Source organism: Diospyros lotus, chromosome 2 (assembly GCF_014633365.1).
Source record: "Diospyros lotus cultivar Yz01 chromosome 2, ASM1463336v1, whole genome shotgun sequence".
NCBI classification, from domain to species: domain Eukaryota; kingdom Viridiplantae; phylum Streptophyta; class Magnoliopsida; order Ericales; family Ebenaceae; genus Diospyros; species Diospyros lotus.
Genome location: NC_068339.1, coordinates 36,831,113 through 36,903,201, shown reverse-complemented (window position 1 = coordinate 36,903,201; position 72,089 = coordinate 36,831,113). Strand labels below are relative to the sequence as shown.

General features: G+C 35.1%; 2 protein-coding genes and 1 pseudogene across 2 annotated transcripts; 1 reads left to right on the top strand and 2 right to left on the bottom strand.

Moving 5' to 3' along the window:
• Positions 1-12,118: 12,118 nt before the first annotated feature.
• LOC127794797 (bidirectional sugar transporter SWEET5) lies at positions 12,119-31,717 on the top strand. Its single transcript, XM_052326048.1, has 6 exons — positions 12,119-12,161; positions 15,817-15,853; positions 30,627-30,843; positions 30,941-31,102; positions 31,248-31,367; positions 31,502-31,717. The coding sequence occupies exons 1-6, from the start codon at positions 12,119-12,121 to the stop codon at positions 31,715-31,717; spliced, it is 795 nt and encodes a 264-aa protein (XP_052182008.1).
• Positions 31,718-34,341: 2,624 nt separating this feature from the next.
• On the bottom strand, positions 34,342-40,743 carry LOC127795432 (serine/threonine-protein kinase STY13-like). The gene is made up of 6 exons (XM_052327094.1): positions 40,278-40,743; positions 39,219-39,340; positions 35,862-36,058; positions 35,563-35,737; positions 35,128-35,262; positions 34,342-34,952 (listed from the first exon to the last, which is right to left on the bottom strand). The coding sequence occupies exons 1-6, from the start codon at positions 40,588-40,590 to the stop codon at positions 34,746-34,748; spliced, it is 1,149 nt and encodes a 382-aa protein (XP_052183054.1). The 5' UTR covers positions 40,591-40,743; the 3' UTR covers positions 34,342-34,745.
• Positions 40,744-60,528: 19,785 nt separating this feature from the next.
• Positions 60,529-71,154, bottom strand: LOC127794796 (uncharacterized; annotated as a pseudogene).
• Positions 71,155-72,089: the final 935 nt, after the last annotated feature.

Here is a 72,089-nt window from a genome sequence, read left to right as displayed (position 1 = left end):
TTCAAAATTTTTGAACCACGCTGCTTTTCCCGTAGCGATCTTGCTTTACTTTCAGTCACTCCCTCTGACTAATTCGGTTGTCACTCCCTCTGACTAATTCGGTCATCCAAAGCTATGTTAGTGTACCCTATAGTCTTATTTTTTTCAAAATTCCATTTATGCCCTTTATCAAATATCATTTTTTATCTTCAAATTATTCTCGGGTATTACAGGTGGTGTTTCATTGAATCTCTTCCACACCTCAGAGTCTCTCGAGTGCCTCATCAAGCTATCTTTGTTACTATCCACAGAATGCCACCTCATATGTTCAGCAATTTTAGAAGACATAAATAACCTTTGCAAATGTGGTTTAAGTGAAAAGTATAGTAAAACTTTGGCAGGTTTCTTTTTTCTTTCCTTGCCCCCACCAGACATGTTCGTTAAGTAACCTTTCCTACTTTGTTTCCATCTTGACGTGTTACATACTTTGCATGTCTCCCTACTTTCATCTTCTCCCCAATACAGCATACAGTCATTTGGACATGCATGTATCTGACTGTAATTAAAACCAAGCTTAGTAATTAATTTCTTCGCCTCATAAAAAGAATCAGGAATCTCTGCATGTTCGAAGGCATCTTTTAACAATTCTAAAATCATAGACATTGTTTTGTTACTCAAACCATATAAGCACTTGATGTGATATAGTTTTACCAGGAATGATAACTTCGAGTACTTTGTACATCCTTCATACAATGCTTGATTTCCATCCCTAATTAGATCATAAAATGGCTTAGTTTCCTCATTAGGTCCTTAATTCAATTCTGGCATCCTTTCTTCACCTTCATGTACTGGTTGATGCGATGTGCAGGCTTCTACATTCACATGGTCCCTAGATATCCCAAAAGCATTGTTGATCATATTGTGTATTGAATCATGATTGTATAAGGGATTTTGTATCGAATGTGTGTTATTAGAAGTTTCCCATATAGTCGATTCCCCGTGCCAAAACCAAATAGTGTAAGTGGTTGGAAACCCTCTACAAATCAAATGATCATACACCACTGCTCTGGTCTCCCAATTTCTAAAAACACAATCAGGACAAGGACATTTGATTTTGCCTTCAACAGACCGATAGGCAAAGGCAAATTCCAAAAATCCCTGCACCCCTTCCTAAAATTCATGTGTATTTCGTGGCTTTGTAATCCAAGACTTATCCATGCAGCTAAAACAGAGCTTGTAGCTTGTATTCTGCTTCATTAATCTACACCTCAATATGAAAACATTACATCCATATTAGTTTTAAGTACGTACTTCATACATAAGAGGCATTTAAAAACTACCACAATTTTCCAATAGAGACCCTAATTACTGTCACTCTATAATACGCTCGACTTTTGTCTCTTGAAATACGCTTGTTAAGATTCATAATTTGTAGGATATCCGTAAGCTTATATATCATAACAAAATTTATAAAATTGACCACGACTGTTGGATATATCTCTCTTCACATCCTTTCCTCACCAAACACTACAGACAGTCCATAAGCTTAATCTATCTCCCCTGATGCATCTTAATTTCTTTCCATCCATTTCATACAAAAGCTAAATATAGCATAAAGGCATCGGCGACTACTTCTTGATCAGCAAAAGCGAGTTATTCTTTTAATTGAGACATAAAATAGGTTAAATGAAATCAAAATATTTAGCATATTTGACACTTGTTTGTTTCCTAATCTAGCCTTCCATGTCTTGTGTTTTATCATCGAGTGGAGCAGATAATACTTAGGACCTCAGGTCAGTGAGGAATCTACTTCTTGCATGATGCCCAAGTAGGATAGTTAAGAAAGCACGGGAAGCAGCTGATCTGTGTCTATTATGAAGCTTTTGAAAGGTTGCGGGTTATTGGAGGAGTGGGGAGCTCTATCATAGTAAGTGACAGTCTTCTTGTTTTTCTGGCCCCGAAGGCTAGATACGAGTCTGTTGATTCTTTCATGGAGTTTGGAGGAATTGCATACATCAGTAGTTGTGTATAAGTTCAATGGATTTACCTATCCCAGCAGATGTTCAGAGATTTTTTGTATTCTGGTTTGCTTCTTTTAGCGTCTATACTCCATGCTTACACAGGGTTTCCCCCTCTCGCACTTGTTGTTTTAACATAATTTATTTATTGAATATATACTGGTCTGGCTAGCTGCTTCAAAAGCAACATGAAAAATTATCTAAAATAAATAAATAAAACAAAAGTAAACAATTTACTGACTCCAACTGTATATGTATAACAGTAAAGTTCCATGAATACTTTGTACTCCTACATCTCTATGCACAAAAACAACCTATCAGCATGTTAATTAAGTTGCCACCAAAAGCATGTCCAACCATAAGCTATTCTGTAACCAACTCTTACCCCAAGCGTTCTTCTGTATAAATTTCATGAGCATGTTGGTTGATCTAATTAACACTATCCAGCAAAATCAAGTTCTCCACTGACAGATAATGCACCAATAAATTTCAGAAATATTCTCCATACATTGGAAGCAAATGAAGATAGAAATAGGTAACTACTGGACCTTTTTTCATCATGTACTACTGTTTGCCTTGAAGGTTTCAGGGTTCAGTACAGATTGAATTCGATGTTATAATGGTTAATATCCAATTATTTAACGAAAAGAATTGCCAAATAAAGAATGGTTTGGAAATCTGATTTAAGTTATCAAATAACTGAAATAAGAAGCACCAACCACAGCTTCAATTTCTGATGTCAGGTAAGCGTCAGTACTTCAATGCAAAATTGCAGTGCTAGTTATAGATAGCTGTTGTTTCATTTCAGTTAATTTACCTGAGGCAAAGGCGGCGGCAGCGATGACAACTGAAGGCAAAGGCAACGACGAAGACCAGAGGCGGAGGTGGCGATGACAACCGGACGCATACACAGCAACGAAGACCGGAGGTGAAAGCCAAGGTAGATGGGTTGACGGAGAGAGAGAGAGAGAGAGTAAAAGGGGGGTATGACTTAGGATTTTCAGAAAGGAAGGGGGGATTTGTGAAATCTCTCAGGAATTTGGGGATTTGAGTGGGGGGAATTTTTTTATTTTTTTATTTTATTTAAAATATTTATTTGTAAAATAAAAATAAAATTATTTATGAAAATAATATTATTAATTATTTTATTGAAATTTACTAAAATAACTTATGATTATGATAATTAATAAAATAATAATTTAAAATAATAATCTAAAATGTGGTATTAAAATAATTTAGATTATTACATCAAATTACTATTTATTTAAAAATATATTTATATTATAAATCTAATAATTATAATAAATTAGTTTGATATATTGAATTATTTATTATTAGTTTCTCATCTCAAATAATTAATTTTTTCTATAAATAAGAATTACATTAAACAAATATCGCAAAGCATTTATAGATTACCAAAGTAGACCTCGAGTCTCACAAATAAATAATGAAATAAAATTTGTAAACAATGAAAGTAAAACTAAACACCGGAAAAAGAATAAATTTCAAAAACTAACGATATACGACTGTTATACAAAAAGATCAAGTGATGATTAACAAAAAAAACAAAGAGCCCGACACACAAAGACGAGTATTGAGAGAGTTTAGAAATGATTTTGATATACATGTGTAAAAAAGAAGGAGACATTTCATGAATTTATTTTAAAAATAATTTTTTCTAATAAAAATTGCATGTTGGAGTTAAGTTTTAACACATCATTATTATATGCTAAATTTACACTATTATTGTCAAGATATAATAATAAATTTTTTTATGCGAGAAAATACTTCGATTGAGATGCAAGAGAGTGTCTCTTGACGTCTCCGAGATGCTTGCAAGAGAAAAACAAGTTTAGATTGTGAACATATATTAATTTAATTGAATCACAGTTTTGTGTTTGAAATGAAATTATAGTTTCAGTAAGATTGTAAACATATATTAATTTAGTGAAAAGTTTCCCTATTTATAGAGAGAAAGAAACTGACAAAATAACCCTTACACTCCTTTTTATATATGTTATGGGTATTTCTTGTACTACTCTTTATAAGTTGGACTTGACCCAATGAGCTGACCCAATCGTCTCAAGCCCAGTAGACTCGAGCCGAGCTCGTCAGAGTAAGCTCATATATTGCTAAAACCCGAATTCAAATCGCTGAACCAAATGAGCTCCCAACGAGCTCTCAGTGATACTTCCAACAAACTCCCAGCGATGTTTCCAGCTAATCAAAGGTAGGGACCCACCTACTTTATCCGAAACAAATCAGATCCCCAGTAATACGGAGTCCAATCTCAATTTCATGGAATTGATAAGGACATTTTGTCCCCGTGATGTCATTTTACCACTTTTGATTTTATGTAGTTGTAAACACCCATCACTATAAATAGGAGTCAAAAACACAATTGTAAAATAGGACAATCATAATGGCATACTGTTACTCTGCTAGAATCATCAGAGGACAGTTGTGGAGTAGGTATCATTCTGAATGAATCACGTAAAAACTTCTCGTGTACGTTCTATTTCGTTCCTCCTCCTTGCATTTCGGGCTTATGTCCTTATTGTAGGCCTACAAATTACAGTTGGCTAATTCTAAACGTCGACAATAAATAATACAATCTCTCGATATTTTTCAAATGGACAATATATAGTACAATCTCTCGATACTTTTCAAATGTAGTATTTGTTTACATTTTGTACATATGTATTTAATATTATATAACATTTGTAGTGTGTGTTTATTATCAATAATTGTACACATTTAAATGTACTATTTGTTTACATTTTGTAATTTAAGTAAGAAATCACAGATACGTGTATACCTATACATATATAACATTTATGGATAAATCACCCCAAAAAACACTTAAAATAAATTTATTAAAAAGTAGAGTTAAACATATTTTTTTAAATTTTTTTATATATTTTTAATATAAATATTAGATTATTTTCTAAAATTTTGTGATTGTTCTTCAAAATTGTTGATAAATTTTATTTTTTAATTATAAAAAAATTAATATTAACTATTTTTTTAATTATTATATTATTTCTTAAATTAATAGTTTTAGCGACAGTTTTAGGAAACTATCACTAAATTTAATTATTAATTTTTAAATGAGTAATTTTAGCAGCGGTTTAAGACCGTCGCAAAATGATAATTTAAATTAATTTTTAAATTATTCAAAATTTAGCAACAGTTTATGGAAACCGTTGCTAAATTAAATTTTTAATTTTTAAATTATTGATTTTAGCAGTGGTTCTTGACAGCCGCAAAATGATTTTTTTTTAATTATTCAAAATTTAGCGGCTATTATAAGAAACAGCCACTATTTTAGTTTTTAATTTTTAAATTAAGCATTTTAGCGGTGATTTCTGACCGCCGCAAAAACGGTAATTTAAATTAATTTTATAAATTTTACGACGGTTTCTAGAAAACCGCCACAAAAATGTTTTTAAAATTATTTAATTTTAAAATTTTGCAGCAATTTTTGTTAACCGTTGCAAAATGAGAAAAAAACTGCTGCAAAATTCTGTGTTTTGCGGCGATTTACATAACTACTGTAAAAAAATCGCTGCTAAATACCCATTTTTTTGTAGTGCCTAGATGCTAGATTTACATTACATGGAGTGTATGTGAATGGCACTGTTGATTCTTGATATTAATATAAGGTTATATTTTTATTCATATTTCTCTCTCTCATCTTATGAATGAGTCTCTAGACTTCTTGTTAGACTTCCTACTCTTAAATTGTTGAGACTGTGTGACTTAGACTTATAGTCCAAGATTTTTTAAAGGTATTCCCAGTCCTTAAACTGTAACGGCCCGCCTCCCGAATTTCCCACTAATATAAAGGATCCGTGAGATGGTCATTAATAAAAAGAGATATAAAAACAACTTAAACCAAACCGCCATTAACATATCACATAAGCTCTCATCTAAAAATAACATCAGGTAATAATACCACATTTTCTTTTTACATTAAACATATACACTTCAACAGGACAAAACATACATCCACTGAAAGTAATACATCAAGTCATAATCACAAAATACATATATACTCTCAAGGATCATGAGCCTATGTAGCCCTAGTACTTCAACACAAAAGTCCCCAAGACCTTTTCTTTAGGTGAGCTCTGTACACATCTATAGACACCAGATCAGGCCCTACTAGACTTGCCCTCAGCCTTATCTTTACCTTTACCTGGAATGATACAAAGCAACAGAATGATCCACAAGACTTAGCAAGTATATAACAAAGCAATGTAAGTAATAAAAATTAGAGACATAAATAACAAGAATAGAGTAGAATCAACTCCCCATAACAATTTCATAACCCACTGACCCTAGCCTTTCAAGTCATGCCTCCCCACAACATATCAAAATGTATTCACGCATACATGCCCATTAATAATAATAATAACACAAAATGACAATAATATCACGCAACACAGCCACCCACACATGGTCATATGCCCCAACCATTTTATGAAAATACTCATACTTAATCGTACATTATTCTCATCATCATGTTCATTAGTACTTATCACACACTTATGATTTCTCTTATAACAACAATATTATAATATCATCATAAGGACCAACATCCTACCATGCATCGGAATCACACTAAGTGAGCATCATGATTCGAAGCTCCACATGCACTAGATTACACTAGGCAAACATCGCTCCACATGCACTAGATTACACTAGGAAAGCATCAAATGCCAACACCTCACACACACCAACTATCTCGGGTGAGTATCACCTGTATTAGGTTTCGCTAGGCAAGCATCATGACCAATACCTCACACGCACCAACTGTCCCGGGCGAGTATCACCTGCACTAGGTTTCGCTAGGCAAGCATCATGACCAATACCTCACACGCACTAGATCACGCTAGGCAAGCATCATGAGTATGTTCCATGTATCCTTCCAAAACATTATTCTATACCATCTCGGGCAAGTACCACATGCACTAAATCACGCTAGGCAAGCATCATGAGTATATTCCATGTATCATTCCAAAACATTATTCTACACCATTACATGCTAATACTTCACCAAACTCATACATATAGGTCATTTCCAACACATTAATTATCATCATAACATATCACAAATATCACATATAAGGCCCATACATTACCAATTTCTACACACATTGCAATGGCACAATCGCACATGCTTGATATATACATGTATACCACTTCCATGGCAACCAATCAAGACACGATGCCCATAATTAAACACTTTAGTAATTAAGACGATTTTGAATTACTTAAACAACTTCCCCCATAAACATTTCTCAACTTTAACAAAGTTATAAATTAACTCTTCATCAAGCATTCACACATAAGTCATTCCGAGCACATTTAATACAATCAAGCCATACCATAATTCGTGCACGCATATATAAGCAATTCTAACTTAACATTCATGAACGCATCTAATTCTCCAATGCCAACCAAGTAACATCATGCACAAGAACAACACTCATGCAAGTAACACCAGAATCTTGCTTTTTCTCTACTCTAACAAAGAAAGAATCATTCCCAAGGAAAATGAAGGGAGGAACAAGCCCTATTTGGCAAGTGAATGCAAGATGCATAAAAAATGCTTAATAAAAATCTTCCAACCATTCAAGGAATTACAATGGAAGTATCATCACTTAGCCTATCAATGGCTCTCATCATACTCCAATCAACCCCCTAAGAAGGTTATTTATTCCTCGAAAACCAAAGGAAGGCATACTACCCAAAACAAAAAATTCTAGAATTTAATAAAGGATTGGTAGGGCTATTACGGGCTCAAAACACAACCAAATGATCCAAGATATATGCCAAAACAAATCCTAACAAGTCTGGTTTATGGATCAAAAAACGAATTTAAATTTGGATATCACCACATAAAGTTATGTTCCAAAAACTGAAGCATTGTTGGATTAAGACATAAATCCTTGATTTCAAATAGGTATTTCACAAGAAATTTACAGGCTCAATACTTGTTCAATTAGTCCTAATTTTATATAAAAATGAAGGTTATCGAGTCTAGTTTATAACGCAAAAATAGGATCTCAAATCGGATACAACTATTGAAAGTTATACCCAAAAGAATATGGCATACGCAAGCTGCCAAGCAAAATAGGAAGGAAACTGTCAACAAATGCAACCAATCTATCGACAATTGCTACAATCTGTCGATAGATGCCATTTGTTGACTAACAGCAAGGAAAAAGCCCTAAAACTCACCCCAAACTCTTGCACAAACTCTTCCCTAACAATAAAACACCACTTCTTTTCAATTTATGAGGTAAAACAAGCCCTATTTTGAGACTTAAGGGGAACTAGAAAGATTAAACCAAGGATGGAAGAGGTTTACAAAAATTTCTACATAGGACCCTCAAACACCAAGTCTTTGCAAAACATGAATGTTTTTGGCTCTAACCTTCACAACAACAAGAACCAAGAATGTAGAAGAGTAAAAAAACAGTAGAACTTGCCTTAAAAACTCTTCTTAATGATTTACTTGAGATTATATGCTTTCTAAAATCCTTTTACTTCTCACACTCTATAAGAGAAGCTTGCGAAAGAGATAAAAGAGAAGAAGAAGAAGAAGAAGAAGAAAAAGAAAAAGATGAGGAAATCTTTAGTTTTACCACCCCTTTAGAGCACAAACAAATCAGGGAAGAAGATGGAGAAGAGAACCCTAACCTTTCTTACCTTCTCTCCCAATCGGCCACCCTTTCTCTCTTGCCTTTGCCTTCCACTTCCTTCTTCTCATACAATTAAGCCTCCACTTATATATATACACATACACACATGGCATAATTACTTAAATGCCCCCCATGACATATCACTTAAATGGAAATTGCTTACATTTCAAGGGCACTTTAGACATTAACTAAACTCCGTAAATCCCAAATAACACTTCATGGCACACCTTAACTTATTTTACAGTATGGTACACAAAGCCTTGTTGAGAGAAAAATAAAGCTCAAGCACAATTGAGAAGATGAATAAATTTTGCAAGCTCACTTCACTTCATTCCCATCCATTTGTCTATTCAAGATCTTCCTTGATTTATATTTATAGGTGTCCATAGAGCTTCAATTGAAAACTAGCTTTTTATAGCCGTTGGAATTTGAAAAACTAGTCGTTATTTGTTTATTTGAGAATTAATCAAGCTACTAATAACTTAAATTAGTCGACTAATTAAAGACATTAGTTGACAGATGGAATGAGTTAGTCGACAGATCAAGGCAAAACTTCAAAAAACTATCATTCCGTTAGTCGACAAATGAAAAATTAATAGTCGACTAACTTAGACATTAGATTTATAACATTAAAACATACATTCACGGTCAGGCGACAGATAGAAATTAAAACATACATTCACGGTCAGGCGACAGATAGAAATAATTAGATGACTAATTAGTTAAGAAACACATATCATGCATGCTATTAGAAGCCTGATTAAGAAGAATCAATTGGCTAACACCTTTACAATCTTTAAAAACTCTTTTGCCTTAAACTTCAAACTCATTTAAAAATATTTTGAACTTTTAATATAAATACAAAAACATGAGATACTTGTCATTTTTGCCTTGAGATATGATTTTCAATATCACTTTATTTAATCTCTCGTCGATCCTTATTTGAAATTGAAAGATGTCCATTTGAGAGATATACACTTGACTTAAAACTTAAAATTTATTTCATTTTTATTCTTTTAAGCTCTTTGAAAATATTTTTGAACACTATTTTAAATCAAATAAAAATACAATATTCTAAATGTCATCAAAAAATTTATCACAAGATTTTTAACATTAGATTGTAAGATAAAATTTATTTTCATTTAATATTTTTTAACATAATATTCCAAATGCCATTAAGAAATTTATAACAAGATATTTTTTCATTGGATTTAATTTTCATTCAACAATTTTGATCAAATAACATTTCAAATGTCATCAAGAAATTCATAGCACGATTTTGACATTCAATTGAACGATAAAATTAATTTTTATTTTTGGTACTTAATAAATCATATAAAAATAATTTAGAGCATGAAGTCAATAAACATCAATATAATTAATTTTCATCATCAAAACTATATCAAAAGTAAAGACATCAATCTATCAAGAACATACATGGTCTTTTGCTTTTGAAAATGTTTTACTTCATTTATCCAATGGTTCAAAATTAATTTGTAAACATCATTTAGGAGATTCTTTTAAATCTTTATACTTATTTTTGCAAATCTTAATGTATAAGAATAAAGAAAATTATAATTCATTTGATTTTCATTTTCATTTTAACAAAGCACTTAAAATTGATTTTTATTTTCAAATCATATACTTTGATTTAGAGTATACAATCATTTGATATTTTTCATCATCAAAACTAAACACAAGAGTAAAATATCAATAGGCAAGGCCTATAAACACTCTTGAGATCGTTTAAAAACTACTCTTATCCTAGAGTTAGAAATTTTCCAAGTGTTGGTTAGCTTATAAATGTTTTTTCCAATAACAAGTACTACTATAATCTATAAACATTCTTACTAAGGGCATTTATAAAGGCCCATAATCTTACTCTACATTTAGCCTTTTTCTAGGACAAATTCCACATGTCACCCTAAGGTTTCATAAAAAGACACCAACCACCCATGTGTTTTCAAAAATAATAGACCCTTTGTCAATAAAAAATTCAACAAATAGATTATTTTAACCTTTCTCTCGCTCTCTTATTCCTCCCTTTTAACTCCCAATTCCTCTCCTTTTCTCGGCTCCCTCCGATTGCATTTTCCCTCCCTTTCCTCCTGTTGGCAACTAATTCCATCTAGCAAGAATGCATCAAGGTTTAAACTGAACCTAGTGATGGGTTCTTATATTGAAACCTACCTAACGACTAGTTTCATCACTAAAACAAATAAATTGACACTAGTGCATGGGTTCTAGTGATGAACCCATAGATCAATTTCTTTGATGGAACCCAGAATATGTTGACAAAAAGAAAGAGAAAAGAACTGAGAAAAATAAAAATTAGCTGGTCACTAATTGACAATAACAAATGGGGAGAGAGAGGGAGAGAGAGACCAAACGAACTCACGACAACAATAGTTGTGGCACCCTTTCTGTCTTTTTCTATCTCTTTCTCTCTCATTGAACCATAAGGTTTTCAGCAAAACCCCATCAGTTGTGATTTAGTGGGTTTCTACTGAAACCCCATTGCCACTAATGGTGTTTTTGACAAAATCGTATCACAACTAATTTGCAAGATAGAATTAAAAAGAAGGAAATTGAAAAGGAGGATGAGGGAGCTTGCCAAAAACTTAGGTGCAAGAAGGTAAGATCCTTTCTCGCTGGAAGCGAGAGACAGAATAATGAAGGTATTATTGGTATTTTAAAATTTTAACAACATTAAAGTAATGAGAGGATGAAGTTTTGCATGACAAAGAAAGTCAAGGGAGGTAGGGGTTATTTTCGAAAACAGATACATGATCTATATGTTTTTGTCAAACCTCAAAGGTATCGTATTTTTGGAATTTACCATTTTTTGAAGTGTAGGTTGGTTTGCTTATAACACTCTTGCCAAGAATATTTATTCCTTACCCCCTCTCTGCGTGATATTTTGTGTGGCAGCTCCAATAATATTAATTCAAGGCAATACATTTCTAGAAAGTTTTTATTTTAAAAATAAAATTATTTAAAAAAAACTTGTTAAGCTACTAAACATTTTAATTTCTTGAGTCAAACCTCAATTTAGTTATTAGTCAAAGACTGGTCGAGAAACAAGGTAACATATTCATCCAACAAAACTTAGAAGAGAATTCGTGTTTGTAGGTGGTCACTAGGAAGAAGGAAATGGGAGATCAATTCAAGTATCAGCCATTTACGCTCAACCAAGCTTTCGCTAAATGTTGGCTATTCTCCAAATATAGACATAATTCATTTGCTATCCACTTAATTTTGTAGTAACCTAGCTTTTCATGAAGATTGGATATACAAAATTCTCTTTTTCAGAGAAGAAACCTCTTCACTTACTTACTTGCCATTTGTTCTTCACAGATTTCTTCAATCCACTACTACTTTTCTGTCAGCGATTTCTTCTTCCCAAAGATGGTGGATACAGATGCAACAAGAATGATAATGGGAATTGTCGGTAAGTCCTACAAGAACTAATCAATTTTCATTTCTATTTTGTATTATGTGTTCGTGCATGTTTTGATGATTCCCCAGATTTATAGCATATGTATGCTAATTGGTTGTTGTGGTTTACCAGCTCACTTATCTTCCTTTATCATCATCTATCTATACAAATATATATATATATATAGGTAGATAGATAGATAAATGAAATATTTTGTTTAATATATTAAGATGTAAATGGTCTCCTTTACTCAAGTGTTTTTTTGCTGGGAAATAACCAAGAGAACAACCAATAGCTCACAAGGTTGACCCCATCAAAGGGGAATGTAGCGAGACAAGCTCCAGCCCCAACACTTTAGGAAGTACTAGCATGAAACAAAAATAATTAACCACTATAATAAATAAAAAGAAAACGAAAAACAATCAAGAGACAAGGTAAACATGCATGAAACAAAAAGAAAACCAACAAGCTCAAGCCTCCCTCCCAACTTAGAACAAAAGATATATAAAAAGATGTTGAAAATCCAAAAGCTAATGCACAACCAATAGCAAAATAGTTGGGATTAGTTAAGAAATAACATCATGAACCCGCATCCAAGCTTCCAAACGACATTGCATGCTACCACTTTAGCTAAGATGATTGTGTACCAAGAAACCACATTTTTCATCCAAGATCCCATGAACATATATATAGCATCAGAGGGCACTCATATCAAATCAAGAGGATCAAGGAGAAGATCGACTTTAAGAAAATCAATAAGCGAACAGGGACTAACGTACTGATCTAAATATAGAGGGTTGCGCTGATGTGGTGTTAAATGAACAAAATAAATGGGGGGGGGGGGGGGAAGAGAGAGAGAGAAGGGGGATAGGATTTGACAGACTTGGATTTAGGTTCGAAACATTATAAAGGTGGGGAAAGAGAGGGATGGAGGATACAAGTTGATTATGGAATAAGGAAGTTACGGGAAGGATGGGGAAATGGTTTAATGAAGGCTAATGAGGCTACCGCTAGCAGGAAGGAAATACCTAGAATCAATCCAAGCAAAGACAAAAGAAATCTATATCACTAAAAAATCCTAGTGAGAAAAGAACATGCCCATATCCTTTATTGAAAGGGGTTTTTTTTTTGTCTAATACATCATATTAGCCCGCAAAAGTAGCGAACGTGTTAAGAAGACCTCAGGTCAATATCTAGAGACATCTATACTATAGGAAAAAGTAAACCAACCTAATAAGAAAAACATACGAAGCTAAACAAAAGAGCCACTAGAGCCCAACAAAACACCACCAGCTCAACCTACAACACCAACATTAAACAAATAAAGAGAAGCCTATAAACAAAAAATAAAATAGAGACCTCAAACCATCCACACACATAAAAAGAACACCCCAAGCTAGACAACAACCGAGTATGTTGTCCTATCCATTCTTGTCATTGTTTATCACTCTATCAACAGGTAGATCAAAGGTGGAGAAAGAGGATAAGACTTTTTCCCTAGATCCCATGGATGATAAACCAAGGGGTTTCCATAAACGAACTAAGCTAGGTCAATAGCAAACTAGAAATTTATGGCCTTGGCCTTCAAGCCACCATTGATGGATAAGTTACCAACTTACCTTAAAAAATCAAAAATGAGAGTTCGAAGAAGAGCCATGAAAGCTAACTCGATTCGGTACAGTGACTTGGAGACTAGAGCTTAAGAAAAGGAAGTTTGGGGACTATGAAGAAAGAGGGCCCAAAAACGACAGAGGAGATGATGGACCGAAAGGTGTCGTCAACCAAATGATGAAGAGGAAAGGATGGAGAAGCCAAGACAATATGGATATAATGGTGTTTAATGGTTGGTTTAGGCAATTTGAAAAGTGTTTTTCAAAAACCAAATCACCATTAACGGTTTTTCTATATCTTCCAAACCATAACCGAACCAACATGCATGTGAAACCACCTAAATCATAACTTAGTGGTTTGGACAGTTTAAGCAATTTTAACTATAACATTTAGCAATAACTAACCAGAAACAGAGAAAACATAGCAACAACATTTTTTATTATTGTTCTTAAAATAAAAACTTAAAAAAAAAAAAACTTAAGGGTTGTCTAGTAAGCTAACCAACCCAAGTTATTAATTAGCATATTTGAGAGGGAGGTAAAAAAACGTTGGTGGCGTATTGATTCTTTCAAAGGCTTTACTCTGAATCATTAAAGCAAAAATTGTGAATTTGTCACTTTATGTGACCATCAATTAAAATTCATAGTTGTATGACTAAATGAAAAAGTTAGACAATAAAAAACTTAATTTAGGTAGACGGTTTAGTGAAACCCAAAACTCTAACCAAACCATTTTAGGTAGTTCTTAAAATTGTCAAATCATAATCAACCACTTCCTTTGTGAGATTTCAATATAGTAGTTTGAGTCAATTTGGTACGATCACTTTAAACAGGTTGGTTTTTCTTGGTCACTCCTAAATGTAAGGAAATGGTTTAAAAACATAGAAGGATCGAAAGGTGTCTATATTGAAGGCCAATCAAAGGCCAACATATTGGTAAAAGACCAATAGAAGGCCAACGATGGCAAAGGGTTTACCAAAGGCCAACACCAATGAGAACCCTTCCCCCAAGAAATCCCAAATAGAGAAACTTTGTCGGACAATCCCCTTACACAGATCCTTTCACTCAAGTTAAAGAGTTACATATTCAAGCATAATTGAAAATAAAAATAAACACCAAGCAAAAGAAGAAAAATACAAATAAACAATACATCCTTCAATCACTCACCAACACAAATCTTCCTTTCTTCTTGTCGTTGTCTTAGCTAGGGAACATGCAAAATGATTTGCCTCTCAAAAGATCTGTTTAAACCTCACAACTGCTAACTTGAGAGTCCTTGATTGATCTGACATCAAGTATCCCATAATCTCCATGATTTTGATGTTTTTTTCTATATTTAACACCTAACTTGATTGTTGCATTACTAGTTTCTTACTCAATCGTAAATGGTACATATTTTCGGAATTCAAAGGACGCAAAGAGTTATAAGGCCTTGTTTTGTTTAATAAAATTTTTAAAACCAAACAAGCGCATTACCAAAAAAAAAAAATGCTGTAACGGCTGCAAACCTAGAGCCATCAAATTCAAAATTAATTGATTGATTGTCAACTAAATTATGACTTTAATTGATTGTCAAATAGAGAAAATCTTCTATATCTAATTTACATTGACTGAGATACAGAAAATCATTAATGTTGTAACCTCAGAATTTGAATTTTAGAATTAGATCAAACACACCTATACTGTGCAAAATATAAAGAGGAAAGGCCAAACTAAAACAACCTTTGAATGAGAGCTTGACCTTCTTCTATTTTCACCTAAGATTTACAATCATTAATCAATAGTTATCAGTATAGTTGTACAACCATGCTAAAATATAACAATTTAATTATAACTGTATTTTTGTATCAACTAATCAATATTATTAGTTAAGAGATAATTTCTTATTAATTAATTAGTTCTATATATCAGACCCGACAATGAGCTTAATTTTCTTTTTGTTTTTTTCCTCAAGGTATTGACAGATTCACGTGTACGTTTTCTTTCTCAATTGTAATATTTTCAGTCTTTGTATTCTCATTTGAAGCTTTCCAACTTCTGCTCATTTGTCTCTGCAGGAAATGTCATCTCTTTCTTCCTCTTTATCTCTCCTCTGTACGTAAGATCTCTCTATCATATTTGAAAAAAGTGATATCTCTTGACATCTTTATACAAATATATATATATATAATTAAATAATTTTGGTGCATGATTACTTCAACAATTGATATTTTCTTTCTCAATACATGATTTTTTGTTAAGTAATGTGCAAGTAATCCAAAGAGTTATTATGTTGAAGAAGACCAATAGTCTAGTAAACCAAGAGTCAAATTTATTGTATTCATTCAACTCCTATGTACTCAAACAATTATATATACTAAGAGGACGTTTGTTAATCAAGATATGAGATGGAAAAGCCAAGATATGAGATGCATTCTAGATTTCTATCCTTTCCAACATATTTCTTAAACTTATCTGACTATTTTTAGGAAAACCATCTTTTGACCTCTTATTTTGATTCTTCAATATATGCATATCTCTCATCCCCTTCAAGATAAGCATATCTTAGTCCCTGCATATAAGAAAAAAATGACGATTGTGTCCTCTAATGCATTCCAAAGAATTTAACAAGCAGTTTGATAAAAATCTTAAAATGTATCCCAACTTTGTCTTAACCATTCTATATCTTGGTCCGAAAACCATTATGAACTTATCTTGATACTTCCTTATCTTACTCATTTTAACAAACGCTATCTAAATAAGAAGAACGTTTAACTAGTGCTCCACAAATCCTCTGCCTCCTAATCTTTTCCAACAAAATTGTTATCAGAGTGGAGAGAAAAAAAATAATAGAGCAAAGAAAAAATTAGTGAAGACAGGGTGACATAGGAAACAATAAGAACGTATCAGAGGTACCTACTACGATTCAAATAGAACAAACAATAGTCCAAGAAGGAGATCGAATAAGACAAACTGACAAGCATATCGGAAGTCGTGGCCAACCGTCAAATCAATTCACTCGCCGTCGAAAACAAAACCCTTGTTATTGAAGTACGAGGAAGATGAATGGACAAAGGAGGAGAACAGAATCAGGTGTTAGAAGCTTAATCGGCATCATCACTAGCTAATTGTGGAAGCTAAACAATCACCAGAAGCAGTTCGGACATGGAAACTGAATTGATTTTTGTTTGCCATCGTCGACAGTGGAAAGCTCGATGTCAATTGCTACCATCATCTTTAAGGAAAAAGAAAAAAAAAGAGAGGGAAAAGAAGGAAGAAGAGAAGTTGTCGCAGAAGCTATTCTAGAATAACACAAATAAAATAAGAAAATGTAAGGAAGGTGGCAATGCAACCCATGTGTTAAAGGAAAAGAAAAAATGAAGAAATAAAGAAGAAAAGAAGAAGAACAATGAAGTAGTACTAGAGGCTAGAATGGTAAAAATTAATTTGAAGTCTCGCAGTATTATTTTAGGTCTCTTCAAGCAATGATAATCTTTCAATTCCTCTATTCACCAGAGAATATTATGAACATTAGTGTGTCAAGATGAAAATAATTTTCAGATGACAACACTTGTGGGAATACGCAGAAAATGGCTATGTCAAATAAGAATCAATAACCAATCTCATCAATCAAAAACAAAAAGAGTCTCAAGGAGCATTGAAGAAAAGATGCTAAAGCACTCTCCTATAATTAACAAGGAGTGAATCCGGACATTTTCTCAAGAATCATGGGAGCCACTCATGCAAATGAAGCTTGGGAAATTCTATAAAAGGAATTCCAAGGAAATGTCAAGGTAAAAAAATGTTACCCTTCAAAATCTTAGAAGAGAACTTGAGAATTTGAAGATGAATAAATCTGAAAGTGTGCAAGATTATTGTACCAAGGTTACAAGAATTTTAAATGAAAGTAAAACTGTTGGTGAAGTAATTGATGATAGCAAAATTGTTGAGAAAATACTTCTAAGTGTACTTCCAAAATTTGATAGCATGGTATTTATTGAAACGAAAGATATCTCCTCATTGAGTGTTCCAAAGTTGATGGGATCTTTGAAAGCTCATGAGAAAAGGTTGGCAAAGCATGCTAAAAAATATGCTGAAAGTGCTTTTCAGTCCAAACTTAATTTTAGTTCCAAATCCAACTAATGAGGAGATTCTTAGAAAGGTGGTAGATATGGTCGTGGCAATGGAAGAGGCAATTTTCAAACTAAGGCTGAAAATTCTCAACACTGCAACATCTGTGGTAAGAACAGCCATGTTGAGAAGGAATATTGGTATAAAGACCAACCAAAGTGCTACAAATGCAATAGATTTATCTACATTAAGAAAGATTAAAGATTTAAGAGTACACAGCAAGCACAATTTTTGAAGAAAAGTAAGGTGAAGGGAACTTATTCTATGTTTGTCATAGTGCCACTAAAATTAAGAATGATGTGTGGTAGCAACCACATGACAAGTAACAAATATATTTTTGTCAACATGGATACATTCGTGCACACTGAAGTAAGGATGGGTAATGGAGTCACGGTGGAAGCAAGAGGAAAATGGACAATTACAGTCTAAACAAAGAAAGGGAAAAGAATGATACATGATGCCCTATATGTCCTTGATCTAAACCAAAGTTTGCTTAGCCTTGGGAAACTTCTTGAACATCACTATGCACTTAACTTTGATGATCTTCATTGTTGCATTTATGATAAAAAGGATGGAAGACAGCTGGTTTCTAGGGTCTAAATGTTGAGGAATCGGAGTTTTCCAATTTCCTTCAACTATTCAAAAGATCATGCTTTGAAGGAACAAGTCAATGAAGATTCATAGCTATGGCATAAAAGGCTTGGTCACTCAGACTTTCATAGCCTCAAATTACTTCAACAGAAGGGGATGGCTTATGGATTCCCAAGAATTGAAGAAGATCATGAAGTTTGTGAAGGATGTGCTCTTAGAAAGCAACATCGATGACCATTTCCACAAGGATCCGCATGGAGAGATAAGGAGATTATGGAGCTTGTCCATACCGTTGCTTTTGGACCTATTAAGACAACATCTTGTGGAGGTAACTAAAAAAAGATGCCAACATTTGGTGGCTCATTCAAGGGTTTCAGTCGTTTTTCAAAACTTTTTAAAAGTAATGATATATGACAGAAAAAATGAAAACAAGATCACCTTTCAAGACTCGATATGTAACAACTATATGCAACTAAAACGAAAATCATCCATAAGGGGTAAGAAAAGTTTACCTCACTGGATGAACAAAGGAATGCCAGTTGTGTTGAAACTCCTCAAATATGTGGGTCTCATCCTCACTACAAGCTCCCAAAATAGTCTCACGAACAGTTCCAAACTTGCATCCTTGGATGACTAGTCCACCATCACTAACACGAGGGACCAAGTTAGTCCACGCTCCAAGCGACGTTAGAACCCTACGGAAGCTTTTGTGCCAATCAAGCTTCTACGTAGGTGATGAAATGTTGTGGTTAGATTCTTGAATGGAAAAACCAATGGTATCACTGTTGGGTGCAAGATGTAAGAAAACAACATGCAAAAGGGAAGAAGAAGAAGAAATGAAGCTTTTCAAGGGAAAAGGAAGAAGAAGACAGCTAAGAGATGAGAAAGAGCAAAAGAGTAGCCTCATTCTATTTATCTTCTTTCTTTCTTCTTATATATATCAAAACTCTTTCCAGCAACCTCTTCTTGTAATCAATCAAAACTGACTCTGTGAGAGAGAAAATGGGGGAGGGAGAGAGATGAGTTGCATGCAAAAATAAAGAATGATTCTCACATGCCTTTTGTATCTTGTCCTTCCCTTTTTCGTCATCCATCTGAAGGTTGCAGCGCAACATTAATTGCTTTATTACAGAAAACGACAAAAGAATGTTTGCAAGTTTAAATCTCATTAAAAACAGTTGACAGTTATGGGAAACGGTTGACTATTTTAGAGTGAATCATCAAGAAATGGTTGACTGTTTCATAAAAAAGTTAATCGTGTCAAAATGATTTGGCAAAGAATGGTCAACCATTTCAGACACAGGTTGATAGTTTTAATTCTCTTGTCCCAACTTATACTTAATTGCATCTAGGTCAGTCATTAACTCTTAATTGCATCTAGGTCAGTCATTAACTCTTAATAGAACTAAGACCTCCTGTCAACTCTTAACGACATGCACGTTAACTCTTAACATTACTCCTATTAATTAAATTAATTCCGTTAACTCTTAATAGCATCCTTCATCATTAACCCTTAATGATAATCAAGAATTCATTTATAGCAATCCATCACTAATCCAATGTCATGCTCAAATTTGCGTGTGACCTTCTAGATTCACAACTGAGTAGCAATCGAGATACGTCAACAACCTTGACGTCGACCAAACGATTTAACCTACAATAAAGATCTCTCTATTTCCTCAATGCATCCTGAAAGGTCCTAAGTGACAACTAGTATTATATCAAAACAATCCTATCAGTAATGAACTCATAACTTCAAAGTGAGCCTATTAGGGCATTCGATTTTCGCATACTATAATCCTTCCATTGAATAACTTCCCAATCAAGTAAGAGTTATGGACTAATCAAATTCACAAGACTCAATAGCTATGCCAAGATCCAGCATGGTGTGATAGAGATGAAACACTAGAACTCCTTCCAACATTAAAAACTCATTTTCGATCACATGCACCCTAGTCGGGAGTTTAAACATTCACAAACCATAATTAATCTCATAAAATGTTCACCTCACATCGAAGGCTAATGAATCCTATTGGCAATCACCTACCTCCATACACTACTATACAAAGAGTATTCTTCCCTCATATTTAGATAATTCCGCACAACGACAAATCTATGACACCAACGTATAAGACAACTATATTGCCTTTGATCTAAGGACCAATAACATAATCAAAGCCTATAACAGATCATTAATCCTCTTAACCATGTGATATGTTACTTGTGTCACATTCATTAGATATTCAACTAACATCTACCCATATGAATTATGGCATTTAACTCACCATCCTTTATCATTAGCATCTCATACTAATCAAAGGTAGTAACCTATGTGTTAGTTTGTAATCGATTAATTATATTCCCCTTCTAAGAAATCTAAAGACTAGGAATATCTTCTAGAAATCTCAAACTAAAATACCTTTGTTACACATTCTTAACAACTTACGAATAAGACCTTTATTAGCAAATTTAGGGAATCGTTCACATATAAAATGAAGAAATATGAATGAAGATATGACCATAAAATATGTGAGTATATTTTATTAAATTTACAAGATTTTCATCATTAGTCTCAATTTACATATGCTAGAAGTCATCTAAATCTAGCATTAGGGCACTAACTCTAATAATAACAAGCATTTTATCCTCTTCATTAATGACTTTACAAGAATGACTTGCATTTATTTCATTAAAGCAATGTCACAAGTGTTCTCGGTTTTCAAAAAGTTTGAAAGTTTGGTTGAAAAACAAAGTGGTCATTACATAAAGATCTTGAGGAGTGATAGAGGCAAGGAATATACTTCAAATGTATTCTAAGAATTTTGTGTAGAGGAAGATGTGGAAAGACAATTGACTGTTGGCTATACTCCATAACAAAATAAAATGTCCGAAATGAAGAATCAAACAATGATGGAGATGGCAAATTCTATGCCACATAACAAAGGCTTACCCAAAGACTTTTGAACTGAAGCTTATATAGTTGTGTATTTGATCAATAGAAGTCCCACAAAGGCCATGTGGAATCAAACTCCAATTGAAGCATGGAGTGGAAATAACCCATTGGTGAAACACTTGAAAGGTTTTGGAAGCATTTTCTACTCTCAAATTCCAAAAGAGAAGAGGTATAAGCTTGATGAAATAAGTGAAAAGTGCATTTTTATTGGTTACAATTCAAAGTTTAAAGGCTATAAATTGTTTAGCTTAAAGACTAACAAGATTATTATTAGCCGTGATGTTTTAATTTATGAAAATGCCTCTTGGAATTGTAATGACGGCAAGATTGAAAAAGATACTATTTTGCAAGATGAAGTAGAAGAAAATGCAACCAATGGTAATGAAAATGAAGAAGATCCTAGTCCACTAAGAAGTCAAATATCATCTCCAAGTCCAAGTTCTTCATCCTCAGCTCCAAGAAAAATACAGAGCTTAAGTGATGTTTATGCAAGGTATAATTACTTATGTGTCCTTGACTTAGAAAATTTTGAAAAAGCTTATGGAGAAAAAGATTGGAGAAAGACTGAAAGAAGAAACCAAATCCATTGAGAAGGACAACATGTTACGGAAGATTACTAATTCAAAAACAGAAAAGAGGTTAGAGCAATATATAATCAAACCAAATAGATATCGAACATATCAGCCAAGAACATGATAGAGCAAGAGAAACTCCCTATAAATAACTTGTCAAGGCTCAGATCTGGGTCAGTCCAGATTATACCACCCAGGTAACACCAAAATAGGGACACCAAGCCTCACGGAAGCTCACAAGGGACAAGCCACACAAGACCCCCAAATTGGAACCCTAAACCCTCTCGGCCAGAACACCAATCTTCTCCCAAAACCACACAAGTAACGTTCACCACAAGATCCACCAAGGAACAAGAACGATCACAGAGATATGAGATGAAGAACAGTACCCCGAGAACTTACCTCAAGCGGATCTGTCGCGCCAAGTAAATAGAGGCTACTCACCGACCGACCATGGGATTCCCAAAGGAAAGGAAGATCACTCCAAGATGATGAGATCTGACCGAAGAAGGAAAGAACCAGCTTACGGATCTCAGCCATCGAAGGAAAGGATCAGGAGAGCAAAGAGAGGAAGAGAGAGAGAGAGAGAGAGAGAGAGAGGCCGTCAAATGAGGGCAAAGAAGGCAGAAAAGGTGCCTTTTATATGGTGGTGCTAGGGCACGGTTGCAAAGGGCCATTTGGCTTGGGCTTGGGCTTGACTTGGGCTTCCTTAAGCCTTGAGCAAATGGGCTCAGCCCATTTCTCCTCCAAAGGCCTAATTAAGGGCTTATGGCCGGACTTTTAATGGGCTGCCAATGGGTGGTATTTTAGACGGTACTTCAATCCCGGGCCGAAGCCTATGAAGATAAACCCGAATATTTCGTCATAGCCTTGGGCCTCTTTGGAAAACAAAAAACAACAAATCTCCACCTGATTCCCAAAGAGGCCAGCAAACACAAACAGAAATATGTACAGCAAGATGCAACATAATGCAGATGATGCATAAGCAACTATCAAGTAATTTTTCCAATGTTAAGTAAATCTAGGCAGCTTTTAAATTTAGCCACAGGCAAAATTTTAGTTCCCATATCAACAGGATTATATTCAGAAAGCACTTTTTCCAATCTAATAATGTTTTGAGATACGATATCACGAATAAAATGCAGTCTCACATCTATATGTTTGGTGCGTTCATGAAAAACAGGATTTTTACATAAATGAATTGCAGATTGACTATCAGAGAAAATAGTCACATTTTCATTAAGAACACATAGTTCATTTAGCAATCCCTTAAACCACAGAGCTTCCTTAATAGCCTCTGTAGCAGCAATGTATTCAGACTCGGTGGTGGAGAGGGCAACAATATGTTGAAGCTGAGACTTCCAACTAATGCATGATTCACACAAAGTAAATACATAGGATGATGTGGACTTCCTATTATCTCTATCACCAGCATAGTCTGAATCAGTAAACCCTTTTAATATCACATTATTAGACTTATGCTTATATATTAATCCTACATTATAGGTGCCTCTTAAATACTTTAATAACCATTTCACTGCTTCCCAATGATAGGGACCTGGGTTTGTCATAAATCTGCTCAGAGTACTAACTGCATAGGCTAGGTCTGGCCTAGTACATACCATGAGATACATGACAGAACCTATAGCATTTGAGTAAGGGATTCTATTCATATATTCTTTTTCTTCCTCATTATCAGGAGATTTATCTTTAGATAATATGAAATGGTTTCCTAAAGGCAAAGATACTGATTTACTATCATGCATACCAAATCTTTTTAAAATTTTTAACACATATGCTGTTTGATGCAAAAATAACATAGAATTTGACCTATCTCTTTCAATTTCCATACCTAGGATTTTCTTAGCCATTCCTAGGTCTTTCATGTCAAATTCTCCACCTAATGCAGATTTTATGCTATTTATCTTTTTGACATCAGGACCAATAAGAAGCATATCATCAACATAAAGTAAAAGAAACACACAGTCATCATTATTTTTGTGCTGAAAATACAAGCAATGATCAAACTCACTTCTTTTAAAACCAATTGTTTTAACAAAGGAGTCAAAACGTTTATACCACTGTCTTGGGGACTGTTTTAAACCATATAAGGATTTTTTTAAGAAACACACAAAATCAGGCTTTCTTTTGTCTTCGAAACCTTTGGGTTGATACATAAAGATTTTTTCTTCTAAATCACCATGCAAGAAAGCAGTCTTTACATCTAGTTGTTCAAGTTCCCAGTCAAAATATGCAACTAATGCAAGCATGACACGAATGGTAGTGTACTTAACAACTAGTGAAAAAATCTCATTATAATCTACCCCTTCCTTTTGTGTAAATCCCTTAGCTACTAACCTAGCCTTAAACCTTATTGGTTCTCTAGCAGTTGTACCCTCCTTAACCCTATAAATCCACTTGCAACCTACAATGGACTTATCCTTAGGTCTAGGGACTAATTCCCAAGTTTGGTTTTTGTTGAGGGAAATCATCTCCTCTTTCATTGCTTCTATCCATTCTTTTGAGTATTTACTTCTTATGGCTTCCTCATATGTGTTAGGCTCATTTTCAGCTAGGTCTTAATAGCTTGCATAGGCTAATTCAAAATCTGAGGCTAATCTTTGAGGTAACCTATGAGACCTTCTTTCCCTATCCCTAGCTAGTTGGTAATCAAAAACTGATGGCTGATCATTTTGAAAATCTTCTACTGTTTCTCTCTCCTCATTTACTTCAGGCTGATTTTGACTTTCTACTTCACTAGAGGTTGAAGAAGTGTTCTCCACCTGATCTGGATTCATAGGGGCTTGGGTGCTTGAGTTTTTCAACTCTTCTTGAGGACTCTTGTCCTCATTAATTTTGTCACCACAAGGCTTTGTACAAGGCATTTCTGATTCATTAAATGTGACATCTTTACTTATAATGATTCTTATTCCCTTTTGGTTTCTATCCCATAGCCTATACCCTTTGACTCCCTCAGGATATCCTAAGAAAACACATTTCTTAGCTCTCGGCTCTAATTTTCCCTCATTTTGATGAGTGGAGGCTGCACAACCAAAGGTTCTAAGAATTGAGTAGTTAGCACATTTTACATGCCATTTTTCATAAGGAGTATCACCATTTAATGCAGTTGAAGGAGTAAGATTAACTAGGTAACATGCAGTCATAACTGCTTCTCCCCATAATGACTTAGGTATATTAGAACTAATCATCATACACCTAACCTTATCTAAGAGGGTCCTATTCATCCTCTCAACTACTCCATTCTGTTGAGGAGTGTAAGGGACTGTTCTATACCTAGTAATTCCATACTCCTTGCATAGGTTATCAAAATCAGAATTGCAAAATTCTAAGCCATTATCAGTCCTAAGGTATTTTATTTTCTTGTCAGTTTGATTTTCTATTTGAGTTTTCCAGTTTTTAAAACTTTTAAAAGTTTCTGATTTATCTTTTAAGAGAACAATCCAAACTCGCCTAGAGTAATCATCAATCATAGACAAAAAATACCTATTGCCACCTGATGTGGGTTTTGATGCTGCCCCCAAAGATCTGAATGAATGTATTCTAAGGCTCTAGAGGCTCTATGAACATTAGAGGAGAAAGATAGCCTATGATGTTTTCCTAGGACACAATGATCACAGAAAGGGATATCAGACACAAAGTCCTTACCAAAAACACCTTTATCACTTAGCAACTTAAGCCCTTTAACACTCACATGTGCTAACCTGTTGTGCCACTTGATAGTGACATCAGGATTGATTGATGCTATATGGGATCCTAGATTATTAATTACCTCAGCATTTAATACATAGATCCCATTTCTCCTTACCCCTTTACATACTACCATTGATCCTTTAAACATTTTTAACACCCCATTTTCAATTTTTCCAGTAAGACCACTCTTTTCTAATTCTCCAACTGAAATTAAATTTCTAGCCATTTCAGGTATATATCTAACATCTTTTAAATTTAAGACATAGCCATTGTCTAACTTAACAGAGATGTTTCCTATCCCAATGATTTTATATGCTAAGTTACTACATACTATGGCATGCCCACCTTCAGATTCATGCAAGTTTTCAAACCAATGTTTTTGTGATGTAACATGAAATGATGCTCCTGAATCTAAGATCCATTCATGCATGTATGATTTTGCAGCAACATTAATTTCAGTGGAATCAGAATCTAAGAGCATGTAGACTTCACTAGGATCATATGAGGTTACTACATTAGCTTCTTCTTGATCCTTACCCTTTTCTTTATTTTTATTTTTCTCTGCATAGCAATCTTTAATAAAGTGCCCAATCTTACCACACCCATAGAACTTTTTCCCCTTACCTCGGTTTTTGGATTTGGACCTACTTCTACCCTTTTTCTTACTACCTCCCTCTTGATTTTTAAATTGGGACCTACCTCTCATCATATGGACCTCACCATGCCTTTTCTCATGTTTAAGTTCCATTTCTTTACTTCTTAAAGAATCTATAACAATTTCAGGTGTTAAGGTATCCCTACCATACTTAATGGCATTTTTTACCTCTTTGTAGATATCTGGAATTGCATTTAATAAGATCACAGCCTTATATTCTTCAGATACTGTTTCACCACAATTAGTGATATCTTGAACTAATTTGTTGAAGACATCTAAATTGTCATCTAGATCCTTAGAGGGGTCAATCTTAAAACTGAAAAAAAAAATTCTAACAAATAGAGTTTATTTGGTGTAGACTTCTTTACATATAATTTTTCCAATTTTTCCCATAGCTCTTTAGTTGTGTTAAGTTTTCCTACCTTTCTTAACACTGAATCAGAGAGGTGTAAGATTATTGAAGTGTATGCCAATTCATCAACTTCTAGTATTTGTTCTTCTTTAGTACCTTCAAGGTATTTACCATCTATGGCCTTAGATACCTTTTGTTGTACTAAGATCCCCTTCATTTTTTGTTACCAAATAGAAAAGTCCCCCTTCCCATTGAAAACCCCTAGTTCAAAGTGTGTAGTCATACTCACTAAGTATATGAGTTTCAGACAGAATATGCAGCCTAATTAAATTTAATACAAACACACAGTTTTAAAATTAATTCAGGCAGCAAATTCTCAAGAGGTTAATAAAACAGAACTGATCAGGACTAAACAGAGTAGTGAAGACTGATAAAGTAATCAGTATTATAGATTTGCACACAGCCAAGAATAACTGATATCACACACAGTAAATTATCAGAATGCACTAGGAATGTATCGGCAAAAAAAAAAAAAAAAAAATTGAGAACAGTAACAGCAGAACAAATAACTAAAGCTGATACAAAAATTTACCGAGCTAGATCTCAAGAGAGAGATCTAGAATGGAATCGGGTCGGATCTCTTGAGCCTGCCAACCTTCACGCGCCAAAGTCTGTCACTACACGCGCCGTTACCAGTCGGAGTGTAGACTGGCACGCGTCGGTCAGGGCGAAGCTACTCGGACTGATGATCACGGATCTGGGGTTGGTTTACCTCGAATCATTCACTGCACAAAGCAATAGGAGTTAACCGATTCGGGTTTCAAGTAAACCCTAGAACCACTTACCGTGAAAAAATCGATCGAAGAAACCAGAGGGCTTTTTCGATTAGGGTTTGATTTTGCACAACCCGGGAGCCACACAAGGCTCTGATACCATTTGTTACGGAAGATTACTAATTCAAAAACAGAAAAGAGGTTAGAGCAATATATAATCAAACCAAATAGATATCGAACATATCAGCCAAGAACATGATAGAGCAAGAGAAACTCCCTGTAAATAACTTGTCAAGGCTCAGATCTGGGTCAGTCCAGATTATACCACCCAGGTAACACCAAAATAGGGACATCAAGCCTCACGGAAGCTCACAAGGGACAAGCCACACAAGACCCCCAAATCGGAACCCTAAACCCTCTCGGCCAGAACACCAATCTTCTCCCAAAACCACACAGGTAACGTTCACCACAAGATCCACCAAGGTACAAGAACGATCACAGAGATATGAGATGAAGAACAGTACCCCGAGAACTTACCTCAAGCGGATCTGTCGCGCCAAGTAAATAGAGGCTACTCACCGACCGACCATGGGCTTCCCAAAGGAAAGGAAGATTACTCCAAGAGGATGAGATCTGACCGAAGAAAGAAAGAACCAGCTTACGGATCTCAGCCATCGAAGGAAAGGATCGGGAGAGCAAAGAGAGGAAGAGAGAGAGAGAGAGAAAGGCCGTCAAATGAGGGCAAAGAAGGCAAAAAAGATGCCTTTTATATGGTGGTGCTAGGGCACGGTTGCAAAGGGCCATTTGGCTTGGGCTTGGGCTCGACTTGGGCTTCCTTAAGCCTTGAGCAAATGGGCTCAGCCCATTTCTCCTCCAAAGGCCTAATTAAGGGCTTATGGCCCGACTTTTAATGGGCTGCCAATGGGTGGTATTTTAGACGGTACTTCAATCCCGGGCCGAAGCCTATGAAGATAAACCCGAATATTTCGTCATAGCCTTGGGCCTCTTTGGGAAACAAAAAACAACACAACACTTGGAGCCTTGTTGACAAACCGTAAAACAAGGAGATCATTGGAGTGAAATGGGTTTATAAAGTCAAACTGAATCTAGATGGTTCAATCCAAAGAAAGAAAGCAAGATTAGTAGCCAAAGCTTAATCACAACAACCTAGAATTGACTACAATGAAATATTTGCACTGATTGCAAGACTTGACACTGTTTGAGCTCTTATTACCATGGTAGCCCAAAAAGGTTGGAATCTTTACCAACTGGATATCAAATCTATTTTTTTGAATGGTGAATTAAAGGAAAAGGTGTGTGTTCAACAACCTCATGGTTTTGTCAAAGAATGAGAAGAAAATAAGGTGTATAAGTTGAGAAAAGCATTTTACAAACTCAAGCAAGCTCCAAGGGCATGATATATCCAAATCGATTCTTATTTCATGGAGCAAGGATTCAAGAAGAGCAAAAGTGAGCCAACCTTATAAGTGAAGACTCAAGGTAAATCAAACACTCTTGTTGTTGCCTTATATGCAAATGATTTACTTTATACTGATAATAATGAGAAAATAATTGTTGATGTTAAGAAAAACATGATGAAAAGATATGAGATGAATGATATGGAACTACTATATTTTCTTGGCAAGGAAATTTATCAATGAGATGATGGAGTTTTTATTTGCCAAAATAAGTATGCTAAAAATATTTTGGCCAAGTTTGGGATGATTGATTGCAAACCAAGGACTACACCACTTGCTGTGAATGAAAACCTTGTTAAGATGGAGAAAAGAAGGTCAATGCTATTTTATATCAAACTCTAGTTGGAAACTTATTATATCTCACAGCTACTAGGCTGGATATTATGTATGCTTCAAGTTTATTATCCAAGTTTATGGACATATCTGAGCCAATTGCATTTGGGGACAACCAAGAAAGTCTTGAGATACATCAAAGGTACACTAAACTTTGGGATCAAATTCAAAGGAATTGATGCACGGTTGCTTGGATATTGTGATAGTGATTGGGGAGGATGCCATGATGGTATGAAGAGCATCTACAGATATTGTTTTTCACTTAGTTCTAGAGCATTTTCTTAGTCATCAAAGAATGAACAAAGCATGGCATAATCATCAGCTAAAGATGAATATATGGCAACTAGCTTGGCAACTTCCCAAGTAATTTAACTTAGAAGAATTCTTGAAGACATTGGCGAAAAGCAAAAGGAAGCTACAGTAATGTTTTGCAATAATAAATCAGCCATTGATATTGCCAAGATTCTAGTTTATCATAGTAGAACTAGCCACATTGTTATAAAGCACAATTTCATTCAAGATGCAATTGAAGATGGAGAAATAGAGCTAAAATTCTTTGAATTCTCAAGATCAAGTAATGGATATTTTCACAAAGGCATTTCCAAGAGACAAGTTCAACTATTTTCAAGAATAGCATATTAAAAAGGAGTATGTTAAGTAATGTGCAAGTAATCCAAAGAGTTATGTTGAAGAAGAGCAAGAGTCTAGTAAACAAGAGTCAAATTTAATATATCCATTTAACTCCTATGTACTCGAACGATTATAGATACTAAGGTAGTGTTTGTTAAAATATTCAAAATAAAATTGTATCAAAATAACGTTGAAATTCTTTTCGAACCAAGATATGGAATAGTCAAAATAAGACTAAGAAGCATTTACGATTTTTATCATATTATTTGTTATTATTTTATTTTATTTTATTTTTTGAATGCATTGGGAAGATATGGGTCATTTTTCCTTATTTGTAAGATCCAAAATAAATTTATCTAGAAGAAAATAAAGACAAATTAATTTATCTAAACAATCTCAGATAAGAAGACACTTGATTTCTTTTTCAATAATTATTAGATAAATTTAACAAATACAATAGAAAACACTTTTATTTGAAATGTTTTCTATATCCTATTTTTTTCAACCCATGTCTTGATTAACAAGAACTACAAGAACATTTGACTAGTGCTCCACAAATACTCCTCCTCCTAATCTTCTCCAACATTTTTAATAACCTATGAAACGAGTATTTGTTACATTATGCATATTTTGTAATTATATATATATAGGTAAGATTATATGATTCGGACTTAGTAAAAGAAAATAATAAATATTTGCATGCATGCAGGCCGACGATTTGGAAAATATTCAAATCAAAGTCGGTGCAAGAGTTCCGACCTGATCCCTACGTTGCAACGACGCTCAACTGCGCAATGTGGGTATTCTACGGCCTCCCTTTCATCCACCCTGACAACCTTCTCGTCCTCACCATCAACGGCGCCGGCCTCATAATCGAACTCATATACGTCTTCGTCTTCCTCAGCTTCTCCGCTTGGCCACTCCGAGTATGAGGTTTCTCTATCTAATGAGATTTCTGCATGTACGTCTAAATATTGTTTTAATTACTGAGTTCTAACACAATATATTAGGAGAATTAATCAGCGGAAGATAATCATAGCTCTGGTGATCGAAGCCATCTTCTTCGTCGGATTAGCCTGCATTACGCTGACGATTCTGCACACAACCAAGACAAGATCAAAGCTCGTCGGGGGGTTCGGTGTCTTCTTCAACATTATTATGTACATTTCGCCATTGACTGTCATGGTAAGTATATATATGCTTTTAATATTCTTATATAATTCAAATATATATTCATGTAATCTGGCTCTTTTAGGGGGTTGGGTTGTCGTTTTCTTCTTCTTCTTCTTCAATTTATTCTGTTTTTTTTTTTTTTTTCCCTAATATGCAGCGCATGGTGATCAAGAGGAAGAGTGTGAAATACATGCCATTTTACTTGGCGGTGGCTAACTTTGCGAATGGTTCCATCTGGTTGGCTTATGCACTCCTCAAGATCGATCTCTTTCTCGCAGTAAGACTTTTTTTCCTTTGTTTTTGATTATATTACTTTAATATATATATATGTACATAATTTGTGTATGGTTACTCCTCTTCAAGATTTACCTACTAACCTTAATTTTTTTTGTTATTATTTATTTGTGGAAGGTTCCCAATGGTTTGGGAACACTATCTGGCTTGATACAGCTGATACTATATGTAATCTACTACAAAACAACCAAATGGGAGGAGGAGGAAGAAGAGGATGATGGTAATAATAATAATAATAACAATGAGAAGCCATCGGAGGAGTCTCCAGACGACGTTCAAGTTCAACAAACTCCTCCAAGCACAGTACCTCCAGCTGAGATCAAACAACCCTAATTCTATGATCCATTTTCATGAGTTTCTTCTGCCAGCTATAAGTTCTGCTTTCTGTATATATGTAATATCAGGATCCTTGTTGTTTCTTAAACTCTTGCAGTTCTTTTTTGCTTAGATAATAACCCATTTAGCCGTTTCTATTGCACAAGACTAGCTAGTTTGTAGGGGTTAGGAAGGGTCATTTTTTATTGTAATCTTATTCTTATTTGTAAAAATAAAAAATTACTTTTAATTTTAACTCAAATTAGTAATTTCCTAATCTCAAATGAGAAACTTTATTTTGTTATAAAAATTCGTGTAACATGTGAAATCATTACCACATCATGCAAAATCAATTTTGATTTTTTGTTTGCTAGGTAAACATTAGGAAGGCAACCATACCAAAAGCATTACAGAAACCTAATCTTAAGGGGTTGAAACCTAAGGATCGAACAAAAGAAGAAAAAGAACTAACATAAGCAATGACAACCCGAATTCATTGAGAAAACAAAGGAGAAAATATCTAATATCAAAATTAACCTAGGATACTCTGTAAAAAAGAAAAAAGAACGAAAGGAATTCGATCTACGATGAAAAAAATGATAACTTCTAGAGCGACTTTGCCCCCCCCTTCATGAAAACAAAGCTCTGCACGTGAAAAACAAACCAACATGCAGCAACCTTCCACTCCAATCACCAATCCCATTGACAGCCTAAGGAACTTTGCCAGATGCCGATGAAGGGGAGTTGTATATAGCTAGCTCTAACGTGTACTAAAAATAATAACTTGAGAAGGTCGATGTACTGTCTAGGAGAGCCTAGTACTATAACCAATGTAGCTGGGTTAAGAGATTTTAAAACCACATAAATATGGGACAGGACCTGTGAGGAGGATTATAACTGTTAGTTTAATTATGCCCCTAATTGGTGATGTTGAGTTTGAGCTCCTAAGATTGAATGTACGAAGTGTTGTCTGGGTTTCAGCTTGAGATTTGAATCCCTAGATCCCATGTCGGTGTTGCCAAAAAGAGACTATTCGTGTGAACCATGAGCAACAGTAACTTGTGGTGCTCATTGTGGAGGCATAGTTGTGAGTCAATGGTCTCCAAGGGTTTAGCGGCAAGGCCAAATGCATCCAATTAGAGTGGGTTAAGATGTAGCCATGGGGGGTTGAAGGAAGGGGGTGTACAGTGGTGAGGGATCTAACCAAGATACTAGCTTCGGCGCTAGTAAGGGGACAACATTTTGATTTGCCTACCTCACCATAGATATCAAGGGTGAGAAGCTAATTAACATTAATACCTACAATGATTTGGGAAAAGCTTTGAGCAGATGAATCACCTAAATCCAATTGGAGGAACCAGTCTAAGAGGATGATGGTGAGGAACCCGATTTGGTTTGGAAAGGGCAAAGGTGAGGGTCTGGTTTTAAAACGTCTATTTGCAAGGACGATGAGAAATCAAGTGATTGGGGAAGGTTTACAAAGGGTTTGGGGTTTTGAATGGCAATGGTGGTAACTGTGAGGCTAGTGGTGGGTGCAAGATTGGTGGTCGCTAAGAGAGCTACTTGGAAATTGGCAATGGTGAGGAAGGGTATTGGGAACTCTTATAATTGTAACTTCCAATTCAAATTAATTTGAGATTGAAACTTTTAATTTGATCATAATTGAAATTTTGAATTTGATTATGATTGAGATATTAAATTCGATTGTGACTGAAATTTATCTCAATTGAAAATTTATCTTTTTGATATATCTTCTGATCAAGATATAATTTATTGTATGCATCTACATATAAATGTCATGATGACGTTGGGTGGGACTCGCATCAAAAAGTATCCTAAGAGAAAAAAGCTGTTGTGTTTCTAAAATTTGAGCAAAAATGTAAGGGTTGATAATAATTTGTCTAAATAAAAAACACAAAATATATATATGTCACAATACCCTCAAAATAAAGAGCAAATACACATATCAACTCTTAGGACATAAGTCGAGCGATTAGATTAATAATATATTGATGTCAATCCAATGAATTATGAGTTCGATACTCGCTTTACGTAAAAGTCAAAAGCCCGACCCATAATTTACCTCCCCTAACGTAATCAATAACACGAACGCTGAAATTCACGCAAGAATGATCCTCCCAACTACACATATCATGTTTCATCTACATAACCTAAATGCAGTCCATTGACTAAATTTAATGCTTAGTGCAATCTAATATCCTCGACAGCTATATCTTAATTTAAAATCATTGACAAGGCACTCATGATATTAATTAACTTTTTAAAATTTCATCAATAATATAAATTAATGTAAAAAAATAATATAACAAAATTTCACGCGACTGTCTTTAATACAACTCTCTAACAAGAGAAAAAAAAGTCACCATTTTCATGTAAAAAAATTTATGAAATATGATAAATAATGATAATTGATACTAATGTATTCATATAGTTGATACTAAAAGACCAACTTGTGCATAAAAACACAAGTGACCTGCTAGAACTATTGTATAATCTGTAATAAAAATATGACGCCATCATCAGGCTTACACACGAAAAACATCATAAAACACTTTGAAAAAGATTCATGCATTACTGGTTCCTTGATTCAGAATATAAAGAATGTAACAAGTACATATATGTTGCAGTACGAAAGGGTCCCATGACCCAAAGGTATATCATATATATGTAGAGAGAGAGCACATACCTAGTTTCATATGTAAACTCTAGTCATCTGAATTTGATGCTAGTTTATCAAGAGAGACATCTTACAGAAGAGGTGTAGAGCCAGCAAGCTAGTCAATGGAATACACATATTTGGAAGCTCAACATAAGAAAATAAGCCAAGAAGATTAGCAAAAGAAAAGCTTTAATTTATAGCCATTCAACAAGGAGAGATGTTGCAGAGCTCCTCCTATATCCAGCCCCATCAACAGCTCTGGAATCCCAATTGATTTTTTCCTCAAAAGGTACAAATATGGATCTTTAGGACATGGAAGTGTGATTTGTGGTTGCTTAATTATAAGGTCAAGGTCCAATTGTATGTTTAAGGTCCTCGGTACTTGCGGAAGCAGAGACAACCTTGAGGATGATCGACAGGAATCATGCCTCCACCTTTTGATGTGTCGATGGCCTCTAGCATGGAGACTACCTCGTCCATCTCCGGCCTCTTATCGGGGTTGGCATCCCAGCATCGTTTCATTACATTTGCCAGAGAACTTGGACAACATCTTGGTATCTCTGGTCTCAGATTCTGCGCAGAATCATGAATATCATCAAGCCGAATTACAAGTAAGATGTACCATGTTTACACATGAAAAAATATGTGACGAGGTTTCACTTTCTTTCTTTTTTTTTTCTATTATTTTGGTCGGCGAAGAAGGGGCCATGGGATGGAGTTGATAATTGGTTATTTAAGGAAGTCATACCTGACGGACCACAGCAGAAGTCACTTCAGAGAAACTAAGGTCTGGATATGGCATGTCGCAGCAATAGATCTCCCACAAACAGATGCCAAAACTGTAGACATCACATCTTCTATTATAGGGGTTGCCATTTAGGACCTGTACAATTCACCCAGTTGACAAGTCAGTGGACAACTTCAAAACTGCCGCTCATGACTACTAGAAAAAAAAAATGTCGATATGAACTAGACCATATTGATTGTGCACCAAAGCAGGAATTAAACTTCAAACTAGTAAATCCATGTTCTGATATGCATGCGTCATACCCTGACGAGAACATTTTTTCAACAGTTTCTCCATAAAATAAAAGGCAATAGTAAGTGCTGCTGCAAGAGCTAAAAGCTTAAAAAGGGTATTGTTTTTGAGTATGAATTCCTACTCAAAAAGAGCAGGCTCTACCTCAGGAGCCATGTAACCAAGAGTCCCGGTCTCTCCAGTCATATCGTTAGGATTTGAAGCCTCAACACGAGCAACTCCAAAATCAGCAATTTTTACTGTGCGTGTCTTGTCTAATAGCATGTTCTCAGTCTTTACATCTCTGTGAACAATCTTTTGAGAGTGGAGGTAACTCAACCTACAATATTTTAAGACTCGTTCTCTTAGCACTAAACTGCAGAAGCTAATCTTCAGACTGCAGACAATAAAGGGATAGATAGCATCAGCCAATAATAATAAATGCAGAATATATATGCCGTTACCCTCTAGCAAGATCGAGTGCCATCTGGACAACTACTTTGAAAGCCAGTTTCCTTCTCCTATTCTTTATAAGGTAAGATTTCAAGGCACCGCCAGGAAGATATTCCACAACAACACAACAAACATTACTTGGCATGCCCATTTGACCATTTTCTGTTTGTATGTTCAGCCCTGAAGAGCCCATTGTTGCCCCAATAAACTGCAAATGGGGTTAGGCAAGAATAGTTAGGACTTCTATCTGTAACCACCTAAAAAATGGCAATAACATACAGCACGTTTCTAGAAAATAACAACCTATAAACTGGATGAAGGTTTTGTGGTAGCCATTTGACTTAAAAAGGTCAACAATCAATATTCTTTTAAGAAATGTAAAGCAACATATTTCAATTTCTTAACAGTATAAATCTATAACATAAATCAAATGTATCCTTCCGGCAAAATGAACTTTGAATTTTCAATGTGGTAGCAATCGTATTAAAAAACAAATAAACAACAACAAAACCACAGGAATGCACTGGTCATGGGAAATCAGGAAATCAGTCGAAGAGAAGTAACAAACATAAATCAGAAATAACCGGGATAGCAAAGAACAAATTATCCCTTCTAAATGAGAATACAACAGAGTATCAAATACAAGGGAAACCTGTGGTGAAAAGGAGGATTAGGCTACATAAGTTCCACTCTCCGACAAATGGTCAGACCGTAAAAATGAAGATGCCGCTGAATCGTGAGAATCCAGTGAATTTCAATGGTCAGAAAGATGACAGGAAACTGAAAGCATACTGCTATGAGGCAAACAGAATTAATTGAGGAGATGGTAAGAAACCAGGTTGAAGTGAACACTCAGGTTAAAATGTACAGACTAAAAAAGAGTTGAAGATTCTTTTTTTCTTTCCCCTAAATAAAAGGAATATGGAGAAGTGACACGGGTTGCCTATGTGATGTAACCTAAGCAACTCTTATCCCTAAAAGGCCCAAATCAAGTGAGATCTGGATTAGAACCATAACTGTGCATTTAAACCATATCAAGAGATACATGTGGACCAGGTGGCCTCAAAAACTATAGATAGGGAACTACTACCACAAGGGGGTTTGCCTCCTTGACTTGTGTGAAGGCAGTGGCTACAGTCACACCTGCAATTCCCGTGTGAGGACAGTGTTAAAGAACAGTGTTAAAGAACGAACTAGGGTCACTTGTTCCACTGGGCTACCACCTTCAGAGGTAAAAATAGAAGATTTTTCCTTTAAAATATGAGTCCTATTTTTTTCTTTTGACATGAGCATAAAGTCAAAGTTTCACAGTAGTCAGGTTACTTAAAAGAAAAGGAAAAGACAGAAAATAAATGTCCTGCATAAAAACACCCAGTGGAAGTCTCTAATATTTTCTTCACAGATGTGATAGCTTAACCTCAGCAACTTTCAAATGAATACGAGGAACATGACGTCAACTGAAACTGAATGTAACCACAGTATTTGGAATAACCTGTCATGTTATGAACTGATTGTTTAGCAGTTTATGCATACCAGATTATTTAGTATGTCAATCAATGCAAATGCTGTTCACTTAGCAAGTTTGAAATCAAGGTTCAATTTGAAATACTGGATGCAATTTCCCTTTGGCACCTAAAAAGAAAACTCAATGTTAAAAAAACAACTTCAGGTTTCATATGCTATCAAGTCACTTGATATCCAATGTTCACTTGATCAAACTCATCAATTTGAATCGTCAAAAGCATCCTCCCGAATGGCAAAGAACATTCATGAGCAGCCAAAAACAGTAGCAAGGCAGTGAAAGTTCACTTTAGCTAATGAGAGGGATACAGGGATACAAACTCTTGAATATACATCGACTTAGGATCCTAAAGATTTGACCTTAGAAAATACCAGCCACTGAACACCAGCAATGGTGCCGATTACCATATTCTAATGGTTAACAGCAGCACTTAAGCAACATAAGAGCTACATGATTTTTATGTTCTTGCTAGGGCTAATTAGGGAAAACAACAACAATCATAAACTTGCAGAATGTACAACCTGTAGTAAGAAGAACTAAAATGATGGAAGTAAAACATATCAACCAGGAGAAAGCTTTCACATTATGAGACAAACTAATAGAAGTCCATTTTATAAACATCCAGGACCAATATATTCCATTTTATACCCCTTCCCTGTAAGGTAAGCTCCAATATATTCCGTTCTAGGAATTACTGTGTTTGGAAGGAGCTAATAGCTTACATGGAAACCCACACCGGAAAGAATAGAACAAAAGAACACCTTTATAAATGTAACTCCTGGCCATTGCTTCATACCTATACTTGGGTGTGGACATAGGTGCATGTTCTAGCTAGTATGAAACATAGAGCACTTTGATGGAAAACTTAGAACTTGCAAGGAGCAAGGAGAGACCGAAACAATATCATTTACTACTAGGATGATTGTGATAGAGAAGGTCACAATATTCCTGATTGTGTTCCAACTGCTGATTCACTTACGATTAAAATATTAATTGACTGTTGGAAATATTAAAGTTTAGTCTGATCACTTAATGGCATCTAAATACAGTTAGTGACCATTACAGCAATCATCATATTTAAAAATTTTGAATTAGAAGAATCTGTTAATTCTAGTGACTGTTCTAGCCATCACATAGCTAGTCCAAAAAGCCACAGGTCTCAGTAAATAAAGCCATATGATGGGATGTCCGCTAAGATTTCACAACATATGATTTTTTCAAATACTCATGTCTCAGTGACAGTCACATTGAATATTTCTCTTTTAAATGAGCAAGGAGAACTGCAGGAAATGTAACAATTTTCCTCCAACTGCTCTGCTTCTCACCCTTTTCTTGTGATCTCATTTTTACATGATTTCTCTCCTCAAGCCATCTTGAACAAGTTCTATTATTCAACAAAAACAGGACAATAATTTTGTATTCAAAATAATTCAATCAGAAAGGAGTTCTAGATGATTTTGCTTTGTATGAAACAAAATAAATCATCATAATATGGCTCCTTTCAATCCTGGAATAAATTTTTGTGCAGCACCAACATTTTTGCTAAATTAAATCAGGACAAAATATTGTCATGGGAAACAACTCTGTAACGCACCTTGAGCAGTCTGCCACATATTTTTGAATTCTAGGTATGAAGCATTGACACCTCCCAAAGAAAAAATTAAAAAAAAAATAACAATAGAAAAGATACCTAGTGTTAAGTGGTTACTCCATTAGAGTGTGACCCCATCTGAAGCTCAGAAATATAGAAACAATGAACAGTATAGATAACCAACAATGCAAATCCTTATATCCGCAAGTTTTCAAAATAACATAGAAGAGACGGGGTCTAAGATTAGAAAGTTACCTTTGTTACGTTGGGATGATCAAGCTTATGCCACACCACAACTTCCTGTATAAAAGCTGCTCTCAGTGATGCGATTTCAGCTTCGGATCGGTGACCCTCTTCACCCCAGTCCAGAAGTTTCACTGAAAAAAGGATAAAAAGAAATAGAATAACGTCTGCATTAGTAAACCCCTTCCCTTGTAAAATAAAGCACTTCATTAGAAAACCATACAAACTTGTATAAGATAAATAGTAAACAGAGAGATCAAAAGAGATTCAAAAAAGTAACAAGGTTAAAATAATATTGCAAAAGGAACAGATCAAAAAATAAAAAAGGCTTAAAAAGTTAACTTTGTTTGGTTATGAAGCAAAAGCGTCAATTATGATGATGAGGCTTAAAATAAACACAAAAACAACAACCAGAAGTGGTGATCCAAATTTCAAGCTTGTAGTTCATATTAATTAATGTCTTTCTTCCTTACTTTATTGCTACTAGTTCTGGACAATGGGATCACATGAAAGTTCACCAACACAGCATCCACACAAGTAATTGCAGTCACATGGTAATTCAATCCAACCCCTTCCTTGAGTCACGGGTTCCATAAGAATGCAATTAAATGAGGATTCAGCCACTTCCCCTTTGAATATCAAATTGAATGGAAACTAAACAAGAACCCCCAACACCCAAAAAAGAAAAGCATTAAAAAAAAAAAAACCCCAAAAAAATGAACATTAACAACAAGAACCAGAAGAAGAAGAACTGAAACAATTAGATACATCTACACCTCAACAAATTTGGTGAAGAAGTTTCCTGATTCAAAATTTAATGCCCATTATGTTAAACAGCCTTATTTTGTGCAAACAGAGTCATAATAATGCCCAAATTGCGGAAGTAAAAAGAGAATGGACCATTACACCATTTCCCTGCAAGATCGTGTGTACTCAAATGGGTTGTAATCAAACCGAGTTTAAATCATATAACAGAAAAAGAAAATTAAACCAAAAAAATAGAAATTAAAATAATTAAAAATCTTAGAAGAAAGATCAAAAAACTAGAGGGGGAAATTTAAAGAGAGTGACCGGCAACATCTTGGCCGTCGTAGATGCCGCGGTGGACGGTGCCGAAGGTGCCGCGGGCAATGACCCCCTTGATTAGGAGCTTAGAGGGGTCGATCTCCCAGTCGGGGCGCTGCCTCGGGCTGCCGCTGGTGGTGGTGGCAGGTGGGTCGGAATCTTGGCGGCGGTGGTGGACAGTCTTGGGCGGCTGCGGGGACGGCGGCTGCTTGTTCTTCTCCATGGTCCAGACCCGGTTAAGGTGCCGCTCCAGCTGCTCGTCGAGGCTCTTGAGGTCAATCTGATCTGCCCGCACAAAACCATCACTGCTCTTCTCCATCACTACTATCTGAATTCTCTCTGAGTCTGATCTGGGCACTTGAGTTTGGTTTGTTCTTCTTCTGAGTGCTTATTCTACTCTTCCTGTTGAACAATCTAAGCTCTGTGTGTGTGTGGAGTTGGAGGGGGTATGTGGTGTTGGTATGGTATGTGTATTATGTACAAGCATGGGCATGTGGGCACATGGACTTGCCTGTGACATAACGTGAGTTTCTGACCCACTTTGCTTTCCTCTCCTTACCTCCTCCTCTCTTCTTTTTTTTTTTTTTTTTTTTTTTTCTTTTCATAATTCTTTTTTGTCACTAAAAACTTTTAAGAGTATCGTTAGTCCCATAGCATCTTTTGTCTGCTGTCAAAGATTGTGGATCCATAGCACATCTCCTCTCTCTACACCATCATTTATTTTTTTTAAAAAAATAAAAATTTTATATTAGAAAGAAATTAATAAGCGTTTATAATTTAAAATTAGGACATATTTTAAACTTCACAACAAAAATAAAAAAGTAAAAAAATATATAAACTATTAATATATATGTACAATCCATCTAACATTAAGAATATATATATATATATATATACACAAATGTTGAAGAGATCTCCATTGCCGAATTCATCCAACATAAAACTTCCTCAAGGGTTATCTAGACTTTTGATGTCTGCTAAATAAATCTTACCATGAAGGTCTTTGTTGTTGTCAAAATACAACAATTGAGATTTATTGTGTAGGAATGCTACAGTTGCAACAAAACGAGACAAACAACTAACAGATATCTGCTCATGAAAATATGTAGTAGATGACTCCGATATTCGATTTCCTAATAGAAGTCTCGAATAAGCCCTCAAACACTTCTCTAGTAGAAGATTAATCTTTCCAAGAGTATTTTCCTATGTGTTAGGGCATAATTGTGGTCACAAGAACAAATTAGAGGCACACGGGGGTTCCTTACCCCCCACGTATGCCCTCCGATACTTAAATTAGTATGTGAAAAAAAATAGTTATCTAAAGGAAGTCTCAAAAGATTTTGCTGGGTGCACAATAAATAAAAGATGCAATTAATGAATACAAAAAATGTACATTTTCCAATGAGAAATGAGCTAATCATAGTATTTTTATTAGATGTCGGGACTAAACACACACACAGCAAGCATGAGGACTATGGTCTTTAGTCTAATTCGGACAGACTTAAGAGAAATTCCCCCCATAAGACTAAGTGGTCTAAGGTGTCCTTCGAGAGAATGTGAGCCTTACGGCGAGTTGTTGAAGCAGGTTCTTAGCCTTTAAGTAACCTACTTGAGAAAGATTCTGGGTTGTAAGAGATTGCCTCCAGATGTTTATTATTCTGAATTTAGCATGATGTTTCCAAAAGGGATTACACCTGATTAGAGATTATAAGATGTTGTATAATGCATGAGGCTTTCACGTGTGGTCTAATTGAAAGGAGAAAAGCTTAGGGGCAGCCACGCGACTTAGCCAAAAGGGCCCACATGGGATTGCATGCTTTGTGAGTTTCAATGTGTGAGTGGGGAGGCGATTAAGAGCTTTCAAAAACTTACAGGGTTTAAGTGTAATTTGAAAAACTAGGGGCTTCCACGTGTGGTCTAATTAAAAAGAGGAAAGCTTAGGGGTAGCCACGCGACTTAACCAAAATGGGCCACGTGGGATTGCATGCTTTGTGAGTTGTAATGTATGAGTGGGGAGGTGATTAAGAGCTTTCAGAAATTTACGGGGTCTAAGTGTAATTTGGAAAATTGGGAACTAGATTAGTATAAATTTAATATATGAGCATGTGTAAGTGGGGGTGCTTGCAGGTCAGGCAGTCACGCGTGAGGAATGAGAGGTCACGAGTTCGAATAAAGGGGGAGACGCGTGCTAGAATTAATTTTGGGGGCACAGGCACGCGAGAAGAAACAGTATGTGGCTCGAAAAGAAACACGACCCATAAAGAATGTAAGCCCGGAGAGGCATGAGTTCGAAAAGAGATGCGACCCAGCCTAAAAAGAAGTTGAGTCTAGAAAAAGAAATGAGGTAGAGAGATATACACAATCCAAAAAAAGAAGCATGGTCTAGAAAAAATATGAGCCCGAAGAGAAATGCGGTTTGGAGAGAACATAAGTATCCAAAAATAACATGAGTCTCTGAAAAGAGATGTGGCCGAGCCCCGAAGAGAAGCTGAGTTCGGAAAGAGAAGCGGCTCGAAAAGATTTGTGCAATCTAGAAAAAATATGGGCCCATAGTTTGGAAAGAATATGGGTCCAAAGAAAGGTCGAGTTCGAAGAGAAGAAATACAACCTGAAAATGAATTGGACCTGAAAGAAAAACATGCAACCAGGAGAGAAGGTGGCAAACCGAGAAGGAAAGAAGGCAGCAACCCAAGAACAAGCTATAACTCCGGAGAGGGTGTGACTTTGAAAAGAAACTGCCCGAGAAGAAGCTGAGTTCAGAAAGAAAGTGCCACCTGGGAGAAATATGACTCTGAAAAGAAACTGAGTGCAGAGAGAATGTGACTCTGAAAAGAAGCTGAGTTCAGGGAAAAGCTTTCGGGAAGAAATTCCAGCACTCGAAAAGAATGCTTCAACTCTGCTATTTTACTCTGTTTGTTCTCCCAACGGTTCCCCCCTCACTGTTTATTTTACTGTGTTATTTATAAGGGAATATGTTATTTTTTTTTTTAGATAATTTTATCCTCAAAATCATGATAATTAATATTATTAATTATTACTTTACTATTTATTTATAATTATTCTTAAAAAATACGTTCATTTATATTTATTTATTAAAAACACCTCAAAGTGAACGTTTTAAAAAATCTATGACACAATAGCCTTCATCGTAACATTATATTATAGTCTTATAAAAAGCTATTCTTTTAAATTTTGGAAATATATAACTATGGCACTATCACGTGACAAGAAATATATATAGTCTTATAAAATGCTATTCTTTTAAATTTGTGAAATATATAATTATGGCACTAGCAAACAAGAATAAATAGTGAAAGTGACACCCCCATTCATGGTTTTTCTCATAATTTTTCTTTTTAATAATTTAATTATCATATAAAATCAGCCTAGTTATATGTTTTCAACTAGGAGCACTCAGGTTTGCCATGATTGCTTATAGAAAGGGTATGGACAAGAGACTCCCTATTTATTCTGGTACCTACATTTTATTCTTAGCCACATGCTAGTATTTTATTTAATTCCTTATCTCTATGCCTGTAGGATAATAGGAAGTTAATAAATATCCATATAATTTATATATTTCATTTTAATAAATTTATACTCATAGTTTAAGTAATTTGATAGTTAAAAAATAGCTATAATATTTAAATTATTCCAATATAATAAGCTAATGTTTGCTAATTAAGATATAGATCAAAAAATATAATATATAAAAAGTATTTTAAATTTTTGTTATTTTTAATATATTTATTAAATTTATTTGATAACATTTGAAAAAAAAATTACTGATTTCTTATCTGACATGATATATTTATGTCAGATAAGTATATTTTGGACCTTACAGATAAGATAAAATAACATATACGTCATTCAGTGCATTTCAAAAAATTTAATAAAGAGTTTGATAAAATCTTATAATGTTTTTCAATCTTCTATTGATTATTCTATATCTTGGTCCGAAAAGTATTCTAATTTTATATTAATACAATTTTATCTTATTTATTTTAACAAACGTTATGTTAATAAATATTTTAAATATCTTACCTGTACCCTTCTCATAAATATCTTTTCATACAAAAAGACTTTCCGATCAAAATAAAATTTTGGCAAATATACTCCTACGAGCATGGTACAGTGGTAAAATACTTTAAAATATACATGGAATATCGGGATTCGAATCAGTGCGACAATTTTAAAGGTAGATTTATTATTGAAATGCAACATTTAGCTTGAAAGCAATAGTAACGCTGAAAGACAAGTTCTGCCTAAACTATATCAAATGTTCAATTCTGAGTATATATAGATTGTGTTCGCATCCAGATTTATGCAAAGATGCATAAGGAGAAAAAATCACCCGTTCTTAAAAATTAATCAGGCAAAACTTAGACATCTGAAATAAATAAATAAATAATTTTTTTTGACAAATATCCCAAAAATGAAATGTCACCTATAGTTGTGAGTTGCTTCCATCAATTATATTAATTACCAGATCTTCTTAAATGATTTTTTATTAATTCAAGATCTCTCTCCCCCCCCGCCGCCCCCGCGGCACTGGTTGATTCGGTATCCGAACTCTTTGTCAGGTCTTATCTATGTTTTAGTCTTTTAGAATTATCTGAGGTTAAATTACGTCATTATTACAATTTTTTACGGCACGGCTGATGCTTCAGTGATCCCCGTGGGTGATTCAATTCAGCAGTTTAATAAGTTGAAGATCAACACTCACAAGTAATTCTTAGATTTAGTTAAGTTTAAGTTCCAACATCAATTATATTATCAATAAGTTTTCAGGATAATTGCTCTTATACAGTTCTTTGTGATCTTATTTTTAATTATGTAAGAGAGATAAATCATATGTTGGGTCTTTGGCATTTGCATAGGAGAATAATTGAATTCACGACCCATCAAATTATATCTTCATATCGTTCGCTCTTTTGCCATCTAATCTATGTCTCGAGAGTTTCAATAAATTCTTAATAAGATTAAATTCTTAATAAGAGCCGGACCTAGTGATACGTGATGACAAAATATGAGACTTTGCACTCTTATATATAATTAAGTGTAGGTAACTTAGTTTGTGAGATTTTTTAGTTATTTAATAGTATAGGTAGATCTATTCATGGGTGAATAGACTGAATGTAATTGGTTCGGTTTGATTTTTTTATGGGTCAAAATGATCTTTTAAGTCTAAATTTTTGGACTATATCAAGGCTGATTTAATTTTGGGTCCAACATTTCGGGTGCATGGACCTGGCTGATTCAATCCATATATGTATATATATATATAATTAAAATATATAATATATATAACATAAAATTAATAATTGGTTAGTGTACTTACTGCTAATTGGTTAGAGAGTTTAGTTGGCCATGTAATTTGTTAAGGTAGAAGTAGTTGGGTTGGATTGCATGGATATGAAAGTCAACTTGTTGCAATCTGAACTTATCATATGTTCATATTATATTTCCAGCACCAAAGCTTCATCTTAGCATTTTGAAGTTTCATTTTCAGCGTGCGAACTGTCCATATGCCGCAAATGTTGAAATCAAAATTCAAATCAAACCAACCAACTTGGTTAGGCTTTACTTAGTTAGGCTGTCTCCAACAATTTGCCAAGAGCCTTGCCAAGTCAAACTTTTAGCTACGGGATGATCGCGACCTCCTTCAACATTACTGCCACCTTATTTCTTGCTCGCCATCTAAATTGCAAACGGGAAAATTCTCACCTTTTTTAGTTAATTTGTAAGACCCCGTCTCGACATAAGGTTGCAATGTAAGTTTAGAATATCGAAGAATTGGTTTGATAGTAGTTATAAGTATCGAATCGACTGCAAAGAATACCTCAGAGTGAAATTGTGTAAGGAAAATGACATGGTCTCGACGAGAGTTTCGAGATAGCATTTATGGTATCGAAAGAAATCGAATCGGGAGCAGTTCTCGGTGCAACTAAAATGCAGTTGCCATTTAGGCTATAAAATCGAATCATCGTAGGGGAGTCTCAAAAAATCAACAGAACCCTAAAGGGGCTCCGATTTTGCGTAATGATCAACCCTTTAGTGGTTTCAGGATGAAACAATATCTCGGTGAGAATACTGGGGCGAAATCGTCATTTTCAACTAAGCTTTAGATTATTAATTTTGGATTTTCAGTATCGGAATGCAATCTAATTCAGTGTTTGAGGATGTAATTGTAATTAAGGAATTGTCTAATGAATTTAAGATGAAATGTGAGGTTTAAATGTATAAATTAGTGTAATATATAATTAAATATATATAGGTGGCATTTGCATTTGCGTGTGTGCGTGAGTGGCCATGGTCAGCTTCTATGAAGCTTTAATGGCCTAGATTTCGTTTGCAAAATGGGGAGATTGTGGCAACATGAATTGAGGAAAGAAATCTGTAAGAGGTATGGAGCAGTAGCGTCTGAAGATTTGAGAGATTTAGTAATTAATATGATGTAAAATATATATATGTATATATGCAAGCAACAGCTTGCTTATAAATTAAAGGATTTGGCTGATTGGGAGAAGCATCAAGAGGAGAACAAGAGAGAGAGAGAGAGATCAGAAAGTGTAGGAGATGGCTTGTTGGTGCTCGCTGTAGCCGCAAGCTCAAGCGGAGCAGAGGAGGCTGGCAGGTTGAGTAGCGATGGCAGGCTGCGAGCGGGCTGGGGGCAGCCTCGAGATCGACCGAAAGCGGCCAGAGTGGCCGCAAGCTCGCGGCGACAGCCATGGTTGCAAGCTCCAACAGGGCGACGTGAGCAGGGGAGGCTACCGCGGAGGTGGTCACACGGGCGGTGGCGTGCGGCGTTGATGGCCACAGCAGTGGCTGGCGGAGCCAACTAGCGGCTGATTTGTGGTTAATTTTGTAAAAATTCTGTTATAATTACACTTTTTTTTTATCTTAAAAATGGTTTAAATTAGATATTAATATATATTTTATGGTTATATGCAAGTTTAAATTGAAAAATGAATGAAATGAAGTTCTAAAGTAAAATTTAATAATAATAATAATAATACATATGCATCAATACATGCGTGCATGTAATATATATATATATAATATAATCTAATATATATGTGTGTCATGTGTAATACATATATATAATATATAATTTATTAATAACACTCAATTGTTTGTTTGTAGACAAGAAAAATGTGGGCTTGGAGACTCAAATTGAATTGAAGAATGAAGAATTAAAACTCATAAAGAATTAAAACCTATGAAAAATTATAGTCCATGAAGAATTAAGACTCAACTTGAGCAACCCATGAAAGATATCATTTGGAGAAGGTCTAAACATTATTTTTAATCCTAATGAAGATCAAAAACCCAATTGTAGAATTTTTTTTATTTTTAAATATTTGTTTTGTGAGTGATTTATTAGGTGTGTTTTTGGGTTAAAATTCATTTAACTATTAGGTGTGTATTATAGCTAAAATTCATTTAACTTTATGAGTGCTTTATTAGGTGTGTATTTTAGCTAAAATCCATTTAATATTAGGTGTGTATTATAGTTAAAATTTATTTAACTTTAAGTGTGTGAGTTCCCATTAGATATAATTATGTTTAGTTGAATAATTGAAATTGTGTGGTTTGTATTGCATATTGTGGGTTATAAATAGCTCACTTGATTGCATTTGTAAGGGTGATTATTATTCTTGAATCAAAACTTAGTTATTTTCTTAGAATTCTCTCTTTGAGAATTGCTTTTGTTCTTTCTTATTTTCTCTATTGTTTTCTTTTGTGATCTTACTTACTTACTTTCTTTCTTTTTTTTTTTAAATTCTTATGTTATTTATTGTTACTTTATTATCTACCGCCTAAATGGTTGGTTAATTTCTGCCTTTAAATTTCTGCAATTTTAATTCTAGTTTTTAATTATCCATCTCCTAAATGGCCGGTTAGTTTCTGTTATTTTAATTCATGTCATTTAAATTACGTTATTTAAATTCTTGTCAATTAACTTTCAAATGAAGATGAGTAGCTAAATCTAATATTGGGTTAAGGCAAGGATAATGTCCAACGCCAATGATTCCCAAAGAAAATTGCGCTTTAAATGAGTAACATTAATTTAAATTTCAGTATGAGTGTGTCTTAATTATTGAGAAATCGCTAGGTTTGGATTGGAGCGTAAGCCTAACTTAGAGGTTTCATGCCATGTATGGGAGTTATTAGAACTGAAAACGCTATCATATCCAAATCTGGATGATTAATTTAGTTGTTTTGTGTATTAATTGCAATTGAATTTATGGTAGTTGCTTAAATTAGAATCTCGCATATCATGTATGAGGATTGCTTAAACTAGAACTATCATCATCTCTAATTTCATTTAATAACAAACCCTCATATCTGAAATTAAATTAATGTTACTAATCTTGTCTACTAAAATTTGAGAATCAACGGGTTGGTACTGAAATTGTCTTAACTCAAATGCTATCCAATTTCATATCTTCACATTTAGTGTTTATTTCAACTTTTGCTTTGTTTTATTTCCTAGTATCTATTATCTAAAAAAACCATAAAAAAATATTGTTACCAATTCATCCAAATGCATGTGTGTGTGTGTGACATTTTTCTTTTGCCATAAATAAATCTCTCAGTGGACGACCTGGACTCATCTAGAAAATATAAATTTAAATTTGGACTACAACTGCACTTGTACACTGACGAGTATAAATCTCTCACTAAAATAAATAAAAAAATATAAAAGTTTTAATGTGTTTTAATTGCAGAGAGTGCAGCCAGCGGTGGCGGGAGCTGTGCGCACATGGAGCTGGTGCGCGCGAAAGAGTTGCAGGCACGGTGCAGAGGAAAAAGAAGGAGAAGAAGAAGAAGAAGAAAGACAAAGAATAAAGAAAAGAAAAGAAAATAGGAAAATGATGGGAAAAAAATCCTAGAAAAATCTTGAAAAATAAGAAATTATGTTTCAGTAATATCCTGGAGATTTTGGCAAGAAAAATGGTTCGAACACGCATTTTGAGGATGTGGCACGCATACCGAGGAAGTCGAGAGATTAAGTTAAGGTAAGTAAAATTTCTTAAAAAATTTCAGAAATTCAAGAATATTATTTTATGAATTTTTGTAGTGAAATATTTGAGAAAATATTTGAGAAATATTTAGTTTGGATTTATTGATGAAAAATAGGAAGAAATAGAGAAAAAATAAAGAAAATGTAAGAAATTATGGAAAAATAGGTTTTAATATTTATTTAAATAAATGTGGTGATTAGGATGCTTTGAGACTTAAGTTAAAGTGACTTGTGCGAATTTTGAGGATGGCACGCAAATGAGGCGATGTAAGAGGCACGGCATGAATATCGAGGTAGCCCGATAAGTTTGAGAAGGTAAGTGGTACTTCCCAACTAGATTTAGTTTTATGAAAAATGATTGGTTATAGGTGATTTATGTTTCAAACTCCGATTTTCGGGGATGCTTTCATCATATTAACATGCTTTGATATGTATCCATCACGTAGACTGCATACACGACATGACTATGAAATGCATAAATACACATTAATATCAGTGATCACGCGCATTGTGGCTGTAAGGAGTACGAACTGGCACCGCTGTTTTACCAAGGGTGCACCCAGACACCCCGGCTTCGAAAGAGGTGGCCGCAAAAATAATGAGTAGCATAAAGGGTGCAGTTGACACCTACGATGAGTAAGACATTGCATACATGCACGAAATATATTTTTTGTACCCTTACTTAGATGATTCATCATTTAACTTTGGCTTTGCCCCTGTAATATTCAAACATTCCAGATGGAGATTGTAGCAGATATGAGGATGAATGAGGCATGAATAACACTTAGTAGAATGCATGATGAATGAAATGTATGTTATGTAGCCCATGTATTTAAGTTATGCTACTTTGAAATCTGAACGTTTTAAGAAATGATGATGTATAATCCTATTTAGGGTTAATGTTGAGAACTTATCCTTTGTATTAAGTTATGTCGAGGTACACTGATGTAAGAATTGATTTATGATCAATGTTAAGATATCAGGTTCGATCATTGCTTCCGCACTTGATGTGTATAATGATTCTCTTTCGAGAAAATGATTGGGAATTTTGGGACGGATATGAGGAATGATGTGATTTAGCTTTAAGTTTGAAAGAAAAAAATTATTGTGCCAGAATTATCCCAATTTATAACGCGCCCGAGAAAGCAGAGCGTTACATAACCTAAAGTCCACATCATTTTTCGCCATCTCTTCCTGCAATAGTTATTGTTAGAGGAGAGGCGTTGCCGTTATCACCGTCAAGTCATGAAGCTCCATCGGAGACCTATCATGAGTCGCCATCGCCCATGGCTAGAGAAGACGAAGCGTTGCCATCGCCCACAACTGGAGAAGACGAATAGATACGGTATGTGTAATACCCCAGATTTTCGAACTCAAATATGAGGTGATACCTAAGGTTATCAAGTTCTAATACTTGAGAAAATAGATCATTTCAAAGGATTATAGAAGCCTTGAGACAAAAGTTCAATTTCTGAACCAGTGGCAAAATCGTAAATATTAAAGTCAGGTAAAAGTGTAATTTACCTAAAATCTTGGGGTGCTAAGTGTAATTTATCCATTTTTAGGGACCAAAAAGTATAATTAAAAATGGCCTGGGGATCAAGTTGCAAAGGGTCTAAGTGTAGTTACGTGAAAAGTTCGGGCCGAAGTGTCGTTTGTTGAAACCTTAAAATATCGCTTCAAAATATATTGGATTTCAAACTCAAATCAAATGTAGCTTTGGATCGTTTTGAAGTCCAAGTCCAAGTATTTGTTAAAGTAAGTCTTATCGAAGTCTTCTTTAAGTATTTTCCAAGTATTTTCTAAGTCTTTTCCAAGTCTTTTACTTAGTCTTCACGCTAGAGACATGTGGCAAGCTTCCATTAGTTATTTGGAAGAAAAGATAAGATCACATGATGGCTCAAAATGACCCCCTGAGGTGGCATCGCATGATTGGCCATAAAAACTACTTAGTCTCCAAGTTTGATAAAGTCTCCAAACCTTATCTTCAAGGACACATGGAAAGCACCATTGGACTACTTGGAAGCTAAGTTAAGGACTCGTGATGACCCTTGACATGTGGTTAGTTAGAAAAGTCTATAAATAGGGGCTTATGTTAGTCACAAATCATTTCAAACATTCTAAAGGAGAATCTTTTCCAAATTGAGGGAAACAAAGGAAAGGTCTTGTTCTTGAGAAAAAAGAGAGAATCCTGCAAAAAGAAGGGAGAAAATCGGGGGAGAAACGAGGCAGAAAGAGGCTCTACGGAGTTCTCGAGTCTTTCTCGAAGTTCATGCCAAGCAGTAAGAAAACTGCGAGAAAATCCATTCTCGCTTGTTGTAAGCTGTGCTTTTAATTAGTCAAGGTGAGTGATTCCTTCATGTTTTGTGACACTTTGAGCATTTGTTGCTTCACTTGTGTGTGGATGATGGATTGCATATCATGCATTTGTGGCTTGCATGTCATATTTTCCCTTGTTTATGCATATTTCTTCTGCTTTGTCATATATCATGTCCGTGTTGATGACTTTGGGTAGTTGTTGGGCCATCATGGAAGAACTCATGCTTTTACGGTGTGCTAGGGGTGACTATGATGACCGCGGGGGTGATTGCAACACCCTGGCATTGCTACCACAAGGGTGGATTTCATAACAGCATTATTGCATTTGCACGCACATACCTTTCATTTTCTGAGTCACTCACTTAGATCTTATTATCTAACTTAGGTGTTTCATACCCCTGGGATATTAAATGTCCCAGGTATATCGGAAGTACCAGGTGTTCCAGGTTCCAGTTCGAGCAAAGGCAAAGAGATGGTGTTGAGCTAGCTTTGGGTTTTGTAACAAGCTTTAGCTTTTATTTCATTATGTACCCTTATAACCAAGTGATGTATTGTAATAGCAGCTAAGACACTCAAGGTTGTAAAGGGTGTGTGTGTAGGTGTCCTACAATTGTACCTATTGTGATGTGTTGCATTTTATGGAGTATTGAAGGTCGTATGCATTTCTTAAACTTGCAAAGGAAATCTAGTGAAAACCCCTTTATTTAGCTTTGGTTAAGCTTACAGGTTCGATCCAATGCTTCCATTGGTAAGGGTTTCCATAACGCCCATAGATGATATCTTCTTATATTTCACGTTGTTTTGTAATTGGAAAAGTGGGGCGTTACAGTTGGTATCAGAGCCTGAATATATGATTTTTAAGTATGAATGATTAATCTTGAGGATATTTTGGGTTGTGGTGATTTTGTGGTTTTGATTTAGATTTGAGTTGACTAACTTTGAGGATGTTTTGATCTATGGCAGGTATGATCCGAAACCAAGGAAGAATTATTTTTGGTTTTGCAAGACAAATGATTGTATGTAGATGTATCCGAATGGACAAAATAGTGAAATGAGGAGTCTATATATGTGTATAAATGCGAGTAAACGTAAATAGCATTGTATACTAATCTTTGAGTTTTGATGACAAGATAGGCTACAAATTGTTCGAGGTTATCTATGTTAAGGACAACATGATTTGGTGAATAAGTAAGTTGGATAAGATGCGAGTAAGTATTTGGTTATTTGGTAAATCTTGGGAAAGACTAATTAAATTATTGAAGGAAGATAAAACGCTTTATATGGAAGTTTATTCAAGGTCTATTAGGTGTTAAGGAGATCGTTTGATCATTTGATTTTCAAAGAATTGCTAGGGGATAAGAAATTTTATTAACCAATATTTTGCAGAAACTTGGTGGACTTAGGTCTCGAGGATTTCGAGATGTTATTTTCTAAGTTAAATTATTTATGAGAATTCTTGAAACTCGAGAAATGTATGGAATCAAGGTCATTAAGACCCTATATCAATTTGAGGATCTTGGGAAAACATCTTATTTCCTATAAAAATTTTAGGATTCAAGAGATACATTTGATGTTACTAACTTTTACAGACTTCTGGATTTTAAGATAGGTTACGTGACATTTAAGGTTGTTCCCAACGAGTATGGTTAGTCCAACGGGTAAGTAAGCAAGGGATGAAGTACAAGTAAGTATTTCTATTATTTAGTGGACTAAGACCCCTTGCTATAATCTTGGGTAATGCACGAGATTTTTGGAAACATTTCCATAAATGGTTTGTTAGTGGAAGACAAATGAGTTGTAGTTTACTAGGGCCTCATACTAGCAAATATGCTGCACGAGTTTAATGAGTTTTGAATCTCGAGGATTCTGGGTAGTAATTGTGTGGGGAGATGACTATTGTCTTATAAGATAGGACTTGGATGAGTAAGTATTCTAGCTATTTGGCAAAATTAACCCCTGCAAAAAAAATCTTGAATGACTTACTAGATTCTTGGGGACATTTCCATATATGATTCTTTATCTACAACTTTTTGTAGAGGGTGATAAATTTGGAGCCTTGGGAGACTAACCGAGTTTGGTGGTTATTTTTGTAAATGGTTTAGCAGAATCCCGTATTAAAAATCTATTTTTCCAGAACTTGATACATTTGGGAATCTTGAGGATTCTAAGAATTTGGGACTTTGGAATCAATGATTACGGAATTGAGGTAAGTCTACTTCATGGAATTCTTATGTCCATCTCGAGGATATTTGGGTAATGGGATCCATGGTTAACCCATTCACATCATCTAAGGAATGATGATAAATGTATCAACCTATAATTTGGAAAAAGAAGGGATGCCAAGTAATAAGTTAGGTAGTTGTGAGTTAATGAGTGTTAATTGTAACTTTGAATATGATTTGTGGCTTTAAGGAATGTAATTAAGAGTGGAAAAAAGATGTAACAAGATTCTCTAGATCATGTTACGAATTATTATGAGTATCTGGTGATGATATTTGGGATTAACGCACCTGTAACCCTTGTGAGTTGATGATTGAGGTGTTCAAATCATACTTATATGAGTTTGTGATTGTATTTATGGACCGATATCCGACTTGTTCTCCTCAAGAGAATTTGAGCATGAGAAAGTGTCGGTACTAGGAGTATAACTGTTGCATCGTGTGTTGAGTGGGCTTGGGGAATCAGAGGTTTGGAAATGGGGGTGAAGGAATGGTAATTGCATACGTGGGTTGCGGTAGGTCGAACTATGGGTGGTATGTTTTCCCCGATGTAGGCATGTGATGTGTTGTGAACTTGCTTAGGAAATGTGTTTTCCAATGGGATTGCGGTTCCCATACTTGGCCTTTGGGCAAGAGAAATTTTATTCTGGTTACTAACCTGACCTTCGGTTTGGTATGCAAATTGTTATACACCCCAGAAATTATGAGCAATTGGATCTGATTTGATTATCCTAAACTCTGTCCTTATTGATGCGGATGTTGATGCAGTAGTAAGCATGCTATGGCAGCGCTATATAAAAAGTTTGAGGTCTTCATGATTGCTTGAGGTGCCTGTTCTTTCAGAGGGATTCGAATGCGAGGTACGACGATGGATAAAGTTTTTAAAGAGTTGTGGTTGTGTAATCCAGTACCATCTCGGGAAAATGAATGTGGTGGCTAACGAGCCTGCTCTAAAAGCCTGTTCTGGGTGAATGTGGTGGCTAATGCGGGAATGAGCCTGTTCTATTGACTCGAGAGTGGGGACTGGTGGAGGCTTTTTAGCCTGTGGCATTGGAAGTGATTCTTGATGGAACATCTATTTACGTCGCTAGCCTGGCGATTCACTCTCATCTAATAAACAAACCTGGTAAGCTATTCTAGAAGACTCGAATATATGGTCATGAGTTGATAATTGGGAAAGGGTCGAAAACCTTGATATCGATTTTCGAACGAAACATTTCGATTTCTAAGTTAAAAATAAGTGCCTTAAGCCAAAAGTTAAGGCAAACCATATTGGTCGGGGCACACCAGGCCAAATAAATCATTGACCTTCAAGTGAGTTTTGAGGAGTGAAATAATATTTCTTGGTGAGGGTACTCTAAAGACACCATGATTTTAAGGAATTTGCTTGGGAAAGTAGATATTAAGTGAGTTATGAAGACAAATTTCGAGGACAAAATTCTTTTAAGGGGGGAGGATATGTAATACCCCAGATTTTCGAACTCAAATATGAGGTGATACCTAAGGTTATTAGGTTCCAATACTTGAGAAAATAGATCATTTCAAAGGATTATAGAAGCCTTGAGACAAAGGTTCAATTTCTGAACCAGTGGCAAAATCGTAAATATTAAAGTCAGGTAAAAGTGTAATTTACCTCAAATTTTGGGGTGCTAAGTGTAATTTATCCATTTTTTAGGGACCAAAAAGTGTAATTAAAAATAACCTGGGGACCAAGTTGCAAAGGGTCTAAGTGTAGTTACGTGAAAAGTTCGGACCGAAGCATCGTTTGTTAAAACCTTAAAATATTGCTTCAAAATATATTGGATTTCAAACTCAAATCAAATGTAGCTTTGGATCGTTTTGAAGTCCAAGTCCAAGTCTTTGTTAAAGTAAATCTTCTCCAAGTCTTCTTTAAGTCTTTTCCAAGTATTTTCTAAGTCTTCTCCAAGTCTTTTACTTAGTCTTCAAGCTAGAGACATGTGGCAAGCTTCCATTAGTTATTTGGAAGAAAAGATAAGATCACGTGATGACTCATAATGACCCCCTGAGGTGGCATCGCGTGATTGGCCATAAAAACTACTTAGTCTCCAAGTTTGATAAAGTCTCCAAATCTTATCTTCAAGTACACATGGAAAGTAACTATTGGACTACTTGGAAGCTAAGTTAAGGACTCATGATGACCCTTGACATGTGGTTGGTTAAAAAAGTCTATAAATAGGGGCCTATGTTAATCATAAATCATTTTAAACATTCTAGAGGAAAATCTCTTCCAAATTGAGGGAAACAAAAGGAAATGTCTTGTTCTTGAGAAAAAAGAGAGAATCCTACAAAATGAAGGGAGAAAATCGGGGGAGAAACGAGGAAGAAAGAGGCTCTACGGAGTTCTCGAGTCTTTCTCGAAGTTCATGCCAAGCAATAAGAAAACTATGAGAAAACCCATTCTCGCTTATTGTAAGCCACGCTTTTAATTAGTCAAGGTGAGTGATTCCTTTATATTTTGTGACACTTTGAGCATTTGTTGCTTCACTTGTGTGTGGATGATGGATTGCATATCATGCCTTTGTGGCTTGCATGTCATATTTTCCTTTGTTTATGCATATTCCTTCTGCTTTGTCATATATCATGTTCGTGTTGGTGACTGTGGCTAGTTGTTGGGCCATCATGGAAGAACTTGTGCTCTTACGGTGAGCCAGGGGTGACTATGATGACAGCGGGGGTGATTGCAACACCCTGGCATTGCTACAACAGGGGTGGATTTCATAACAGTATTATTGCATTTGCACACACATACCTTTCCTTTTCTGAGTTACTCACTTAGATGTTATTATCTAACTTGGGTGTTTTATACCCCTGGGACATTCAATGTCCCAGGTATATCGGAAGTACCAGGTGTTCTAGGTTCCAGTTCGAGCAAAGGCAAAGAGGTGGTGATGAGCTAGCTTTGGGTTTTGCAACAAGCTTTAGCCTATATTTCATTATGTACCCTTATAACCAAGTGATGTATTGTAATAGCAGATAGGACACTCAAGGTTGTAAATGGTGTGTGTGGGTATCCTATAATTGTACCTGCTATGATGTGTTGCGTTTTATAGAGTATTGAAGGTCGTATGCATTTCTTGAACTTACAAAGGAAATATAATGAAAACCCCTTTATTTAGCTTTGCAGGTTTGATCCAATGCTTCAATTGGTAAGGGTTTCCATAACGCCCACAGGTGATATCTTCTTATATTTCACGTTATTTTGTAATTGGAAAAGTGGGGCATTATAGTATGCCTTTGATTTCTATAACTGCATTTTTTATTTCTCTTTTGACTATTGGATGAATCCAATCAATTAGTCACGGCAACAATTGGATGGCTGGTTTCTGGGTTTTCTATTTTAGTTGTGTTTGTATTTTTTTTTTTTTGTGTTTTTTTCTTATTTGTAATTTTTTTAGCATATTTGGATTATTTTTGTATTGTTTTGTGTTTAATTTGAATTGATTTTAGTATTAATTTAGTATATTTGGCACTATTGATAAGGTAAAATAAATAAAAATTTATTAATAAATAAATAAAAATAAGAAGACAAATAGAGAATGAAATAGAAAATATGATTAAAGTAAACACAATTTTTAAAGTAAAATAGGAATAAATGATGAATTATTTATAATATAATAATGAGTGAAATAAGAAATGTGATTGAAGATAATTAATTTTTACTTAATCATTAATTTGATTCTATATATAAATTTTGGAATCCAATCAAGATTGGTTCAAGTTCGAGTTATTACTATATTTGAACCAACTTGACCGTGGACGCCTCGAGAGAGGTGGGTATATTGGTTGCCAAAGTGGTGTGCTTGTCACTCATAAAAGAACTCAAGCGAAGCAACAAATCATCAATTATTTCTAAGTAAAAAATCCCTTACTAAGGCATTTTTTTTATATGATCTAGGTATTTGGAATTCGCCCGCCCAATTTTGGAAGAGATCGTTCTTCCCTCTGATTAGACCTTCAAGTAAATTAGATGTGATCACAAACTTATACACACTCAAGCATATATACAGTCAATTCCCACTAAATGAGATATTTTTTCCTCCACTAAGAATTGATCTCCCGCCACTCTCAAGAAAACTTAAAAGTTTTACCAGTTATACCATACCCTTGAAACATCATTAAGGCATCCTCGATGGCACTGTCACCTCATTACACCCATTGACTATGTGGTTGGACATCACTAAATCATAAAAGTAGAATAAAAGTAATCTCCCAATAACTTAAAACACAAGATCTTGCGGGAAAACCAACCAAACTTCGCCTTTTTGCTTTGTGATTTTGTGCCGTGCTTTGAAAATAATGTTAACAAAATAGTGTTTGATAACTAAATATGATATTATACTTATAAATTTAAAAAGTAATTAGTAATAAATATGGGTCTTACTATTAATTACTTTGTTTTTTTATAAAAGCATGGCCCTTTGTTCTTGCTTTTAAGCCTTAACTTGCTTTGGCAAGAGAGTCAGCTGTGATTTAAAAATCAAAATTGTTCAAATGTTCTTTACTAGACAAGGGACAGATCTACTAGTGAGCTGCACTATTAGATTTAATTTTTTAGTATAAAAATAATTTGATTAATAGTTTAATTTTAAAAAAATTACAACTCATCTCAAAATCTGTGATGTGCAACTCTCTATTCTTGATTATAATCTATTTATAAGTCAAAAATTGTAAATTTAAGACCAAATCTAACCAAACTTTATCATTAATTTCAAACAAACAAGCCTAAATAATAGCTTTTTAAAATTAACTTTTATTATTAATTTTAAATCCAAATTCTATCAAAAATTACATAAAAATTTTATTATATTAATTTTTTAAAATTTCAGCCTCCTCTAATATAAATTCCTAAATTCGTCCCAACTAGACATTACTTTTTTAAAATTTTTTAAAAATTAATTATTCTTTAAAAGTATGACAATACCAAACAAATTCTCTTACGTGATGGTATATTATTAGAACTTTCGTAGCTTTCAAATTATGTAACAACGGATAAATTTCACTTTGCACTCCTAAAGTTTAACAAAAAAAAAAATAAAAAATAAAAAAAGTCAATCAATCATTGTTTTTAAGATAGCACAATCTCGTTTGTACTTATTTGAGCACGAGAATTGTCCATTTTGGCCTTATTTTAAAACAAATTAAACCCATGTCTTTTCTCTCTTTTATTTGTTCTTTCTTTCTATTTTATCTGCCTTCCTTTCTTTTCTTCTCTCCCTTTCACACTATTGGCTCAATGCTGAACATATACAGAGGATTCACCAATTCTCTTTCTCTCTCTCTCTCTCTCTCTCTATATATATATTATATATATATATATATTATATATATATATCTCTATATATAGAGAGAAAGAGAGGGAGAGGAAAAGTTTTGATCTATTAAATATAATATTTTACCAAATTATGGGGTTAAAAAATTAAATACGATTCATCTCACATAATTATTATATTTGAGTTGTCATATTAACATTATTTAATATAAATTAAGTAATATTGTTTAAGAGATCAAAACTCATTTTTCCTTCCGATCTATCTATCTCGTCGATTACTTCTTAGAAACACCACTATGTGCTTGTTCGGCTATCGATGGCCAGATGACAGTGTTTTTTATAATAAAAGTGTGTTTTCTCTATTTTTTGTATTGTTTGATCAGAATTTTGAAGTGTTTTAGGGATAACAAAACAATTTTTCTGATTAATAAAAAGAAGTAATAATCATTATCCTTTCGATATATATATATTGAATATATACATGTGCAATATATATTATAAAAGACATTTTATATGTATATATATTTAAGTAATAAATTTAAAAAAGATACACAGTGACAGTGGGGGAAGAACTCCATTGTTGAGGGCTTACTTCCCTCGGCAATGGGGGCAAACCCCCAACGGTTGGGGTTGAAGAAACCCCCAGTCACGGCGACCGACACTATATTATTTTTTTTAAAAAATTTATTACTTAAAAGTTAAAATATATACTGGAATGTAATGATTTGTTAGGTTGTGGGCCCACAGTTTGATACCGAGCCCAGCCCCCTGACTAGAGCTCAGCTTAAGAAGCTTGGATAGCCTTTCCATATAAATTGAAATCATTGTGTCAGTAATGGATCCTATCAAGTTCGAGCAACTCATATGCTAATTCTCATCAGCTCGTAATCTTCATCGAATCTGAGATCCTCGAAAATGATCCCTATTATTACCATGTATCTCGACCCTCTATCCTTCCACAATGACTAGCGACACGCAAGGCACCTTCATCTCTATTTAATCCAGCTTGATCATATGCCAAGATATGTTCTTTCTAAGCCTTATCCACACTTTACTATTTTGAACCCCCATCGACTTGAGTGTCGGAGTGCTTGCAGGTGCTAGTCACTATCGTCGGATCGCAACATTTTGTCACCATTGCAACCAGACCCACCAACCCCATTGGGTCGGAAGAAACATTTGGCGCCCACCGTGGGGCCTAGTAAAACATACCTACCCCACACATCGAATCCCTACAATCTTCTCTATAAACTATTCATGGTTAGAACTAAAAGCCACAACAACATGGCCCCAAACTAGGAGATTCCAAACACGATTGTCAACCATTAGTTAGAGAATCTAGCAACCATGGAGGCCCTCTTCCAAACCATCCAATAGCTTCAAGACCAAGTCGCCAAGTTAACCCACAACCAACAATGTGACCAGCACAATAAGTGGGTTGACGATGACGCAGAGGTCAGCCATCACCAGCAGTTTCAAGCCATCCACACCCCTGTTCCTCCACCGTCAGCATCCATGTACACTCCAAGTCACACTTTCACAGAATTCATCATGTCTGTTCTTGGCACATTGGAGCTGTATGATGGAACCTCCGACCCCAAGAGCATTTAACTATGTTCAACTCTTTAATGATGTTAAGTGGGGAGAATTGATCCGGTTATGTGTCGTGCTTTCCCTAGCACTTTGAAGAAGTCTGCTTGTTGTGGTTCTCCACCCTAGAGCCTGGCTCCATCAATGACTTTTTTGAGCTCGCCACACGTTTTCTTACCTATTTCTCCACCAGCCGAGCTTATCATAAAACCTCAGTAAGCCTAATTAACTTAAAGCAAGGAGAGAACGAACCGCTCTAAGCTTTCATGCACTAATTTAACCAGGAGACCATCCAAATCAGGGATTTCAATCCAACTGTCTCCCTGCACGTCATCATGGAAGGGCTCAAGCCCAAGCCCTTTGCCGACTCTCTGGCTCGGAAGCCTTCCGCCAACTTTGACGAACTTTGGGTGCGAGCAGCCGATTATATATGTCAAGCCTCACTCTCGAATTTTCCTGCTAGCACAGGAAGTCCGAGAGAAGGTCCATTCAAAATGGATACAAATACTCAAAATTTTCAAAAATTTCTTTTCATTTCCATATTTACTCACTATCAATAAGAACTAAATTAGATATTACAACATTTTTTATATCATCATCTTGAGCTTACCACCCATACATTTTCAAAATAAAAGGGCACTAAAACTTTAAATACAAAATGAAACACTCTACTCAGACCCTCAAAACTATACCCATGGATCTTGAGGCTAAGACATTTCTGTACACAACTAATCGAGACTCGCCCCAAATAACTATCTTCCATTTTTCTGGAATACCAAAAGAAATAAAGGTGAGCCACAAGACTCAGCAAGTAAATAGCAAAGGGAAGCATCAATAGATCGATATATGAAGGCATGAATAACTCAGAGTCAAGGAAAAATTACTACCCAACATATAGTCATCAATTAGATTCATGCCTTTTACACTTGACAACAATATCCTCAAAGAAATATAATTTCTTACATTTTATCAAAACACATTTTCAATCCCATAAGGTAACCATGTATATGCGTAACAGATTGGCACACAAGGCCATTTTAATCACATGTATCATATATACATAAACGACACACAATTCATGCCATGTGGTTATATAACACGTTACCCAACCATAACATAAATGCATAAATGCATACATAAGATCCTTGGGGCCCGCATAAAATGCATACATTAGTGCCCAAGACCTTGAATACAAACCTAACAGCAGCCAAGGACAAGCTACCAAATTAATAACACGAGCCCAACGCTCTCGTATCACATCCATCAGTATCATATTCACCTCCATCATCATCACGTGTCGAAACACTCACAATCACATCATGATCACAAGCTATTGTGGGACTCAAACCCTCAGTCTTACGCATCACAAGATACAACTGCTGTGGGACTCAAACCCCCAACCTTTCACATAATAAGATACAAGACAATTCCACCTCTACCACCACCATGTGCTAAATTATGCTGACACATTGTTATGCAATGCAACACATAAGGAATACAATGGCTCTTGCAGTATTAACGTGATGGCAAGGCCCCCATAAGCTAAGCATCAAGCCATGTTACGCCCACATAGTAATTTACACATGCGAATGCTCTACATGCATATGTTCACTTATCATACACAAGTCAACACTCACAAACCAACTGTGTTATGCCAATGCTCACGCTCCTAACACATACAAAGCATGACCCCTAGTGAATGCAACCCATTGCCTAACATCACCATGCAATGCAATGAAGGTTTCAAGTAGATATTTCATGCATGTTTCTTTATTAGAGATGTTCACATCATGATCATCATGTTCACTTAGACATTTCAAGATCATATCCTCCCATGAGACAATGATATTTTCATCCACATGATTTAACATCCCTTATTGAGTCTCATTTCCATACCATTTCTCAATATCAAGAAAATTGATTACATAAATTATCAAATCGAAGCTTATTGAGTTAGGGTAACAAAAAAAAAAAATGGATCTTAATTTTGATATCGAAAAAAAAAAGTTATGGTGTAAAGAGTACAAGGTTCGTAATCTGAAAGAAAGAGCTTAGTCGACTAATGGAAGGCTTAGTCGAATAAGCTAAGGGTTGATACAAAAATCTGAGAAAAATAACCTCTACTAAGTCAACTAAACCCAAAGATTAGTCAACTCAACACATATAGAAAGCACGAAATGGACTCGAAACACACCAAAATGACTACCACTAGCTTCCTAACCCATAAATGTCATTGTAACACCCCGTTTTTCTCTTACCGAGCTTGTCACTATGCTGGCGCCCAAAAAATACATAAATTATTTTTTTCTTTCTTTCTCGGTACATAACTTAACCTTAAGTACTGAATTCCAAAAAAAACCCCCAGCAAATCATAAAAAATACAGAAGTGATAATCGAAATCTGATATGATACTTAATCAATTCACTTTATTTATAAGATAAGAATCCGTACCATAGTTAACATCATATCATCAGTGTTGAAATATATAAATATATGGAGATTCCATAATATTCTAACAAGGCTAATCATTAATAAAGCAAAAACATATCCGAATCAACTCGCTAAATCCATCGGCCTCGTCATCCCGTGCCGTCTCATCTCAACCCGCTTATTGCCTAAGCTGCAACTCTAAACTGAAAAGTTGAATGTTCCAAGGGCATAACCCATTAGAAGATGAAACTTCTAGTGAGGCTCCAAAACATATATATATATATATATGAATGTATGATGCGATAACATGAACAACATTTGCCCTTAATGTAACTTCTCAGACCCACCAATCGGGCACGAAATCCTAGGCAAATCCCGAACCTCTGCAGGATAAGCCTAACGTTATTCCATCATTGCTCTAGGGGAATTACAGGTACACTCTGGGGGCGACATCCCATTCCCATGCACAAACATCAATATGACAATAACATCATGTCATGCAATTATCACGACTTTCCATGTAATATAAAAAAATGAATATTGCATTAATAACAACATGCATATATAACAAACATATCATGAATATGAGTTCTTGGGAGAAAATCACTCACAAAACCATAGTTAGGATAGGAAAACTCACCTTGGCCCTAAAGATCAAGACACCTTGAAATGCGTGTGTCGCCTCGATATGCGTGCCCGACCTCGATTCTCGTGCCAACTCTCAAAAATTGCACCAATCACATCATCTCGATCACCTCAATCATAAAATGATATTTAATCACTAAATATCCTTAATATTCCATTTATTTCATTTTTTCTTCATTTTCTCTCATTTTTCCTTTTAAAAATCCCAATAAATACCTCGGGACCATTTCCTCAAATCTAATTTCACAACAATTCATTATAGGCTATGAAATTCAAGGAAAAAATATCGAACTTACCTGAATATTGCATTTTCACATAAAACGAGGCTCTTTGGTGCGAAAATTGAGACATCGGGAATCCGAAATCTCAATCTTTTTGCACGAAAACTAATGCGAGCATAGGTAGATCCTTTTGGTTGCATCTAAAAGCCCACGAACAAGTTGAGCATCATCCCAAGAAAGATAAACCAGATTCAAGCAACAAAACAAAATAAGAAAAAAGAATGATATAGACGCCACACTCTAGAATAAGAGAAAAAGAAGTTGGGAGTGATAAGCCTTGGAAATTGGACGCCACAAGATTGGAACAATCTTGATAAGTCTTGAGTTCTTGGAAAAACCAAGTGAGAAAGTTCTCCTTTCAATAATCACGAAAATTAACCAACCTTTTGAAGTGTTTACAAATCCCTTTAAATAGAAAAACAAATATGAAATAACTACCAACCTGAAATAACTACCCATAATCCCAATAACTACCCACTACCCAAATGCTCATTAACTACCCACTACCTTAATGATCATTAACTACCAGCCACACACACACCCCACTACCTTAATGGATGGCCCCTCTCTCTCCATAATACAATTTAACAAATTAAACTGCAACAAATGGACATAAGCTTGGATGCCACTTGTCATCTTCAAATGGCTGCCACTTGTCATCTTCTGATGGGCTAGCATGCTGATTAAACGGACATAGGCTTGACTTCCATTTGTTATCTTCCAATTGGTAGATCCATCAGTAAAGGCTTGTTTGGCTCGAATGTCTTCAATTAGCCCATTGAGTGTCTCTCTCATTTTCTTTGCCTTTGCTCGAGTGATTGGACCTTCTTGTAGGCTTAGAGGATCTTTCACATCTTTTACAGTTCCATTGATCTCATCAGTCCCTCTCTCCTCAGGAGGATTCGTCCACGAATCATCACCTACATCAAAAGGAGTTAAATCAGAAACATTAAAGGTGGCACTTATATTATACTCACCAGGTAGGTCCAAGTTGTAGGCATTGTCATTGATCCTAGTAATCACTTGAAATGGTCCATCACCCCTTGGATGCAACTTAGAACGCCTTTGAGCTGGGAATCTCTCCTTGCGCATATGTACCCAAACCCAATCGCCTGGTTCAAAAATGAGTTTCTTTCGACCTTTGTTGGCTTGAGTAACATATTACTCAGTTCATCTTTGAATTTGCTACCGGACTTTCTCGTGCATTTGTTTCACCATTTCTGCCTTTTGCTTTCCATCTAAATTGACACACTGAACAAGTGGTAAAGGTAATAAATCCAATGGAGTTAGCGGATTAAAACCATAAACTACCTCAAATGGAGAATGGTTAGTGGCAGAATGGACACTGCGATTATATGCAAATTCCACATGTGGTAAGCATTCTTCCCAATTCTTCAAATTCTTTTGAATGATGGCACGCAATAGAGTAGACAAAGTGCGATTCACTACTTCAGTTTGTCCATCCGTTTGCGAGTGGCAACTAGTAGAAAATAAAAGTTTTGTTCCCAACTTACCCCACAATGTCTTCCAAAAGCAGCTTAAGAATTTAGCATCTCGATCTAAGACTATAGTCTTTGGCATGCCATGCAAGCGAACAATCTCTTTAAAGAACAAATCTGCAATGTTGTTGGCATCATCTGATTTATGGCATGGAATGAAATGTGCCATCTTGGAGAACCTATCAACAATAACAAAAATAGAATCTTTTCCCCTCTTAGACCTAGGTAAACCTAATACAAAATCCATAGAAAGGTCAACCCAAGGTTCACTCAGAATAGGTAAAGGAGTATATAGACCATGGGGTAAAACTCTTGATTTGGCTTGCTTACAAGTGATACACTTGCCACAAACCCTCTCAACATCCCGTTGCATATGTGGCTAAAAGAAATGCTCAGTTAATACATCTAATGTTTTTCTCACTCTAAAATGTCCCATTAGGTCACCCCCATGAGCCTCCCTCATAAGTAATTCTCTCAAAGAACTTATAGGCACGCACATTCTGTTCTCTCTAAATAAATACCCCTCATGCCTATAAAATTTCCCAAAAGCCATTTTCTCACAAGCCCCATAGACATTAGCAAAATTTGGATCACTTGGATACAAATCTTTAATAAATTCAAATCCTAGCAGTTTAGCATTCAAAGTTGAAATAAGGGCATACTTGCGAGATAATGCATCTGCAACCATATTTTCTTTTCCTTGTTTATATTTGATCACATATGGAAAGGTCTCAATGAATTCTAACCATTTTGCATGTCATTTATTCAATTTCCCTTGTCCTTTCAAGTGCTTCAAGGATTCATGACAAACTCCTTCGGCCATAAATAGTGCTGCCATGTCTCCAAGGCCCGAACCAAGGCATACAGCTCTTTATCATATGTAGGGTAGTTAAGAGCTGGTCCATTTAGCTTCTTGATCACCCTAAAATAAACCGCAAGTGTACGGGTCAAACAAGTAATATAATAGTAAGTAAGAATATCGTTACCACGAGGAAAGATTTCAAATACCAAATTTATAAACTTTCTTTATTATTTAGATAATAAAAATTTCAGATTTAATAAAGAACAGAAAAAAATAAATTAATTAGATTAATAAAATAAAATTGATTTGGAAGGCAACTTGAATCAAAGAAATAAGTGGATTTTAGTAACTAAGGCACATGTATGAACCTAACTATACAATACAAATCATAGATTTTTATGCGAATGAATTGGTTAATTGAGTATGTGACGGCGAAATCTCCTAACGCATTCGTTATCCTATTTTTAGGTTATAACGAGTCTATTCTCATTTAATAACTTTCTATATTTCTATGAAAGTTTAATCAAATGAAAACGCAATACAATTTGTGAAATTCCTAGCGTATCGCTAAAAGTTACATAAAGAAATCGAATTCTATTTCTAGTCGATTTTACTTTATGGTGTATGGTACCTACGATGCAATCCCCAAACTATCTCCTTTCGGTCTCAAGATTAGACATCAAATCATGTAAATAGTGGCCAATTATTCACAAACATTAAATCCAATACCACACAACTCAACATAACTCAATTTATTCAATCACATAAAATTATAAAAAATGCATCATCATGGTTTTGGCCAATACATGGCCTTAGTTCAACAAATTAGTTCATGAAAGATTCAATTAAAATCCAAAGAAACAGTAAAAGCATAGAGAAATTATTTAATTAAAGAAGAAGAAGGAAGAAACTCAGTTGGCGAATCTGCGTTGCCCGCATCCCCGCTGCGTTTGCCTGCGCCTGCCTCAATCTCCAATCTTCAATTTCTGCTTCATCCCCTGCTCATTTTATGCGCTGCTCTTTCTTACTTTTCTTATTCCTTTAATGGCCGCCGCCGCCCCCACAAGTCCTCTGCCAAATCAATCCAAGTCCACCCATTAATATTATATATATATATATATATATATAGGGCATGGAGTTCCAATTGCAATGCAATTGGACTCCATTTATTATATTAAATAATTATTATATAAACACACAGACTCACCCACGCCACTTCACACACACACATATAGATAATATAATATATATAAATAATATAATAGATAATATAATATTTAATATACTTTTAATTATATTAATTTTAATTATTTATAATATTTATTTTTTTATTTATATTATAATATTAATTTATAGTATTAACTTTATAATATCTTTTTTATTTTTTTATTTTTATTTTTATTTTTTTTCAACCCAAACACAAAGTAACATTAATGTAAAATAATACAAAATATTAAAAATTAAATATATATAAAAGAAACTCAAAATACTAGATAATTATAGGTAAAACACATATAAAATACTTAAAATACTATTCAATTATGACCAATAAATGTGTGAATAAATTCTCACATCACTTCTCACTAAAAAATGCAATGGGGTGCCGCTCCTGCATTAAGACAGCTCCAATGCCAATACCTGAAGCATCACACTCAACCTCAAAAGTTTTAGAAAATTGGGTAAGGCAAGCATTGGTGCAGAACTTAATTTCTCTTTGATCAAATTAAAAGCTCTTTCTTGCTCACTTCCCCACTTAAAACCCACACTCTTCTTAATAACCTCAGTCAAGGGTGCGGCCAAAGTACTAAAATCCCTAACAAATCTTCTATAGAAACTTGCTAGGCCATGGAAACTTCGCACTTCAGTGATAGATTTAGGTGTAGGCCATTCTTTGATTGCTTTAACTTTCTCCCCATCTACCTCAACCCTTTTATCACTTACAACATATCCTAAGAACACAATCTGATTTGTGCAAAAGGAACACTTCTTGAGGTTAGCAAATAACTTCTCTTTTCACAAAACACTTAGAACATTATGCAAATGCTCTAGATGCTCATCTAAGGTCTTGCTATAGATTAGGATGTCATCAAAGTAAACCACTACAAACCTGCCTATAAAAGGACTCAAAATATGGTTCATCAACCTCATGAATGTACTAGGGGCATTAGTTAACCCAAAGGGCATCACTAACCACTCATATAAACCATATTTTGTTTTAAAAGCATTTTTCCATTCATCTCCTTCCCTCATTCTAATCTGGTGATATCCACTTTTTAAATCAATTTTAGAAAAGATACATGAACCATGCAATTCATTTAACATGTCATCTAATCTAGGAATGGGATGGCGATACTTTACAGTGATTTGGTTGATGGCTCGATAATCCACACACATCCTCTATGTCCCATCTTTTTTAGGCACAAGTAAGACTAGAATCGCACATGGACTCATGCTCTCTCTTACATATCCCTTCGCCAAAAGTTCCTCAACTTGCCTTTGGAGCTCCTTCGTTTCCTTGGGATTTCTCCTGTAAGCTGGTCGGTTAGGAATTGATGCTCCTGGGTTGAAATCTATTTGATGCTCTATTCCCCTCAAAGGTGGCAAACCACTTGGAATATCATTGGGAAAGACGTCATCAAACTCCTGCAAAAGAGATTTAACAACACTAGGCAAAGAAAGGTCAAATTCATTAGTATTTAAGCAAGCCTTTTTGTACAAGAGTACAAACATAGGCTGCCTAGCATAAAAAGCACTCCTCACATCTCCCTCTTTTGCATAAAAACTTCCTTTTTTTCTCTCTATTTTTCCCTTTTCACTCTCTGAATTTCTTTCCTTTTTACTCTCATTGTTAATTTTTTCAACCTTCTTTCTTCACTCCAAATTTCTCTCCTTTTGAATCCCCTCAGATTCACTCTCTTCTCCCTTCCTCTTTTGCTCTTCCTCTTTTTTATTTTCCTCATTCTCACTCCCTCTTTTCTTTTCAATCTCTTTTTTAACCCTCATCTGATCTTCATATATCTGTTGGGGTGTCAAGGGTACAAGGGTAACAGACTTCCCATTCATTACAAAAGAGTATTTGTTAGTGTATCCATCATGCTTGACCCGCCTATCAAACTGCCATGGCCTCTCTAAGAGGATATGACCAGCTTGCATTGGCACAACATCACAAAGAACCTTGTCACAATACCTACCAATGGAAAATGAAACTAGCACTTGTTTATTTACCTTAATCTCACCACAATCATTCAGCCATTGTAGCTTATATGGATGGGGATGTGTTTGAGTTGGCAAATTAAGCTTCTCCACCAATTTCGTGCTAGGTACATTGGTGCAGCTTCCTCCATCAATAATCATTCTACACACTCTTTTTTTGATGTGGCACCTTGTGTGAAAAATGTTGTCACGTTGCACCTCATTCTCTTCTCTTGCCTGCAAGTTTAAAGCTCTCCTTGTCACCAAAACGACTCCATTCATGGGATGCTCTTCTCCATCACTCTCATCCATTAGTGGTAAAGATTCAGCCTCTGTCTCACTTTCAATTTCAACCTCTCCATTGCTCCTTAAAACCATTGTCCTCTTGTTTGGACATTGAGATGCAATATGTCCCTTGCCTAAACACTTAAAACATTTTATATCCCGATTTCTATTAGATTGAGGTTCAAAAGTACCTTTTCTCCTTGCCAGGACCCACTTCCTTGCCCTTATAAGGCTTAGGCTCAAATTTGGTTCTAAGATCTGCCTTTTCCTCCTTTTTGCTCCAATTCGGTTTCCAAGTTGAGGATGAACTCGAAATCTGTCCCACCCGTATAACACCTTTTCTTTTGAGCTGCCTCTCAACTTTCATGGCCATGTGTAACATATCCTCTAGCTCAACATAATGTTGTAGCTCTACCACATTGGCAATGTCTCTGTTTAGCCCTTGTAAAAACCTAGCCATGGTTTCCTCCTTATCTTCTTCCACATTGGCTCGAATCATGGCAACCTCCATTTCCTTGTGGTAATCCTCCACACTTCGGGCACCTTGAGTGAGGCCTTGTAGCCGCTGGTACAAGTCTCGATAGTAATGACTTGGAATAAACCTCTTCCTCATGATTGACTTCATTTGTTCCCAAGTGTCCACGGGTTGTTCACGGTTTCTTCTCCTATTCAAAACAACTTGATCCCACCAAATTATAGCATAATCAGTAAATTCAACAGCAACAAGTTTTACCTTTTTGTCCTCGGAGTAGTTGTGACAGTCAAACACAAGTTCCACTTTCTTTTCCCACTCCATATAGGCTTCCGGATCATTCTTTCCTTGAAATGAAGGAATATTCATTTTAATACTCCCCAAGTCACGATCATAAGCATCCCTTCTTCCCGGATTCCTCCCACCAAATCTGTTAGCCCGTTCATTTCCCAATTTGTTTGTGGCTTGATCCTCAAATTCTCGCTCATCATCTTCATCTCGATCTAGAGTTCTCGGCCTCCTTACATTTCTTCTTCCAAATCTGTGGCTGAATCTAGGCAAAGTAGATTGATCATCAAAGTTTAAGTCATCTTCTCCATCATCCTCATATCCATCAAGATAACTTTGTCTCCCCAAGTTAGCACTTTCACGAGCTGGTCTTCTTCTCACATCGGTTGGGCCAACTTCTTGCTTTTCTATTCTTTTTATTCTGTCAGTCAATTCTCCAAACATAACATTGAGGCGTTCAAAATGTTGTTGCATTGCTTGGATCATAAATGAATTGTCACTACTCCCCTCTTCTCTAACTCCTTTGTCTTTTGGGTCCATGTTAGTAACCTGCATAAAAATTCAGATATAACCTCACAAGCACTTCCTCACATGTTTCCTCTCAATTTGTTTGATTCACTCAACCCTCGTGTATAGCACTCTTTATTGGCTTTTTCTTTTAATAAGCTCACACTCTTGCCTTTTACCACTCAACTTTCTCAATTAGCTCTTGAAAGAACTCAGCAACTATAATCAAGAAAGTTAAATCTATGGGCAACTCAATTTGCAAAGAGTGTAAACAAGGTTAGATTGAAACAAGGAACACAAAATTGAGTAAATTTTGAACATGGAATTTAATCACAATGGATGAACTTGGAAAATCGGAAGAAAACAACTAGATTGTCAACGTCTCCAAAGCCTTGTATGAATTAGGGGGAAAGTAAACTTTGGCCGTGTGTTTAATGCTATGTACCCACTGATTTGTTGTGTATTTTTTTTTTTTTTCTTGACTGAGACTTTTTTTTTTTATAAGCACGAAAATTCCACTATTTGAATATAGCTTTGATTCTTGAAATCCAACACCTCTTTATGTATAGGTGTGTGGGTTTAGTTGATTCACACAAATGGAAACAATGAAGGTGATTAGAGTTCACACAATCAAGATGAATAGATCACAAGGCATCAAAAGTAACCAAGTAAGGATGCAATACTAGTGGAAGAACTTTAGTATAGTAACAAATCAAGGAATAAGAAAAAGAAGTATAGCAAGGACAAAGTCAAAGGACAAAAAACAAGAACCAACGAGAACAAAAAATCAAAGGGCGAAAAGAAGAACACAAAAACGAAATTTGTATCTGGTAGAGGAAAACAACAAGAACAAAGGAAATAGCAAGAATGCAACCTAATCAGAATATGGATATTAACAGATTCCAACAACTTGGAATGTCATTTTTTTTTTTAATGTGATTTCAAACCTGATTTAGAACCGAGCTCTG

What these genes read in the sequence shown, in the direction of transcription:
- LOC127794797 (XM_052326048.1), top strand. Translation starts at nt 12,119, where the DNA reads ATGGTGGATACAGATGCAACAAGAATGATAATGGGAATTGTCG. An exon ending in AATGATAATGGGAATTGTCG is followed by an intron (nt 12,162 to 15,816) that starts GTAAGTCCTACA and finishes TTGTCTCTGCAG; the next exon opens with GAAATGTCATCTCTTTCTTC. An exon ending in TTTCGCCATTGACTGTCATG is followed by an intron (nt 31,103 to 31,247) that starts GTAAGTATATAT and finishes CCTAATATGCAG; the next exon opens with CGCATGGTGATCAAGAGGAA.
- LOC127795432 (XM_052327094.1), bottom strand. Translation starts at nt 40,590, where the DNA reads ATGGAGAAGAGCAGTGATGGTTTTGTGCGGGCAGATCAGATTGACCTC. An exon ending in GCACTCGATCTTGCTAGAGG is followed by an intron (nt 35,738 to 35,861) that starts GTAACGGCATAT and finishes AAAATATTGTAG; the next exon opens with GTTGAGTTACCTCCACTCTC. An exon ending in TTGGTTACATGGCTCCTGAG is followed by an intron (nt 35,263 to 35,562) that starts GTAGAGCCTGCT and finishes TGAATTGTACAG; the next exon opens with GTCCTAAATGGCAACCCCTA.